Source organism: Papaver somniferum, chromosome 8, assembly GCF_003573695.1.
Source record: "Papaver somniferum cultivar HN1 chromosome 8, ASM357369v1, whole genome shotgun sequence".
In the NCBI taxonomy this organism is placed as follows: Eukaryota; Viridiplantae; Streptophyta; class Magnoliopsida; order Ranunculales; family Papaveraceae; genus Papaver; species Papaver somniferum.
The window spans coordinates 174,712,774-174,784,862 of NC_039365.1; the positions used below are offsets into that span (position 1 = coordinate 174,712,774).

General features: G+C 36.8%; 2 protein-coding genes and 1 pseudogene across 2 annotated transcripts; all 3 read left to right on the plus strand.

The window, feature by feature from the left end:
- The first annotated feature begins 26,711 nt into the window (after positions 1–26,711).
- Positions 26,712–27,568, plus strand: LOC113306493. The gene is made up of 2 exons (XM_026555422.1): positions 26,712–26,868; positions 27,012–27,568. Exons 1-2 carry the CDS (start codon positions 26,712–26,714, stop codon positions 27,566–27,568), a joined length of 714 nt encoding a protein of 237 aa, XP_026411207.1.
- A 9,619-nt stretch (positions 27,569–37,187) lies between these two features.
- LOC113304025 lies at positions 37,188–43,350 on the plus strand (annotated as a pseudogene).
- A 6,273-nt stretch (positions 43,351–49,623) lies between these two features.
- On the plus strand, positions 49,624–50,953 carry LOC113306494. Its single transcript, XM_026555423.1, has 2 exons — positions 49,624–49,923; positions 50,300–50,953. The coding sequence occupies exons 1-2, from the start codon at positions 49,624–49,626 to the stop codon at positions 50,951–50,953; spliced, it is 954 nt and encodes a 317-aa protein (XP_026411208.1).
- Positions 50,954–72,089: the final 21,136 nt, after the last annotated feature.

A 72,089-nucleotide genomic window follows, 5' to 3' on the forward strand; every position in this document is an offset into this window, starting at 1 on the left:
CTTCTTATGAGCTTTCTTCATCATCTTCCTTTAATCCTTCTTTTTCTCCCTTTGTACTTTCTTTTCTATGTTTAGGTTTTGACTTGACAATACTTGCTTTTATGAACGCAACAAGGGTATCTGCTATGTCTTGTACCTTATTTTCAAGTTTAGCATACTTGTCCTCATCTGTTAGTTTATGATTCTTATCATCTTCACTTGCCATCTTGGTTTTAGTACTTCCTCTAGGTTTTCTTGTGTCTGGTAGAACAACAGTTGCTTCCCCTGATCGCGTATATTGTTCAAGTGTTAAGACCATGCACCACAACTAACCCTAGAAGTCAGAACGTGGCTCTGATACCCCTTTATACGAAATCGATCAAGGGTACCTAGAGTCAGTACTGCTTTGTAGAAGTCATTAAGAGAACACAAAGAAAAGAATAATAACAGAAAGTAAATAACACGATTGTTGTTGCTAACTTCTTCTTCTTCTACTACTGCTTTGAAGAAAAATTCTATTACAAACCATAATAATGGCCGCACTCTCTCTCGTTTTTCTCTAACTCTTCTAGTCTACAAGTCTCCTTCTTTTATACGAGTGAAAACTTGTTGTAAAAGAAAATAAAGCTACGAGTTTTAGAACTCATCTAAACTAGGAATCCTATCTAAAGTAGGAAACCTCAAACTTCTAGGCTAAGTTAACAAACTTACACCTCTTTTAGTATCTTCTAGATACTCTCTAGCCGTAAAGCGGCTCAATTAAACCTAGGCTAATGATTAGCCTCATCTGGCAGCTTTAGCTGTCCCTCTGCTTCTGTTATTTGCTTATGTGAATATAATCTTCACACTACTTAAGTTTTGTGCATATAATCTGCACATCCAACTATCTAGCTGTTGTTACAGCTCCGTGAAGATAATCTTCACGTCACTCTTCTAGGCTTAATATGGCTCACCTTCTGCTACGATACTCCTGTATCACAGAGAGACTAGCCCGCTTGCCACTATGCCGATTCCTGCTCATGGTATGCTTTCCCTTGCTCAAATATTTCAGAGGACTATCAATTACAACGTTAATATCCCAAGGCCTAGTTGAGTTTTAAAAGATCTTTCAAAATGTCTCCGTCAAGGATATTTTTAGGAAGGATTTTTTAAGGGGTATTGCTCCCTCAACATTTCAAAGAACAACTGATAAGATCTATGTATATATCTCGGTACAGTGCGTTTGAATTTGGACTCGTTCATCAAAAATTCTTCGTCAACCTTTGAGTTCTAAAATTGCTGCTTATCATTTGCTCATGGGAATATATATGCATATACTCATCTTCCAACTGTTTTCAAACCATCCTCCACCCCTCCCATCCGGGGCTTATAAGGTTGTCCATTGTGCGGTAGTCTGAGATAACAATAAATCTTCCACCAATTTTCTAAAAAAAAAAAAAAAAGAAAAGAAAAAAAAAAGATGTTATCCTTGCAGTTGCTTCGTTTGTTATGCTTACTCCTCCTCTTGTCTCAAGTCTCTTGCGCAAGGTATGTAATGAGCTTTGAAGATATAATTTAGATGATAAGCTACAAATTCTGTAACACATATTTGGACGTTAAATAATTAATCATCTCAAATATTTCTTATCAAAATAACTTATCTATAGCATTTACACATTTTTCGATTTTTATTGCAGAATAGCAGGACGCGATGCCAATATGCCAAGGCCAGAAACACCACCTCTACGAAGGTCACAGCCGCGTCCGCGTCCATGATTAAGAACAAAAATCTTGACCGCAGAAAATGAATAAATAAATATATGATCTATATGTAAGATAGTACTCTTAAAAATTAGTATGTGTGTGTCATTGTTTATGTTATTATTTTCTTTTCAATCAATAAAAAACGAAAATATTGGATATTTTATTTCTAATTTTCGAGTAGATTTTTGAAGAGACCACGTAAAGATTTAATCTCAAGTAAGGGCCTCATCAAGCTTTTCGGTGAACTGGACAGTTATTTGCTACACTTAACCTTAAGCAGAATAATTGCAAACCTTAGAAGATCCCATGATTCCCATCCACCTAACCCCTGCATATCAAGATTGTTCTTTTGGAACATCTTATACAATGGAGTAGTGAGTTTGCAAAACAACTTCACAAATCGAGTAATTTTCTCGAAAAGTCCATAGTATCTCAACATGAGCTTTGACTCCGGCTCATCGTAGCTCCAGTTGCAGGATTTACTTACGTATTAGATTTCCTTCTTCTTTTTTTTGACAAAGAAAATGTTATCTTTTATTTTTCCTGAAAAAAAAAATGTTATATTAAGAAAAGAGAAACCAAACCAGATATAAATACATCCATCCAGACATCACAGACTAATTAAGTTACATATGAAGAACCAATTTCCAATTATTTAAGATTTAAAAACTGCCCATAAACTTAAAAGTGTCTGAGTGACAACTCAGAAGAACAAGAATTTGCTTGATAGGGATAATAATCGCATATCCTTCGGTGTACCTATCTATATCAAACTAGCATAAGTACATAAGTAGGAATGTCACTAAATCAATAAACTAAGCAATTCCAACCATTACACTCATAAAATGTTCACAAACTTGGTTAAAAAGACCAAAATCAACAATTCCTGGATAAAAAGGACATTTAGATTTTGATACCGTTTAAATGGACAAAAATGTAAAAATATCCAGGATGTAAACGGTTTCATCCTATCCATTTTCAAATATTTTTTCTTATTTTCAATTTACACCAGGATGCATCCAGTTTCATCCTTGCTATTTTATTTGTGTCCATTTCACCCATACTAATTTTTACACGTCCATTTCAACCATGTTTTAAAAATATTTGGACAAATGACCCATTTTTTTTTACTGTACGGTGCCTTTGAATTTGGACTCATTAATTAAAAATTCTTCGTCAGCCTTTGAGTTTCACTGTCTCATTGAATCAATCAAAGACGACTTAAGTCTCCTGCTTATCATTTGCATTTGAGTTTCACTACCATCTTCCAACTGCTTTAAGTCAAACCATCCTCTACCCCTCCCATTCGAGGCTTATAATTAAGGTTGTCAGCTGTGTGCGGCAGTCTGAGCTTACAATTAATCTTCCACGAATCTACAAGAAAATAAACAAGGATGTGTAGTTTTGGCAGTTGCTTCGTTTGTTATGCTTGAGCCTCTTCTCTCAACTCAAGTCTGCTGTGGCCCTAGGTATGTAACTAAACAAGCATAAGGATAGACCACCCAGAATCAGTTTTAGAACAACACTTTGATGCATTTTTATTCTTATTTACTTAACAGGTCGCTCTAAGGATAGACCAAGGCCAAGATCACGATCTGATCAAGGAAGCAGGTCACGGCAACGGGGTCAACGTCCATGATGAAATGCATGACGAACGACGAATCTGCAGGACCACAAAAGAACATAATGTTTCTCACATATAAGTATCGTATCGTTGAAGGACTACACCGGTATTAGTTACCGGAATCTAGTATATGTACTCTATTTTACTTTTGTTACGCGAGTGGAGTTTCAGAGAGGTCGCCAAACTGGAACGGGCACTCAGTTCATTAATCTCAAGTAAGGTTTAGGCTCTTGGTCAAACTGAGATAGCCTTGTATGATTATATGACACGTGTCACTTTTTCTTGTCAGCGTGTAACATCAATATCATAAGTAATTCCTAAATGTTTTTTGGTGGAGGAGGCTGATTGAAGTTGAAGGAAAAATCGATTCACTATGATATTATGTTTTTTAGTTTGTTGTTTATTTTGTGTTATTACGATTATCTAAAACCATCAATATCATAAGTAATTTAAAGTTTTCCTCGATTAAACATTGCACCATCAATCTCATAAATAAAAACATACTTAATTGAACAACTACATCATACATTAGAATAAAAGAAATACATTAAATTAAAACAACTACTACATAGGCGTCAATTATCGACGGGTGGTGAAATTTCTAGGGAGATGTAGGAATCGTATCTGTTGAGCACCCTAAGAATGTTGAAACAAATATGGAAGTCGAAAGGACGACCGCGCTGAGACGTTGTCGACATCGCTAGAGTTCTGGGCAACACTTCATGTTCGGCTTCACCGTTGAGCTTATTTTATGATTCTCCATTAGTTGAACGACGAACTCATATACATTCATACTAATTAAATTAAAACGAATATCATTACTCCGTAATTATTTGCACATAGTTTTTTCACTGCAATCACCCGCACACAGTTTTTCTCTATCTCTCACGTTATAGTAGTCGCTTTTTTTTGACATCTTTGCAAGTTGTAAATCAATTCTCATTTTACAATTAAATTTGTTGCGTACTGATCATTGATTGTACGTACCTAACCTAGTTTAGTAGTACCACCTAGCAACTGCCAACCATATTACACCTCTGTAACATTCAGAATCCCAAAAAAAAAAATCCAAATCCAGCCCGGTCCAAGGTAACACACAGTCCTACGTGTGTTAAAGCCACCGTTTATAAAAGGGTTCGCAGATTTTAAATGTGCTCATATCTAGACTAACCAAGTCAGTCTGGTCACCTCTGGTGGACCGCCTGTAGTAGCTTCCGGATTCAGTCTCTTTTCCGGTTGCCAATGTCATTAAACCTCAATATTCCATTAATGTTGTGGCATGTGTTTCCCTCTCCTAATTTTATAACCCAAAACAAAAAGAGAATATGCATGTGGCGATTGTACAAAAACGGAGTATAGGCATTATCAATACTAGGAATTATCAATATGTACTATTATAGTGATACTAGTTAGTGACAGGTCCACCCACTAAAACCCAGTAACTAGAGGTCCATAATAAAAAGAAAACATAAAAATGAACCCAATTTTTCAATCCCAGGTCCTGTACACGTGCGGGACAAATCATGTGAAATTTTCAAATATCTAAACTACCCTTCCAATCCTACATATATTTAAGCAGCCTATTTCAAAGTTTCTAAAAAGAAATATCAGCGAATTCAGAACAGGTTTCTGCTCTCTTTCTTCTTCTCGCTTTCGGACTAGGGTTTCTGAAGATTTCTTTAGTGATTTTAACAGGTATGTTGCTTAATATTTTCTATTTTCTTCTTTCTGCTACAATTTCATGGAGATCGATTGTGTTCTGTTTGTTTTTTATGAATCTTGTTCGTATTTATTCAGTTATTTGGTTAGATTGTCAAGTTTTTAGATTATTTTAGCTTTCGATTTGATTATCTTTCTGTTTTCTTTTCAAAATCAGGTTTGTTTTCACTTTCAGATCGTATTATCCAGCAGTACATATATGACATACTCATTGTTTCTGCTCTTAGATTCTTTTTCTTGCATAGATCTCTCACTTTTTTTAGTTTGACCCATCAGTACGTATGTGGAATACCGTATTACGTGCTTCGATTCTGTTGTTTCTCCTAGATTCTTAATTATTCTTTGTCATGCAGTTGATTTTGTAGTTCATGAATCTGCAGTACATATATGGCATACTCATAGAAACTGCTCTTAGAATCTGTTTCTTGCATAGATCTCTCGCTTTTTTTAGTTTGACCCATCAGTACGTATGTGAAATACTGTATTTTAATACTGTTATCTTTGTCACATTTGCAAGTTCAAAACATGTCTGATGCAGAGTGTTCCAATCCAAATACCTACTGCTATGCATACATTTATTATAAGCATCATCATTTTGCTCAGCTGGTTACTTTTAAGTCTAGTATTGATGACCTGAAATTTCTTATTTGTGAAAACTGGAGAACCTTGAACCCTTCTGAGATTATCATCACTTATGTTGAGAATGGTGTCAAAGTTCCTGTGATTGCTGACTTTCAACTTCATGGTCTCGCTGCCTTGCATTTTTCAAAGAAATCGGCGTTCTTTAAGCTGCATGTGGATTTTCTTTCTGCTGGTGGATGTAGTTCCTCTACATTCAGCGACGTCGACAACAATTCAGAACTGATTAGGGCAGATAGAGATAGTTATGAAACTGATGGAAAAGAAATTGTTAAACCTCTTCTGTCCGATGGGTGGGAGAATGTTTTTGATGATCGAACAAGCTTTTTCGTGGTGGTGTTGATGTTGTTCGGTTGGCCTGTCAAAAGTATTGTTTGAAGACTGGGTATCGCGTAACAAAGGTGAAGAATGATTGTGAAAGGTTCACAATGAAATGCAGTAAAGTCCCATGCACATGGATGATCCATGCAGTTGCTATTAATTCTACTTGCGATGTTTTTAGGATAAAAAAGTATGTTGGGAGGCACACTTGTGGAGCTGGTGTGAAGTTGAGAAGTCCTAAAGTATCGAAGAAGCTGGTACACAACCTTATTCATGATCGTGTGATGCACAACCCACTTATCAAGCCTCGCGAAATTGAAGATTATATAAAAGTTGGTGCTGTTGTTAATATCAAATATCACCATGCATATCATGGTTTGGAACGGTCAAACCATGAAATTTTTGGGAATGATGTAAAGTCTTAGTCTGATCTGGTTTGGTGGGTGAATTCATTGAAAGAAACAAATCCTGGCTCTTATGTGGATTTTCAGTTTAACGATGCAACTCAGACATTTGAAAGGTTATTCATTGCAATAGGCCTTGTATTGAAGGTTATAGACTTTGTCGACCAATGATTTTTGTTGATGCAACTTTTCTGACCGGGAGATTTAGAGGTACTCTTATGGCTGCTACTTGTCTGAATGGGAATCAAGGAAAGTGCTCTTTGTTACGTTTTAATTGTTATTGTTTACAAGTTATTCACTTCTTTTAATCGTTGGAACTTTTTGAGTATACCATTTATGTACTGAAAAGTTATTGTGTCTAACATACACTAATTCATATATGTAAGCATAAGACCTTTTTTTGAGTACAATATGTCTATTATGTACTGGAAATTCTTAGTCTATTTTCCAGTACATAATATATGTTAGGTCTATTAATATAGCAACATATTTAGTGACAGTATATAATATATGTACTGTTTGTTTTTTGCAGGTTTTTATCCGCTAGCCTTTGCATTGGTCCCAGGAGAGGATGTTGACAATTGGGATTGGTTTATGTGCAATCTTAGCAACATTGTTGATGACCGTCCTATCACCTTTATGTCTGATCGTCATGAAGGATTGTTGAGGGCTATTCCTAAACACTTTCCTACTTCCGATCATGGCTATTGTTACTACCACTTGCAAGGAAACTTACCAATCAGGAAATCGGACGAGAAGTACAAAGAAGTTATGGCTTGTTTCAAAAAAGCAACTTATGCTCTCACACCAGCAAGATATGAAGAAGCACTAATGGAAATGGAGTTAACGGGAAGGACTGGGGTTGCTGAGTATTGCCGCAATATGCCTAGGGAACATTGGTCCAGCGCGTTCTTCACTGGCTGTAGATTTGGTCAGACTACATCAAGCGTTGCTGAGTCCTTCAATAATTGGATTCGGAAAGACAAGAGGTTTCCTGCATGCGCCCTCATTGACATGATCAGGTTTGTGTGTTTTTTTTTGTTAGTGTTTTCTTTTTTTTGGTTCATTTTTTTTTTGTTCAAAATTTATTACAGGTGTTCTTTTTGTTCCATTCATAGGTTACGCGTTATGGAGTTGATGAATGAACGTCGCGAAATGAGTCTTTTGATGGACCCAGAGAATCTCACTCCTACCTACGAGGCGTTACTTAAAGAACATATTCAAATTGGTCGAGTTTGGAATGTTACTCAGTCATCTGCGTATGAGTATGAGATTCATTCGCCTAGGTTAGCTTTATCCCATAAAACAACTTTTACTGTACTATAGCATACATGTAGGAGTGAATCATATGTTTTGTTTTTTTGTATTTGTTTGGAGTGCTGCATATATGTACTGCTTTTAAGTTATTTGTGCTGAAAAGCTTTTTACGCATCTGCAGGTCTCACACTGTTGATCTGCTGAACAAGACTTGCACCTGCCAAAGATGGCGTGTTTATGGTTTTCCATGCTCTCATGCTACAGCAACTATTTCTGCCAAGGGTGATCGATACGTATATTATATCGAAGACTACTTCAAAGTTACAAACTTTCAGCAGCTGTATTCAATTGCTATTAGACCAATCCCCAACTACAACAGGCCAGAGCAGTATCTGCCAGAGGATACTATTTTACACCCCATCCACGAGTTCCACCAGGTAGGCCAAAGGGAAATCGTATCAAGAATGCATGGGAGAAAGCTAGGAAGTCCGTCCGTTGTTCCAACTGCAAGAATAAAACTCACCACAACAAGGCAACGTGCATTGTCATTCCTTCATACCCATGAATTTTAGATTTTCAGTTCTCCCTTATTAGTTCTATTGGTCACAATGCAGATTCTGTTTTGCGCATCATTTTAAACACTTTTGTTCGCTTTTTTTAGAGTGATGAAATTATGTAATGTTTGATATCTTTCTGGGACAAGGTATTTTGTGCTCATTTAAGACTCTTTTAATGGTACTTTGTACTGCATTATCCACTTTCAATATTATTGGTTTTTCAGGTTGATTTCCAAGTTTGTTCAAGACTTTCTGAGCACAACTATTATGTAATATGTGTTCAATTAAGACACACCAAACAAAGAGACCAGCTCTGAGATTCATGTTCTCTCCCATCATGATTAACATATTTAGAGAGTCATATTCTTCAATTGAATCTAATAGCTGGTCTATGTTACATAAGACACACCAAAACACTTCATACTATGGACTTTTACCATCCAACATGTCAACATTTTTATAAAGCCAAACAACTGTACATAGATTAAACACAAACACCATAGTTTCGAGAACAATTGTTATCAAAATAAATAAGAATAATTACTAAACTTTGATATTGTCTAAAACAAACTAGAAAACTCTGAATATGTTCTCTATGATAACTTCTACTATGCAGTCCTAATTCATATAAGCACTATCTTAAAAACCTTTTGGAGCATGAATATTCCATCTCTCCTCAGGAGGAGATGTTGCTGAGAGTATGTCGCATGCTAAAGAGATCCTCTTCTTATGCATTTTGTCCTTTAGTTCTTCTGGGTCTCCCAATCTCATTCGCACTCCATCAATTACTTCCTCCTTTGCAACTTTCTTCATGATGTGCATGATATATATTGCACAATCTGGATAGTCTCCCTGTTGAGGTGTTGGGTAACTAATCATCTTTACTCTGTGTACAAGTGGAATGCGCAGGCTCGACAAGCGTTCATTAATTGCTAACAAGCAGTATTCTGCCATAAGATTAGCATTATCGAGACACTCGTTTTTGGATACAGCTTCCCAAGTGTTGTAGTGGAAGAATTCGCCTTTCTCGCATTCATACACAAGAAGCGTCCAATGCACGTTTTGGTGTGACATTGGAATAATAATCTTCCTGGTTCCTTCCTCCATATTCATGATGGGTAAGAAGACAGCAGTGTTTGCTGCTACTTGATGTACTGGGTCACTTAAATAAAACTGAAAAGGTAGAAAAAAAAGAATTAAATTTATTAGTGTAGTAAATATGTACTGAAAATTATAGTGTAAAACACATATATGAAAGCATAATATTTGCTACAACATTAAAAAAAAATTGTTTCGTTTTAGTTTCGCAAATATGCTTTTCAAATTCTCAATATATAAAACAAATAAGCATGAATTCGGATTCAATGTAGAACAGTATCAGAGATATGCATTGCACTTTACAAAGACATGATGCATGTTGTTTATCGAGATAAAGTGGAAAACATACCCAACCTGTTGGATCAATGTGGAGTACTGGAATGTACTTTCTCTGTCCATTCACCGGTTGCTCATTATGATATGTTTTTTTCAGTTGGTATTGCCAGTAATTTATAAGATCTCCCTCTAAAGCCCTGTTATGTAGCATATCTTCAAATGTCTCTGCAGATAATATGTGATGACCAATCACAGCAGGAGCTTTCCAAGCACTGTTGCTGCAAATTCAAATAATCCAAATCAATTATAAGTTTGATTCTAAACGAAGTACATAAAGTTTTGTTAAAATGAAAGGGACCTATCCAAAAGAGACTCACATTGAGGTAGCTTTGTCAAAAAAAAGGAGAGAGAAGCGCTCTTTGTTGTGAACTCAAATCCTTATAGAACGGAGATTTCCTTAGGCTCAACAACTTGCGTGCATTCTTCACTTTTTTAGTAAGTTCTTGCAGATTCGGATCACCTTTAGCTTTTCTCTTTCTTCTCGTCATCCTTTTTCTGAACTTTCTCTGTTGGGCAATCTTTTTCAACTGGGTTTTCAGTTCTGGACTTTGTTTTTCGCCTTTTAGGTCCCGACAGTCCTTTGCCACTAGCAAACTCTGGATCAACTCTTTTCTGCGGGTGGCTCCGAGTTACTGGCTTCTGAGGGGTGTATGTGATTTTTGGATTAAGTTTCTTCTCCTTGGCTGAGATAGTCGGATTTTTCTTCTCCTTGTCCATGACTGACGTAGTCGACTTCGCTATTGGTTTGACTTCATTACTCTTTGTAGCCAGCCTATCTTCGAGTCTCTTGGCAAGTGTTACGTCATCTTCCTCTGATGTTTGACTAACTCCAGGTTCGTTATCCTTCAATATACCATAAACGTAAAAGAAAACAAATGAGAGACTAAAAAAGGAAAAAAAATGAACAGAATAGAACATATGTATTGTCGGATTCTTTTCAGTACAAAAGTTATGTACTTTTAGTTTCACTGAGTACATAACATATGTACTGTTGGGTTTTCCATGTTACTGAACATATGTAACATAAGTGGTCCATTAAGTATTGATAACGTTGTTACTTTTCACTTTTTCGGTAATTATAATTACCTTCTGTAGCTCAGAAAGAAGTTGGAGAGTCTCAGCATATGCATTAGATTTTTCGGCGCTCATATTCTTCTTCAGTCGAGCTTCCTCTGCCTTTTCAGCATCTAAAACTGGATACTTTTGTTTAGAATTGGCAGCATTAGTACATATACTAAAAGCATCATTAAAAACAAAACATAAATTCATTAAACAGAAGTAGATTTAGGTACTTACAAGACTCTCTAATTGTTTAGTAGGTTGTTGCTTTCAGTCATTCTTCATTTTCTTCTTCCTTTCTACTTCATTGAATGGAATGGGATCCCAAGGTTTCCTTGTTCCCTGCATTTGAAACAAATCATACTACGAACTATTTGACCAAAAATTGATATACGTACTGCTGGTTATATGTATCAGAAGGATATATGTACTAGGTTTATAACATGTTCATACTTCTTGTTCAGGTTGCTTAAGATCAGCTTTCAAACGAGCTTGTTCAGCTGCAGCTGAAACAATTGCAGAGGCTTCATTAAGTGTAGGTGCAGTATCGATTTGAGCTTGCTCATCCGAGGGATCCGTTTGAGATTGATCTGATGCTCCTCTAGCAACTGGAGCTTCATTATGCGCAGGCGCAGCTGCAAGATAGATTTGAGGTGGATCAGGTGCACCTAGATCAATTGCAGGCTGCTGCACCTCTTCTCCATTTTGATCACTTGGTCCTAAACCCAAGTCAAAAGTTGGTCTTGAAACTTGTGATGGAGGATCCATATCTTTAGCATAAAATTTGCCGAAGATTTGAGAAGATTGCATTTTTTCCAAGCTTGGTAAACTACCAGTCGACGGGTACTCCAGACTAAGAATTCCTAAGGATGGATAAGGATCTCCCATAATTTCAGCTTGTAGATATTTTGAGTACTCATCGGTATAAATACCCTTCCCATGGATGGCCAGGTCAATCAGTTTCTCGTTCTTTGAGACTCGGCAGCTCACAAACCAAAGGCATAAACTGCATATTCGGCAACATTTCTTCAAGCGATGCACCCTACATAAATGCAATGCCAAACCGTATTATTTTATAGGATGATAAATATAAAATTGAACTAACTAGTGTAACGTTCAATTCGCTCACCTGTCTATCTCTAAGAGAACCAATTTCCACTTCAATATTACCCAGAACTTGTGTCGCTGCTGTTTGTTGGAGTTCAGCCTTTTCAGTCTGTTATTCAACATAAGGTGATATGTTTTTAATCAGTATTGCATATATGTACTTGTATGTTTTTTCAGTATAGTAGATATGTACCGACAAGTTTTAGTTTTTTACAAACTAAACTAATACTAAAAAGAATATAACTTACCTGTGATGGTTCTGGCATGTTCTTTTCCTCTTGCAGCTCTTTCACCTTTCGCTCCAAATCAGATCTAGCCCAAATTTTAAACTGTTAAACTTCAATATCGAATTGTGTGGGATTTTCTTCAGAGCCCCCCATAACAGGCATTGCTGGAGTAGTTGCTGATGGAACGGTGTCATCCAAATCATCATACCCTTCTTAAGAGCTACTGCTAGATTCTTCTTCTACCGAGTTTGGTTGTGGAGGTGGGTAAGCTCTGTGATATATATCATTCAAAAGCTCTTCTAGGATACTCACATCAATGGGGAGGCCGTCCTCTTTCCTGCTCTGTAACTCACCCCATTTTTCTGCAATTGTGAGCCTCAAATTTTCATTCTTTACTTCCAAATCCTCGAACTTTTCTTGCCAATCTACTGTCAATGGCACCTCTTCAACTGGAAGCCTTTGAGCAATTTCATTCAACATTTCTTTTTCATACATAGTATATTCATCCTTAAATTCTTTAGAGAACTGGAAAAGTACATATAACACAGACATATAACCAGTTTTTGTATCAGTATAACATATATGTACTCAAATAAATAGTGCATATGACACACACACAATCATTTTGGTCAATCAGAAAACTGCTTTTCTGATAGTGTCCTATCTAAAACAAATCATTTAATATGTATGAAAACATAAATAATTATACTTAAATTCATCAACTTTAATCAGTTTTTTAGATATGTACTGGTGCATCATTGTTTCCTAAACCAAAACTACAAGAAGCATAATGAAATAAAACTTATCCTAGTAATATGTATTGTTTTTCTTAGGGACTTACTGTGTATTGGGAAGCCTCTATATCCTTTAGAAACTCAATAGATATTTCTTTGATGTTCCACCTTGCCGCTCTTGGAAGGTATCGATCATCTGGTAACGTCACTGGTTTCACCAAGTGAGTATGCGCATACAACAACTATGACAAAATAACATCAATAGAATCAAATACAGAAACTTAAATGACAGTAGAGTAAATATGTACTTGGAAAAAAAAGAAGCTTGTACTAGATGATCGATACCAACAAATAGACGACACAACCAGTGATGTCCTCGGGAGTGTTGTAGTTCTGATTGATTTTCTTCTCTAAGAAACTATGTATCAGGTCAGGCCAAGATACATTCTTTGACTTCTCGAGATCATCAACTAAACCAAAGTACTTTTCTTTGAGTTTATGAGCATCTTTTGTTGTAAAAAACAAAGTAATACACATAAACAAGCATAATAGCTTAACCATATCTTCAATTGTTTGTTCAGTTTCTACTCTTGGTATCCTGTACTCCATATCTTCATCATCTTCACTATCGGGTACTTGTTCATCACTGTCTTCGCCACCTTCAGATTCAGAATTCTTGATTCCAGTACGCTTGAGCAGTTTCAAGATGGCATCTTGTAGCATTGGTCTTGTAACCGTGTTGCTATCACCAAAGTGTCTAATGTAGAATGGTTTCTGCCTCCATCCACCACCTCCCATCAAAAAGGTGTCATCAGTTCTTCTTCCTGCCATTCTTGGCATTCCAAACATTACACCCATTTTTTCTGGTGTCGACGTGATAATGTGTGTTTCACCTCTTCTAACAAACTCAAATGCGAGCTCATTCTTGACTCGACCCCTTTTGTAACACTTCAAGTACTTTTTCACTGCACCTTCCAACTTTTCCCAATGACTTTCTGAGTACTTAGTGTGCCATAACATCAAAAACATCTGTCCATAAGAAGATTCGGCTATCTTTTCCAATGTGGCTTCACTCAAAGTATATTTACTCGCCTTCATTCTGGCAACCAGGCTATGTAATGTTGTGAAACCAAACCTATACAACTTCCTAACAGATTTTGGCACAACCTTACCTGCAAAATTTAATTGGTTTTATTTCAGTATAACATTTATGGACTACACATGCATCATCTCAGAAACACAATCAATCACTATTGGCTTTATGTACTTCATATCCAAAGACCATTATCACATAAACAAAGAAACTGATGAATTTAGAGTACATAAACACTACAATGTCTCAGTTTTTTAGTTATGTACTGCCAATTATGTGCCAGAAACACAAACAGTGGTAAATAGACACATAAACAATGTTACCCATTCACTATTGGACTTATGTACTGCCAAAAAACAACCTAATTAAGAAAAAACCTCAGTATTTGATATATGTACTGGTGGCTCTATGTATCAGAAATAAAATGAAACACATTGCATATCACTTTTGATTCTTATTCTACAATTTTATAGTTATGTACTGCCAATTCTAAGTGCTAGAAACACAAAGTAGAAGTTGCATGTAAACTCTGATGGGTTTTCATAAATTTTTAATCAGTACTTCAAATATGTACTGGTGGATCTATGTCCCAGAAACACAAAAAACATACTGAAAGTGTTAGAAATAGTACCTTTTTTCTGGTGGATCTTTTTCCTCTTTGATTTTCGTCTTGAAATTCTTGAATCGTCTTCTGATGTTCTAGGAGCAGTGCTATCATCCATTATTGTTTCTTCTTCTTGGATTGTTCTTGTGATTTTTCTTGTTTTAACCATTATCGGAAGAGAATATAGGTTTTAGGGTTTTTTTCTCTATTCTTGTGAATCAGAATCGTTGTTTGCAAACTATTCTCTGAATGATTTTTGAGATCTGTTCTCAAAAATCTCTAAATGAATTTGGGTTTCTATTCTCTCTGTGAAGAGAAATTTTTTTCTCTTTGAAAATCTCTATAATAGTACGGGAAAGAGAAACCGCAAGAAGGTGGTTGATTTCACACGTGAATAGTGCTGGGGTAAACTGGTCATTTTACTAGTTTCAAATAATTATGAACCTAATAATAATTCCAAAAACCGGTTGGACCCTACTATAACTAACTTAATGGGCTTAGGACCAACTAGCAAATTTTCCTTATCAATAAAAGCCGTCCCACTTAAATCCTCTTTAAGTCCTAACACATCGCTAATCTTGCTTAATTCCCATTCTTACCCTCACCATTACAAGAAACAGATCACAAAATTATCAAGACCATGTAGGGACATCCTAGTCATTTAAATACCCGCCAAAAAGAAACTTGACCGATTTTATTTTTTAGCGTTCGGCGAACCAACCCCTGACAAAAACACCCTTCTTGTTCCAAATTTGATCTCCTCTAATTTCTTAGCAATCATGAAGGTTGAAGCCCTGAGTGTTGTTGTCTCCAACGTTCAGCAATATGCTAGCCATCTTCAGGTTTATTATGCGACAAAAAAGTTTTGCATCAACTTGATTACGCAAAAAGATTGTTGCATCAAATTTGAGTCATTTGAAAGTTTCAAATGACAGCTCAAAAAAATACGGAAAATGGATCATTTGTCCAAATATTTTTAAAACATGGATCAAATGGACGAGTAAAATTATTATGGGTGAAATAAACACCAAAAAAATAGCAAGGATGAAACTGGATTCATCCTGACTTAAACTTAAAAAATAGCAAGGATGAAACTGGATGCATCCTGATTTAAATTAAAAATAAGATTTTTTTTTTGAAAATGGGTAGGATGAAACTGTTTACATCTTATCCATTTTTGTCCATTTAAACAATATCAAAATCTAAATGTCCTTTTCACCCAGAAATTGTTGATTTCGGTCTTTTTAACCAATTTTGTGTAAAAAAATATGTATATGTTTATGTTCACTGACTTTGAATTTTTGGACTCGCCAATTAAAAATTCTTCTTTTTCTGATTTTCACGATCTCATTGAATCAATCAACGACGACTAAACTTCCTGCTTATCATTTGCTCATGAACACAGATCGCTCATCTTCTAACATCTTTCAAACCATCCTCTAGAGTCTTTCTTCCCTCTCCCATTCAGAGTTCATAACGTTGTCAACTCAACTGTGTCCGGCAGTCTGAGATTATAATAAATCTTCCACCAATCCAGAAGAAAAGAAATAAAGATGTCTTTCTTGCAGTTGCTTTGTTTGTTATGCTTGATCCTCCTCTTATCTCAAGTCTCTCACGCAAGGTATGTGATAAATTTTGAAGATTTAATTAATTTTAGAACGGTGATAATAAGATAAACCGTAAAAATTAATTTTAGAACAACGGTGAATACCGAACGACATGTAATTGTAACAAATATGAGACTCTAAATCATCTTAAATTCTCGATACAAATAACTTATTTGTAACAAGGTACTAGTATTTAATTTTCATTTGCAGACCGATTGTCGAACAAGGACTAGGTCGCGATGAGGATAAACCGAGGCCGATACCACTATTTACCCGAAGACCACAGAAGATTACTCCACGCCCATGATGAACAACAAAGAATCTGAATCACCGAAACAAAAAACATATTATCTATGTATACTTGTCATATCGGCAAAGGACTACACCAGGCAGCTAGATTAGTGTTACTACTAGAATTTAGTATGGTACGTATGCCATTTTATTTTTGTTGTATGATGTTTTTGCTGTATGAGTGGAGTTTTCAAGAGATCGCTGATATGTCGAGCGGAGATCCAAATTTTTGATCTCAAGTAGGTATGATCTCCGAGTCTCCATCATATATTGTGTCACTTTTATCTTGTCAGCATGTAAAATGATTTTTGCGCAAAACTGACTTCTGGTTTAGGGCCTATAGGAATCTAAAAGAGTCGGTTAATCTAAAACAGTCGATTATAGTCTTACAGAGCAAATCTATACATGAACCATCATTTAGGGCATATTGAATAAGACAAAAACAGGGTTGGAAATAGTGTTTTTAGGATATCCCTTATCCAACCTATTTTCATAAATTCCAAAATATCCCTGAATGATTAGTGTTTAATTAGTGTTAATTTAATTGATTAGTTGTTAATGATTGTAGTTAGGATTAGAGTATAATTTAGGATAATAATTTTTTTTTAAATAGATTGAGTGAGTAGAAAAAAGAAGAAGAAGAGGAGGAGGAAGTAGAAAAAAAATCTTTTTTTTCTCTGAAATTTTTGTGATTGTTGATAGATGTGTGATCCAAATTCGAGTGAGGAAGGTGAATCTTCATCACGTAAACCTAAGAAAGTACATATCAATTACGATGGAGATCCGGAGATAGCTTATTTGTTGGATTATGAAAACGATTTTACCCAAACTCAATCTCAAACTCAACTTTTTTCCCAAGCTCAAGATGATGACTTTTTTGAGCCAAATCCCGAAGATGAGTACATGGATGAAGAACCCAATGCTAATAAAACACATATATGGTTGTAGACGTTGTTTAATGTCCGTTTTGTAGCTTGGATTCACCAAAAATTTTGATTTTTGTATGTAGTTCGACGCAAAAGAGTTAGGTTGGGCAGATAGGTTGTATGCCGAACCTTGATAACTAAGAAAAGTTTGGTTTGTGCGATTGAAATATTTATAAGCCGAACTGTCATTAAATTATTTTTGTGCCAAATAATTTCCGTGGTTCGGCTTGAATAGGATGTGCTAATATAAGCCGAACCATGTACAAAAACATTTATGAGTTATAGTGTAATGTTCGGCTCACACGTCATACAGCCGAACATATTATTATTGTTTTGATAAAACACAAGTCTAATGGTTCGGTTTATAATATTAGTCCCCAATAAGCAGAACGCATATATGACAAGTAGTTCGGCTTTTCAAGTCAAACACGAATGAGCCGAACTTCAAAGATCGGCTTTCAAAGAGTATTGAGAATAAGCTGAACCTAACCCCAAACGAAAGTGAAGTCTACTAATGGAGAATGTCAAGGTCCAAATTAAACCCATTCAAATCAATGATATGATATCGTTATCTTCAAGACAATGAAAAGAAGAAAATAACGCAAAAATGACGAGGCCATTCCGACATTGGACGAAGAAGTTATGGCCAAAATAAAATCTAAAAACTTGAGTGTACAGAGATAAGTTCGGCTGATAAATCATCATCACGAGTTAGCCGAACCTGGAGCCTAAAAATCAAGATTTTTGAAGCGCTTACAGAGATAAGTTCGGCTTAAAAATAGTCTAATCGAGTCAGCCGAACCTGACAACCACCTAGGGTAAATTTCACTTGTCAGGTTCGGCCGGAAAAGGTTAGAAAGGTATTAGCCGAACCTAACACTTTCTGGGACATGTTTGGACGCAAAATTGATTTTTATCTCAAGGAGAAACGGTTTCGGAAGGATTTTAAAGCCTAACTTTGAGAGCTCTATATAAGAAAATCCTTAAGAAGAAATCTTTCAATCTTTATCATCTCTTTACACCACATTTGATCACTCATATTATCTTCCACATCATAAAAAATACATCCAAAGCTCTAAAACGATATGCATCAATTTTGAGAAGAAAAATCAAGTTAGAGGTTCGCGATCACCACCATATTCATCATCCCCTCCTCCCCCTCGACCACTATCTTCATCATCACCTCATACTACACCCTTTTCTTCATCATTATCATCCTCTTGTTCTACAGGAAAACATCCACCCGTGTCATTTCCCCTTTTCGCTGATGCAAGTTTTTGGTGCCACCACCTCGAGGTTTTGGAGTTTTTGAATTACAAGGAGTCACTTCCATTGTTCTGCTTTTAAGCTTCTCTTTGAATTTTTCCGGATGGGTGCTAAAACAAATGATACACCTTAATTAATTTTCCAAAATCAATAAATATGGCTCTACTAAACAATATGATAAGTCAACTATAAATGGACAAGTTTATAGGAAGCTATTAGCCATACACAGAGTCAAGTTCGGCACATTCGATATTTATCAAAATGAGCCGAACAAGTTAAGTAATCGTGTCCAAGTTCGGTTGATTAGCATAAAAAATATTATAAGCCGAACTTATGGGTTCGACTCATTCGATATTCAAAACATAACAAGTTTTCAGCCGAACTGTTCTTCGTCTGTAGAAAAAAAATTAAGTTCGACTACTAAATTTCAGCCGAACACTACTCCGGAACTACCAAAACCAAGAGGAATCATCGATTGCATGTCATGAAATCAAGTTCAATACGAAAAACCAAGCAATGGGTTTGGGGGAAATACCTTTTTATGTGCAATTGTATGGAATCAGGGTCTATTTCTCACTCTCCAACACTAATCAATCCACTATCCTCTTCATCTCCATCTTTTCCAAAAACTCTAGATTGAGATGCTACAGAAGCAACACCAAGATTCGGCTCCGTATTTCTTGGGCATCGCTTAACACGAGGTGCCATGTATGTTTTTAATCGAGAACTTAATCGAACAAAGAAATTTTCAGAATTTTCAGAAATTTTGGAGAAGAAGATGAGAAGAAGAGGGAGAGAGAAGGGTTTTTGGTTTTTAAAACTCAAAAACAAAAATAAATTCTTAAGTAACGATTATAGGATTAATCAGTAGGTAACAATTAATTAGTGGGAGGGTAGTTAATTAGGGGATGGGTTAATTAGTGGGAGAGTTTTAGGATTAGAATTTAATTAAGTGGAAGGGTAGCAATGTAATTTAAACTATGTAAGGGTATTACAATAACTTAAGCATCACTAGGACACCCCTTAGCATCTTGCATTGGATGGCATAATAAGTTTGTATTGCCCCAAATTTTCATGTATGCCCCAAATGAGGGTTCCTATACATAGAACAGTCCTGACTCCCAACAAATGATACCTAAACGGCGGAACCAAACAATTCAAACAATTTAACTAAACTAGGACATAACATAAAATGCCCAACTCAAAATCCAGATGAAGCCCATACATCTTTAATGTCTCATAATTCTGCGGCATTGTTGTTCATGAAAATATGTTTGCTATTTTCCGTAACAAGCAACAAAATCCGCTCTTTCATCCCTGATAGTATCTCCAATACCTGTAAAGCCATTACCATCCGCATACTTTGATTATGGTTTTTGATAGTCGTTGTTGTAAATAGGATTCGAACTCTAAGACTTGTGAAGATTAAATTTAAAGGTTTAACGAAAATAATAAAAGGGAGAGTTACTGGGTCTAGGATTCCAGCAAATTCATATCATAAGACTCAATTATTTATTCTCAACAATTATCACTCAACAAATAAAACAACATCGACTTTTATTCTTGCCAAGGTAGATTCTCAAAACATTAGTTATAAATCTTAAGCATGGGACATCAAACATCTAAGCAAGCATGACCCATCTAATAAAATAATAACTAACTAATTCAAATCATAATTATATTTTAATTAGTGCAAAAGTCATATAGAAAATAAAACAAATTCACCCATGTATGAAGTTCGGCTTCCTCCGTCGACCCAGTGTTGGGGTTTAGCTTCTCATGATGAAAACACACTCAAAAATATAATTCATAGCTCAAATGGTGTTTTTATTGAAGAAAACTAATAATACAATGAATCTGCGACGCTGTACTGGCGTTACAGAAGTCACCGTTACAATATATGTTGTAAATTCAAATTAAGCGTGCCAAATTGACTGTTACGAGTATTGTCAATAAACGGCAGTTCTCTGCGACAGTCCGTATGCGTCAAACACTCTTCTTCTTCTTCTTCTCTCTGCAGCAGGAGAGAAGTTGCTCTGCAACTCTCTATTCTTCTCCCCAACTCTCGATATCCTTCTCTGAACCATCAGCATCCTTTATATACTCTTCAGAATCGAAAATACTCGACAATTACTCCATATAATCTTCATTAATTCCTTTTATTATGTACTTCCAGCCACGGGAATAATTTCCTTTCTAAGCTCCTTCACGCGTCTGCATGCATTCTACATAATCTAAACAGCTTCTTATACACTCACCAACATGTTGAAACAAGTTTCACCAGCAACCAAACTCTCCAAAAATAGCCACAAAATCTCAGATAATATCCTCGAAATATTTTTGCCATGTTTTTCATTAAACCGATGATCTAGTCCGTGTTTGACGAATTAAAACATGTTTCCACTCCTAGTTAGGTGTAGTAGTGTGATAACAATCCAATCCAGCGATCAAATCTCACATAATCTTTTCTCAAAATAACAACCAAAATCCCGTGAATACCTCCTCCTCTTTCTATTTCCAACTTGACACGAAATCTTCCCCTTTATCTCGAAAATACTTGACTTACCAATCCTGTCTTGAAGTAACAGGATTTTATACATTCAAATCCCCGAAGAAATCTCAACAGAACTTGACCAAATCAGGCTCAGGAAAATACGCAGGTGGAGTTAGTTTTTCCCCGCCAAAACCAGACTCTTAAACCGTGAAGAAGAGTTGCCCCTTAACCACTGATGGGGTGTGGTTAGTAGCTGGCGCCCTGGGGTGCAAATAGTAAAGAAGGCGCCCCTTATAAATTGAGGTTTCCCTTAGTGATTGAGTGCCCCGTATCCAAAACTGAGAGTCTGAATAACCAGTGTCCTCTGGGGGTGCTTTTATCAACTTTTCGAGCCAATCTTTCTAAAAAAATTTATTGCCCAAAAACACCTACAAATAAGTTTATTAGTGATAAAATAAGTCTCAGCTAATGTATTTATGGGTGAAAATGCGTAGCACTTTCGTGCTTATCAAATTCCCCCACACTTACATTTTGCTAGTCCTCGAGCAAAACAGAAAATTGACCTGTTACACAGCTGGTCATATAATAAGATAGAGAGATAGAGACCCGCTACACAGCTGGTCATACTATTTTATTTTTAACTTTTTTTTTTTAATTTTTTATATATTCTTTTATACCCACTAAACAGCTGGTCATATAATGCAAGAAAAAAAAAAGACCCGCTTCACAGCTGGTCATAACCCTAACAATCAAAAATAAAAATAAAAAATATATTTTCATTTTTTTTTTAATTCTTAATTTTTTTTAGACCCGCTACACAGCTGGTTATAACATGCAAGAAAAAGGAACAGACCCGCTACAGAGCTGGTCATGATTTGCAAGGAATTTCCTGAAAAAATAAAGTAAAAAGTTAACCTCTCCCCCACACTTAAACATTATATTGTCGTTAATGTAATTAAGTCATCCAAGGAAAATTTTAAGATGGGAAATGCAAAAAGTAAAGCAAAATAAAAATAAAAATAAATAAATATACCTACTGGAATGTACAGAAATGGATCTCCAAAAATTAACAGCCTGAAAATTTGGGGATCAACCCAGAATACGGTATTTACAAACGACAGCTTCACAATTATGCTATGAAAATATGGTGACATTGAAACTATCTGAAATAGAGGATTACCCCCAAACCTAGTTTTTACTACACAAGGAAGTGTGTAAAGAACATAATATGGAGATACTATTGGGACATGGAAATTTTCAATTGGCTCATGCACGGTATCACAAATAGGCAAGTCCTCTGGGTACTTAGATCCAAAGTAATCCAACAACACTTTAGAAGCATGCAATTCTAACCCTAAATTAGGCAACTTTTGGAAGTTTAGGGGTCTAGAAACAACCTCTAAGTTGGGTTAATTATCTTGTGGGATGGATTCATCTATGGAATTGGGCAAATCATCCACACAATCATCCACAGGGTCATCTATATGTTCTGTCTGGAACGGAGAGTCACTACAAGACTGATCATCATCATCATTAAATAATTTTTGGCATTCCAGAATTCTCAGTCTTTGTTCCAAACTAGGTTGTGTGTAATTGTAATACTTCTCATATATCATTAGCGGGGATTCTTAACTTACCTCATGTGGAACAGAAACTCCATACCGTTGCCTACGCTTATATTCACCAAGCGTCATCTCAGATGGGGTTTCCTGCTGATTTGAATTTCTACGCTTATATTCAGCCAACGTCATCTTAGGTGACGTCTCCTCGGAAGAAGTCATCATCCTCAAAAAGTCCCTGGAAAGAAATACAAAAAGAAACGCATAAAAAGGAAAAAAGAAAATCTAAAATGAAATGAAAATACTGTACAAAAAATAAAAATAAACCTAAAAATTATTCTAAAAACAAGTCCGCGTTAGCGGCGCCAAAAATGATTATGGTTTTTGATAGTCGTTATTGTAAATTGGATTCGAACTCTAAGACTTGTGAAGATTAAATTTAAAGGTTTGACGAAAATAATAAAAGGGAGAGTTACTGGGTCTAGGATTACACCAAATTCATATCATAAGACTCAATTATTTATTCTCAACAATTATCGCTCAACAAATAAAACAACATCGACTCTTATTCTTGCCAAGGTAGATCCTCAAAACATTAGTTATAAATCGTAAGCATGGGACATCAAAGATCTAAGCAAGCATGACTCATCTAATAAAATAATAACTAATTAATTCAAATCATAATTATATTTTAATTAGTGCAAAAGTCATATAGAAAATAAAACAAATTCACCCATGTATGAAGTTCGGCTTCCTTCGTCGACCCAGTGTTGGGGTTTAGCTTATCATGATGAAAACAAACTAAAAAACACAATTCATAGCTCAAATGGTGTTTTTATTGAAGAAAACTAATAATACAATGAATCTGCAACGATGTACTGGCATTACAGAAGTCACCGTTACAATATAAGTTGCAAATTCAAATTAAGCGTGCCAAACTGACTGTTACGAGTACTGTCAATAAATGACAGTTCTCTGCGACGGTCCGTAGGCGTCAAACGCTCTTCTTCTTCTTCTCTCTGCAACAGCAGAGAAGTTGCTCTGCAACTCTCTATTCTTCTCCCCAACTCTCGATATCCTTCTCTGAACCATCAGCATCCTTTATATACTCTTCAGAATCGAAAATACTCGACAATTACTCCATATAATCTTCATTAATTCCTTTTATTATGTACTTCCAGCCACGGGAATAATTTCCTTTCGAAGCTCCTTCACGCGTCTGCATGCATTCTACATAATCTCAACAGCTTCTTATACACTCACCAACATGTTGAAACAAGTTTCACCAGCAACCAAACTCTCCAAAAATAGCCACAAAATCTCAGATAATATCCTCGAAATATTTTTGCCCTGTTTTTCATTAAACCGATGATCTAGTCCGTGTTTGACGAATTAAAACACGTTTCCACTCCTGGTTAGGTGTAGCAGTGTGATAACAATCCAATCCAGCGATCAAATCTCACAGAATCTTTTCCCAAAATAACAACCAAAATCCCGTGAATACCTCCTCCTCTTTCTATTTCCAACTTGACACGAAATCTTCCCCTTTATCTCGAAAATACTTGACTTACCAATCCTGTCTTGAAGTAACAGGCTTGTATACATTCAAATCCCCGAAGAAATATCAACAGAACTTGACCAAATCAGGCTCAGGAAAATACGCAGGTGGAGTTAGTTTTTCCCCGCCAAAACCAGACTCTTAAACCGTGAAGAAGAGTTGCCCCTTAACCACTGAAGGGGTGCGGTTAGTAGCTGGCCCTGGGGTGCAAATAGTAAAGAAGGCGCCCCTTATAAATTGAGGTTTCCCTTAGTAATTGAGGTGCCCCGTATCCAAAACTGAGAATCTGAATAACATGTGTCCTCTGGGGTGCTTTTATCAACTTTTCGAGCCAATCTTTCCAAAAATATTTATTGCCCAAAAACACCTATAAACAAGTTTATTAGTGATAAAATAAGTCCCAGCTAATGTATTTATGGGTGAAAATGCGTCGCACTTTCGTGCTTATCAGACTTCTTCTATTTTTGAGAAGAAAAGGGTATATATTGCAAAAAAAAAAAAAATATTTACAAGAGTTCAAGATAAACTCAAACCCGAGAGAGAAAGAATTTTTTTTACAAAACAATTACCTCTTCCAAGTTACGCAAGATTTGATCGATGGAGTATACTTTGAAAATTTCTATATCCGAACTCCATAAGAAAATATCCAATTGGACAGCGTAAATCACTTCATCTTTTGATCTTGCTCTATTCCCCTGGACCCTTCTATTACGCTCCAACCATAGCTCCCAACATATAGCAAATGGGACAATCTGCCACAAAATTCCAGTGTGTCCAAAATTTTGTTCAACATGTAAAATAGTTGGGAATTTCATCACAGAATGCAGAGTTGAGAAGAAAAAAATTCAAACAACAAGTCAAGTTCAGCCTAACAATACAAATAAAGCTACATCAACTCCTATTCAACAACAAACTCCCAGAACTGGTAATTTTCAGGTTCCTTTTGATATATGTGACAGGTCTGAGGTTGAAATGGAACAAGGTAGTACTTCTAATATTACTGGTCTTCAATTCTCTGGAGAATATTCAATAATATCCAATATGGTTACACCTAATAATTTTCAATTTACTAGCAATTCAGTTTCAGTAAACATGAATGGTGGAAGATTTAATGTTCTTAAGAACAAAAAGAAGATGATAATATAAGTGTTGATGATGAAATATTGGCAGAAATAGTACCTCAGAAACAATTTGATGATGTCAATGAGGTAGAAAAGAGTGTAGTCAATTTTGTGGATGCAGGAGCTAGCAAAACATCTAAAATAGACAACAATCAACTTCAGAATATGGAAGCTGAAAATGAAGTTCAGTTAGTTACAATAGAAGCAGCAAAGTTACTCAAGATAGCTGAAGATAATAATGTGAATGATAGTACTGTCAAATTTGTGAATAGTTCTAATGGCAAAGTCACAAATGAAGAGGTACAAGTTACGTCTTGGGAAAAGGTGGTTGAAAAAGAAATGGTTCAAGTTTCAACTTCTTCCTCAACCAGTCCAATTGATAAAACAAGAGAAGTAAAACAAGTAACAGTCAACAATAAGTATAACTTCAGAAAGAATCAGGGAAAAGGGGGTACCATAAACCCCTCTGCTAAATAATGAAGATCTTATATTGAAATCTCAGAGGCCTTAAAATAAAAAGGTCTCAAGACAAATTACGGTCTTTGGTAAATCAGTTTAGTCCTTCTTTAGTATGGATAGTTGAACCAAAAGTCTTTTGTAGTACTTCATTTTGCAGTAAGTTAAATCTCGCTGGGATGCAGAGCATGGTTATTCATAACTCTACTTCAAACAATAAAGGTAATATCTGTTGTTGTTTTTTTTGGATAAGAACATATCTCAACCTACAGTGATCTCAATGTCAAATGGTTAGAGTTAGTGTAGGAGATGTACTTGTTTCTGGAGTCCATGCAAATGTGAAAATAATTCAAAGAAGATTTCTTTGGTCAGAGATGGAAATGATTCATGTCCTCAATAAGCCTTGGATAATTTTAGGTGATTTTAATGCTATATTAAGTCCAGATGAAAAAGTTGGTGGAAGACCTCCTAATAGAACTTCAATGTTGGAATTCGGTGAATGCATAAATAAATGTGAACTACTTCAAGCTCCAAAAACAGGTGTGCAGTACTCTTGGTTTAATTTCCAATATGGGAAGAAAAGAATATTATGTAACTTAGACAGAGTGGTATTTAATCAAAAATGGTTGCAAAGGTATGAAGATTGGGGGTATAAAGTAGGGCTGAGAATTGTTTTAGATCATTCTCCATTGCTGGGTGGTTGCGCAAACATTCCAAAGCCTAAAAATGTACCTAGAAAATTTCAGAAGATGTGGATTAGTCATCCAGAATTCTTGTATGTTGTTAAAGCAAGTTGGTCTAATGAAATTATTGGTGATCCTGCCTTCACATTCATGCAGAAATTGAAGGAGTTGAAAAGAGTTCTAAATGAATGAAACTGGAAAGTCTTTGGAAATGTACAAGTTAAACTAAAATAAACTGAAGTAAAAGTAATGGAAGTTATGAAACTATCTGATAATGATCCATTTGACTCTGCTGCATTGGATAATTTGATTCAAGCACAGAATGAGCATGCTAGTAGAGAAGTGAATTTTAATACACTAATGAGACAGAAGTCAAGAGCTAAGTGGGTAAAAGATGGAGCATCAAGTACAAGCTTTTTTCATACTAATTTAAAAATAAGAACCTCCAGGAATTTAATTAGTGAATTGGAAGATAATAAAGAAAATGTCATATCAGATCAATCACAAACTGCAGATGCACTGGTTAGTCACTTTAAAAAAAAATTGAAGAACAGAGTGTCAATATTAAAGAAGAATTACTAGAAGTGGTTCCTCAAATGATTAATGAAGAAGATCAAAGAAGATTGGATGCCATTCCTAGTGCAGAAGAAATTAAAAAAACAGTATTTGACATGGATCCTGAAAGTTCTCCAGGGCCAAATGGATTCTCTGGAATTTTTTACAGAAGTTGCTGGGAGATAATACAAGATGACTTGATAGCTGCAATCCAATTTTGTTGGAGGAGGAGATTCATTCCTAAAGATATGAATTCTAGTTTCTTAGTACTGTTACCAAAAACACAAGGAGCAAGAACTGCAAACCAATTTAGGCCTATAGGATTGATTAATATAGTATTTAAAATGTTTACTAAGATTATTACTACAAGAATGAGTATCCTTATGATGAAGTTAATATCTCCACAAGAATCAACCTATATTAAAGGAAGAAGCATACAAGAACAAGCACTTCTTGCATCTGAATTGGTGCGTGAAATAAAGGTAAAGAGAATAGGAGGAAATGTAGGTCTCAAATTGGATATCTCTCAAGCCTATGACTCTGTCAGTTAGGAATTTCTTATGAAAGTTTCGAAGAAATATGGCTTTTCTTCCTCTTGGTGTGATTGGTTAATGGTTTTATTTCAATCAGCAAGAATATCAGTTATGGTGAATGGAGGACCATGTGGATTTTTTTTTAGTTGGAAGGGGATTAAGGCAGGGATATCCTTTATCTCCAATTTTGTTTGTCTTGAGAAGGAATATATCTCATCTAGTAGCAAAAGGAAAAATCCTTCCTATGGAGATCACAAATGGGATACACCTACTCATCTATTTTTTGCTGATGATGTTTTTATATTTGTAATGGATCCAAAAACAGCTTGCATAATTTATTATCTCTCTTGGATGAGTATCAAATCAGTTCAGGTCAAGTCATAAATAAAACCAAAAGTAAGTGCTTTGTGGATGGGATCACAGCTATAAGGAAACATCAAATAAGTGAGCTAGTAAATATGGAATTACCACACTTTCCAGACAAATACTTGGGTGCCATTCTAGCTCCCGGAAGAGTTACTGCAGCAATGGTGTGGCCTATGGTAGAACAACTTCAAAGTAAATTAGCTGCCTGGAAAGGTAAACTAGTATCATTCCAAGACAGAGTGATTCTTGTTAAGTCAGTTTTGTGCAGCATTCCAATATATACAATGGATGTCTACAAATGGCCATCTTCTGTTATCAAAACTTGTGAAAAGATCATTAGAAATTTTCTACGGTCTGGTTATAGTGAGAAAAGAAAATTTCAAATAATTTCATGGAAGAGAGTGTGCACTCCATACAAGGAAGGTGGTCTTGGTATTAAAATACTTGAAGTGATAAACAAAGTACTACTCATGAAGATGTTGTGGAAATTGATAAATTCAAAGGAAGAATGAGCTCTTTTCTTATCTGCGAAATTTAAAAATAAACAAGGCCAGTGGATCACTACCTGGAAACATTTATCTATATGGAAGGGTTTGAAATGGGCTTGGAATTATCTAAAAAAAGATATAAGGTGAATTATAGGATATGAAACCAGAATATCAGTTTGGTTTGACACTTGGCTTGGAGAATCACCATTAATAGAACAAATTGGTTTCACTTATTTTGTTCAAAATAATATTGGTATGAAAGTTGTAAGCTTGTTGAATGGTAATACCTAGTGCATACCAACTGAACTACAACCATTTATAGCTACACACTTACCTGACATAAGTGGTGGTGAAGATAGGTTTATATGGATTGGACAGAAAAGTGGAGAATTTGTAATTGCTGCTGCAGTTGAAAGGGTAAGGGAAAAAGAGCCAAATCATGCATGGCCAAATTACATCTGGAAATCTTTTATGCATCAAGCATTGCTAGAAACATTTAGAAGCTGTAGCAGGGAGTGTATATGGATGATTAAGAAATGATAAAGATAGGCTATGAGATGGTCTCTAGATGTTGCATCTGTCAAGAAAAACAAGATAGTATGCATCACACATTATGTAAAAATCCTGAATCTTTTGAAGACATTTGTGTAGTTGCTAAAAACAAAAGTCCCATTATAAAACAATTATGGATGACAACTGCTTGTGCAACTACGAGAGAATTGTGGTTTTAAAGAAATAAACAGTTATTTGAGGAAGTGAAGCCTCACAACAACAGTTTTAAAAGCAGAATATATAAAATTGTGTAGGAAGGAAGCCACGGGATGAAAGGAAATAAATAGAGTCAAGACTATGATTATCAGGTGATATCATTCTTCAAAATTGGTGACAGGAACATAAAATTCCAATGTCTTAAAGAGTCTTTCTGGACTGCTCCTGCAGAAGGTTTTACTTTACTTTGTTGTGCTGGAACATCTTTTGGAGATCCAGGGTATGCAAGTATTGGTGTTATTACTAGAAGATGCAATAATCAAGTTGTTGGCACTTTCACATGAGGAATTGGTGTTGCTAAAACTTCCATTGCAGGTGAATATTATGTCATTTGTGCACTTGAATGGGCCAGTTATCTAGAACGCACTAAGGTAATCATTCAGTCAGACTCATTTCCTTCTATTGAATGTTTTAAAAAATAAGAAATACCTTGGTACATTAGAGCAAGATGGCTGAAAGTAAGTAAAAAGTTTGATGTAGTTCAATTTGTTCACTGCTTAAAAGAGAAAAATTTCACAGCACATACATTGGCAACAAGAGGAGTAAATTTGAAAGCAGGGGAGAAGATCATACATTTGGGAAGACCTTCTTTTCTGAAGCGCATTGAATTGCTAGGAGTAGCTTATTCTAGTCTCTACTAAGCCATTAATGCAGTCCTTCTTATGTCTCTTATTCTAGATTTGTCTAGGTCAATGTATTTAGTCTTGTAATAAGGTTGTTTAATATTTAATCCTTTAAAAATTGTGGTTCTATTTTTCCTTTCAATTAATAAAAAATGTGATTCAGCAAAAAAAAAATCTGCCACACAATCCTTCTTTTTTCTGTCGTTCTATGAATTCCCCAGCTCAAGGATATAGAGTGAAAAGTTCTCGGAATTACCCACATGACCCACATAGACCATATGAAGTAATTCCATATATGTTGAATCCAGCTACAATCCACGAAAAGATGTTCCAAAGTCTCAACTGCATTGCAAAATAAACACTACACTGGAGTAATAACCATTCCCCTACGCTGCAACATGTTTCTAGTAGGAATCGAAGCATGCACTTCCTCCCACAAAATGGAACATACCTTCGGTGGAAAGAACTTATTTTCCAATACACTGTAACCCTCCCAATCATCACCAACCATAGCTAGTTTTCTGTAAATCACTTTTGTTGTTGCTTCACCTTGAATTTCGTCATATCTCTCATGTGATAAAACTGTATTCCTTACCTTAAACTTAAGTTCCAAGAGATTAATTCTCTCTGCCGGGTCTAACTCTCTTGTAAAAAACAGATTCCAGTTAACTTCAATAACATTTGCTATAGATGCCTTCTTGCCTACCAATCATATATAATCTAGGATACTTTTTCTTTTAATGCATAATTTATTTTCCACTGGTCAAGCCAGAACATTATGATTTTCTCATTATTTACATACCTTCACAGTAGTCGTATCATTGGAATCATTTTGTGCCTTTAATATTTCATACCACATTCTCCTGCCCACTTATTCATTAACCTGTAAGGGTAGTAAAAACTCTACGTCCGCTTTTGTTTTTTCACAAACAATTTTTCTCCATAAAGCTATACTTTTCTTGCAATACCTATTATGCCATTTAGCTAGCAGGGATCTGTTTACCAACATGATATTCCGTATTGCCAACCCACCTTTGCACCTTGGTGTACAAACCTTCTTCCATGAAACTCAACTCATTTTCTTATTATTTTCATCTTCTCCCTACAAAATTTTTCTCATTATTGTATTGAGATTCTTTTCAACCGAAACATTCATGTATTAAAGAGATAAGAAGTAAACTGCGACACTCTCCAACGAGCTTTTTATCAACGCTGTCATACCTTCCTTATTCAGGAACTTATTCTTCTAGGGATCTAGTTTCTTCTACATCCTTTGAACAACCACCTCCCAAATAGCCACACTTTGCTTAGAAGCACCAATTGGCATTCTTAAATACGTGATAAGAAGAACATCCGCAGACTTATAAGTAATCATTTCATGAAAACTAGAACTAGGGACCTTCCAAGCAACGTGTATTTCCGTCTCATTCCTTTTATGTTCCATTCGTGCATTAGCATAATGATAATTTCTAGCATTTTGGAGATATTTTTAGTCTCTTTGACCAGGTTGTGCACTTGAGTAAATAATGCATATGCTGATATAAAATAGGTTTTAACCAGGTTGCACTGAAGTGCATAATACATTTTTTATTTATAGGAAACACATTTTGGCCAGATTGCATTTGGGTGCGTAGCATATCCTCAGTATTGTTTTAAGTAATATTTTTTTCTTTCGAATTTAATATTAATAATGGATCTTTTTTTGTAGATGATTTCATTCACATTCTAAAAATATAAATTTCATTAAAAAGTGATTTATATTTTGGAAGTTATAATTTTTCTGGCGGTGGATTTACAATTAGAGAGAAATAAAATAAACGTGAAAGAGAAATAAAGTAGTTAAAAATGAATGGCACTATTGTATAATAATTTTAGTGTCTATTTTACTTAACCCAATATTTTATTGGCCCTCTACGACCTTACTTTAAGGATTTCTGTGAATGTAGCTCATTTTTTATAGTAAATATACCATTAATACAAAGAATACCCGTCATTAATCTCAAATACTTCATTCGTCCACGTTATATAGGTGGAGATGAGTTTTTCTCACATTTTAAGAAAACACACGATTGATTATGGTAACAACATTTTGACGCAAACTTCTCCCAATTGGGACATGTAAATTTTATTGAAGAAGAAGAAGACAATTCAAAATAGCATATTAGTAAATCACAAGCCATTCCTCCGACATAATCATATTTATCTTTGAAATCCATGTATTTGATACTTAATCTTTCTAATTTTTCATGTTTCTTATGGTTGATGTATTTGAAGATGACGTATGAATTCTTATTATTTTAATGAATTCAAGAAGTAATCTTGTTCCTTCAAAAAGAAAACGCACGACTTCTGTTTCTTTATTTTTCCTAGTTTATCCTTTGGCAAAAAGGTTACTAGTTTATAATTGTTAATACCATTAGAACTTCCTCGTGCCCTCTGTGCCTGTCAATTAGAGAGCGATACATATTCTTGACAGTTGGATAAATTAACATGATATGTATTATGGTGTTAACGATGTTTCCCAATTGAATTCTCTGATCCATTCATGTTAATTTCTCTGTAAATCCTCGTAAAATTGTCGAAGCCATAAAATTAAAGGATTTTGTAAGAAAAAATGGATTGAATCAAACCCAAAAAACCGTTGTGAATTTTATCGAAAAAGAAGAAAGAAAGATTGCGATTAAGAGGAAGAAGAGAAACAAATAATGGGGAAGGACTATGAAAGATTAATCCAACAAAAGGGCTTTATCCCATCCAATCCATCAGCTTAATATTATTTTCAAGTTTAGAAGATTTTTGTTTGCACTTTCTTCCTATTCAAAGAATTGAATTGAAGCATAATGGTTCTTCCATATGATTAGGGTTTTGGGGAGTTTTTACTCTAAATTCTAAACTTAAATAAGATTTTGATTGGAGCTTTTTATTATTAGGTTTTAGTCGATAAATGATAAATTGTTTAAGGAGAAAGCCTGTTTAGTTTCGTTTCTTTTAGAATATAATATCCTTTTCTTTTTGTCACGTAACAACGTTAAGTTGCTTCCCTCAAAATAAGACGCATCGAAATTTTCTATTGGTGGCACATAAGGCACATGGGAATCCGGGTACATAGGATCCCGACCTTTTTTTTTTTGAAATTTAGAAGGTTATACTAAGAAGAAAATGAAAGTAAGCAATACAAATCCTGTAAACTGCTTAACACTACATTATAAGTGCAACACAGTTTCCCAAATGAATAAAATTTGACTTACAAAATACTCTCTAAACACATCTTTCTCAAAGCACCAAAGAATAATGGATTGCTTGATAGTTAAACAGACTTCTTCAAAAAGCTTTTTCCTTCCACCAAAAGTCCTACAATTCCTAGTCTTCCATAAATGCCATAAGATTGCATAAATGAGCTTCTCCCAAACTTCCTTCCTTCTACCATTTAGAACAACTCATTTCCGATACTGAAATAGATCAAGAACTGTTGCAGGTAGACTCTAGTTCACATGACATGCCTTAACAAAGTAATCTCAAACCTGTTTTGCAAGATCACAATGCAGAAAAATATGCTTTGATGTCTCCTCTTCTCTATTGCACATACTACATATAGTATTTTGTATATTAACCCCTCTATGTTCCATCATACACAAAGTAGGTAAAGAGTCATGGAAGTTTGCCCAAAGCATAAAGCTTACCTTGTATGGAATATCTGATTTCTATAAGAACTTATCAAAGTTACAAGGTGTATCTTCTGGAATTTGTAGCTCATAACCTTTCTTCACTGTGTACTCCTCTTCCAACCAAGATACCATATTCTCATCATCCACCAACACATGTACAGGACCCAGCTCATTACACAATAAATTTCATTCTAATTATTCTTGAGCAGATAAATTTCCTCTTGACTGCATATGTAACACTCCCTCATGAATCATTTCTGCAATAGAACCAGCTTTGTTACTGCATGCCCTATAAGCAACAGGATACCTATTCTTCAATGGAACATTAGTTGTCCACTTATCCAACCAAATCTTATTCCCCTTCCATTCTTCATCTGAAAAATAAAATGCTGTTGTAGAAACACAGTTGGCTTCAATATAGTCTTCCACATTCCACTTCCAGAAAGTTCACCATCATCTACTGAAACCAAAGCTTCCTCTTGATTTTTAGATTTTTGTTGAACCACTTTTCTCCAAAGCATCTTCTTTCTTTGGTGTACCTCCAGATCCACTTCCCCTTCAAAGCCCTGCTTGTGTATCTTAGATTTTTCACTCCTAAACCGCCCATTCTTTTTGGTATACACAATTTAAGCCATGACACCCAACACATCTTCATGTTTGACACATCAGACACCCACAAGAAATTCCTTATTAGCCTTGTCAGTTTTAGCTCAACACTAGCAGGCATATGAATTAGTGACAAAAAGTATAATGGCAAATTAGCCAAACAACTCTTAATCAGCACCAGCCTTCCTGCCTTATTCAAAAATCTCCTTTTCCACTTTGCTAGTCTCATTTCAATTCTTTGAATAACTTCATCCCACACATTTGTGTTTCTAGGAGTAGCACCCAATAGAATTCCTAAATATTTGATTGGAAATTGCTCTGTCCTACATCCCAGCTCCATTTCCAAGTCTTTAATAACATTGTCTGCTCCAACACACACCATTGAACTCTTTTCCAGATTAAGCTTTAAACCTGTAATCATTTCAAAAGTAGTTAGAATAACAAAAAGTCTTCTAACATCCTCCACATCTGCATTGATGAAAATCAATGTGTCATCTGCAAATTGCAGATGAGAAACCATTAATCCATCTTCCTCCACTTTAAAGCCATGAATTTGTCCTCTCATCTCAACATCCTTCATCAGTTTAGAAAGAATCTCTACCACCAACAAAAACAAGAATGGAGACAAAGAATCTTCTTGTCTCAATCCCTTAGAAGGCTTAAACTTCTCTGTAGAACTTCCATTAACTAGCACATAAATGTGAGAAGCAGAAATACACCATTTGATCCAAGAAAGCCATTTTGCACCAAAACCATGCTGCTCCAAGATACAAAACAAAGTCTTCCATTTCACAATTATCAAATGCCTTCTCCATATCAATCTTACACACCAAACCTGGAACCTTCATCTTCAGCCTTTTATCAATACATTCACTTGCAATTAAAACTCCATCCAAAATCTGTTTATTTTTGGTAAAAGCTCCTTGGAAATCAGACACAAGCTTATTCATCACCCTCTTCAGTCTATTAGCAAGAACTTTAGATAAGATCTTATATGCACTACCTAATAAACTTAATGGTCTAAAATCCTTAGGTAAACAAGAATCAGTCTTCTTAGGAATCAAAGTCAAAAAGGAGCAGTTAAGCCTCCAATCCCAGCCTCCATAAGTAAAAAACTCCTTCATTATTTCCATAAAATCCTTCTTCAAGATATTCCAACAGATTTTATAAAATTCCATGGAAAATCCATCAGGTACTGAAGACTTATTGTTTCCAAATGCTTAATTACATCAAACACCTCCTCTTCAGAAAATACCCTCTCCATCCAAGTACATTCTTCACCTGTTAACTTAGGAAAATTCCCGGACCTCTTAACTAAGGGTAAAGTAAAAGGAGAATTCATCGCTTTCAAATTATACTAATTTATATGCCGATCTTGATGGACAATAAAAATCCAAACTCCGCTTATATGAAGTGAACGGCGAGGGCAATAGGTTGGCCACTAAAAATATCAATCGGATAGATTCATTTTGCGCCGAATAATTTCCCGCAAAAACAACTTGATTCAACGAAGAAAAAGACAAGATTTTAATGTCTATAGGTTTTAAGCGTTAGGGAGTGTACCGGTCTATGAATTAGAAATGTTTTGTCTTATATGAATTTGAGTACTTACTAAAAAGAATTGAGCAATGATATCCCGCTCAAGCGGCTCCTTTACCGTTAGATCACGCTAAAACCAGACCTAACAGCCTTGAACCTTTTAGGAAAAATGGTGGATCCTTTCCTAAATTCGAATCTAATCGTTGATATGGTCATCTAACGGTAACGAAGCCCGCTTGAACGGGATAGCTACCCGCAAAACGGTGCAGGATAGCATTTGTCAAAAAGATTAACACCCCGTGTTGGCAATGTTGAACTTAGGCGTCAAAACTCTTTATTCATCCCTTTTGCTTCACCAAATGTCTTGCCAATAACGGTAAAAGAACCTACACGTAGAAATAATCAATAGTTTTCCATCCTGGTGTTTTGTCACATCAACCCATATGGCTTCGGCCTTGCCCCATAGACGTGTCATTTCTCGCACTCTTTGTACACAATCTAAAGACAAACAGTTAGCTTCATTCATTGCTAAATAATGTGGACGCGTCTCATCAAATTGGATACCCCTTGCGAATATCATACTCGATAACTATTCCCACAGTTTTTTCACTGTCTGTCACGTTATCAAAATCGTTTCTTTTTTTTTTGACATCCTTGCAAGTTGCAAAATTTGCAGTTAAATCTGTTTTTGTACTGATTACCTTGCAGCTGCCAACCATATTACACTACGACACTCAAGACTCCCCAGATGCAAGAATCCAAAACCAAAATGCGAGTAAAAATCCAGACCAATCCGAGTGATGCTATGTTGACCGGGGCTGTATTCTGAAAAAAAATCCTGTGAAAGACAACCCCGTGAGCCTCACTGGAGAACTGTAGGGGTGGACATTACTTACTATGGGTCCCACTCTTACAAACTTAAATTTGGTTCATCACTTTCGGATCTGCCAGGAGATTTGATTGTGTTTCTATTCAACAATGCTACGTTCACCGGGATCAAATCTTGAGAATGTCACAGAACTTCACCAAAAAATGGGGGAGTCACAGTGGGACCCATAACCCACCCCTACAAGCTTCAACAGGTTCCAGAGGCTGTGAAACGCCGTGATTTTCATGATTCCCGGCCCCGGTAGCTGTAGTATCACTCGTTTCTATTTACTAACCAAATTGGTGTGTCAGACTGCCTCTAATAGCAGCTTACGGATCATTAGACTTAATATCCCATTAATTTTGTGGCATGTGTTTCACTTTCCCTAACTTTATATACCCCAAAACAAAATGAATGTGCATGTGCCAATTGTACAAAAATGGCGTACGCATTATTAAGTCAATCAAAGCCGTCTTGGATGGCACCAGTGACTCTGTGACTGGTCCTATTCCCACTTAAATCCTCCTAAAACATCACTAATCCTTCTTAATTCCCATTCTTAACCTCACCATTACAAGAAACAGATCCCAAATTAGCAAGACCATGCAGGGGTATTCTAGTCATTTAAGTACCCGCCAAAAAGAAACTTGCCGGATTTATTTTTTAATGCCTGCCAACCAACCCCTCCAAAACCCCAAACAAAAACACCCTTCCTTTAACGAACTTCCAAAATTCTGACCACCGCCACCACAACCATGTCCACCACCACTCCCACAACCACAACCTCATCGCAAATTCTTCAACAAACGAGAACATTCATAACAGAAATCCTCTCAGAACCAGCAGTCCGTCAAGAAATTATATCAAACATCCGCAGAAAAATCAATAAAAAATCTACACTGAATTCACTAAACAACGCAGCTGATGCACTCGAAAACGCAAATCTCTTCGACCAACTCTACAACTACACGATACTCGTACCTCCGGTTATCCGATAAAATCATCCAATCCTTCCGCGAGAACAATCACAACTGTTTCTCTCTTTTTCTACAATCATTAATTTACAGTCTCCGGCATCAACATCTTGATGCAGCAATTTCAATTCTTGATGTTTTTTACATTGATCCGTTATTAGCTAGAACAGAGATTTCCCCGTCCATTTTCGAAAATCTTTTTTTATTTTATTTGATTCCGGTCATTCATTTTCTTAATGAACAAAAATCAAGAATTTTAGCATCCCAAGAGTTTCAGCTTAGTGGTAGTACTAGAAATATTCAACGGTTGAGATCGATTTCTACTTCGGTATCTGGAACGAGGACTTTATCTAGAATGAGTGAAGAACAAAGACTGAAACTAAAGAGAGTAGAGAAAGAATATGAACAGGTTCTCAATGAAAATTGCAAAAATCTTGTTTTGTATTTCAAACAAATACTTAAAAACAGAGATCATGGAAATGCTGAGCTGGGTTCTAATCCTCCTCCTCCTCCTCCGGTAATAGTTCTTATAAACAAGAAAATTGAAGATGCTGATGCTGATAGTGAAGATGGAGATCCAAAGGGGAAAGTTACAATGGATCAGGAAATTGGATCCGGATACGGACGGTATAATGTAACTCCCGTTTTCTCTTCATTTTTTGATTTTTGATTCAATGTCTGTTGATTTGGTTTTGTTAGGGGAAAAAAATGAAGAGGGGCACTTGCCCCTTTGTTTGGATTTGTCAATTGAGCTTTTCATACATTAGTAGTGTAAGAAAAATCCCAACTTGAGAACAGATTGTTTTGTTAGGGGAAAGTGAGGAGGGGCCCTTGCCCCTTTTGTTTGGATTTTCATACTGACATTTTCAACATTTGGGTATTAGATTCTCTTGTTCAAATTATTAGATGAGTGCAACTTGGAGCTACCCCCATTATGGCTTTGTCAATGTTGGTTTACAGAGTGAAAACAAAAAGTATATCTTTTGAAAGCATAGAAATTTGAACCATTCAATTGCTCAGAAAAGGGTGTAATCTAAGGGTTCATATATAAGCATATTCAGATGTTATCTGAAATGATGATCTTTTTATTAGTGTTCAACTGTATGTTGAGATTCTTGACTTCAAGGTCAACCCCATGATTTTTTTTTGGTGTGTGTGATTTTGAGCTAATTGTTATGTTCATATAACTTGATGATACCTTGGTTTGTTGTCAACAATGGCAGCCAATATGGGCAGAAAGAGGAGATGAGAGATCACTGGAATTCTATAGCAGAAGTAATAATGCTACTACTAGTACCAGTACTTCTCGGATTATTTACCCACAAAGAGTTTCTGCACAGTTCTTCACTAACCAGATTACTACTTCGAGATTAAATTCATTCAACAAAGGTGATTTGGAGTCGAACCCGTCTTCGGATTATGATTCTTCTTCGTCTTCTTCGGAATCTGAGCAAGAATTAGAGGTATTTATATAATTTTAAGTAGTGAATTGTGATTTATTTTTTTATGTTTTCAAATGGACTGATAAACCTATGCAAGTACATATTTTGAGGTCCAGTCATTTGTTGTGTAGGAAAGCAACAGAAAACAAACATTGTTTGAAGAAATTAAGATTGAATTACAAAAACAGAAGCAACCTATGGTTGACACATCCAGCTGGTAATGAACTAAGAAATTAAGCACCACCATTTCATTGTTTATCTTTTTCCTTCCCATATCGGATTTGTTGCTGTTTTTTGTACTAGTTTCTTATATTTGATTATATTATCTATTTTCAGTTCTAGTAGTCCAGTAATGGAAGGAGATTCTTCTCCTGGTAGTGGAGAAAAACATACTCCTCCCAAAGATTTTGTTTGTCCCATAACTAGTAACGTATTTGTTGATCCTGTAACACTTGAAACGGGTCAGACTTACGAGCGAAAAGCGATTCAAGAGTGGGTAGAGAGGGGTAATTCTACATGTCCCATTACGCGTCAGAAGTTGCAGAGCACACAGTTGCCGAAAACTAACTACGTCTTGAAAAGGCTAATTGCTAGTTGGCAAGAAAAGAATCCTAGGGCTATCCATATCCAACCTAGTAATTCAATTTCAAAACCTGATCAAATTGTGTTGGATGCCATGAAATCTTTGCTGTCTCCGACAAGTGTAATCAGCCAGGCTAACATTGATGGTACAATTAGTGAGCTACCTCTTGCTATTGACCATCTTTGTATGTCAGAAATTCTGAGTGAATCTGAAGCAGCTGTTTTACAAATTGAACGGTTTTGGTGTGGAGCTGAAAAGGATTTTGATATTCAAAATATGTTATCAAAACCTGCCGTCATTAATGGGTTTGTGGAGATTCTTTTCAATTCTGTTGATCCTAAGGTATTGAGGACTACTGTGTTTCTCCTTACTGAACTGGGATCACGGGACAAAAACGTCATTCAGACGCTTACTAGAGTTGACTCAGATGTGGATTGTATTGTTGCTCTTTTCAAGAAAGGTCTAATTGAAGCTGTTGTGTTGATTTATATGCTGAGGCCTTCTACGGCGAGCCTATTTGAGATGGGTGTGGTTGAATCCTTAGTTACTGTCGTGCAGCAGAAAGAAGAAGATACGTTTGAGTTGTATTTGAAACCGAAAACTGCTTCTGTGCTTCTTTTGGGTCAAATTCTTTGTAAAGGTGAGGAATCTAATGAATCATCAGCAGTTGTTCAGAGCATCATTTCTTCAAATGTGGTTGGAAGTGTGGTCGAGAGGTTGCAGGCTGCACAGGCAGAAGAAAGGATTTCAGCAGTTAGAATTTTGCTTAGATGCATGCTGGAAGATGGGAAATGTAGAAACGTAATTGCTGATAATGCTGAATTGGCTCCTATCTTGGAGAGTTTCATTCGAGCAAATGATGGTGAAAAATTCGAGATAATTCATTTTCTTAGCGAGTTGGTAAAACTAAACAGGTATACTACTTGGTAATAATCAGTTTATTATATTGCATTATGGAACATGAATTAAAATTATTGTTGTGACTTGAGACAATGTCTTTAATCATCAGGAGGACATTCAATGAGCAGCTTCTCCACATCATAAAAGATGAAGGTGCTTTCAGTACGATGCATACTCTCCTTATTTATCTGCAGAGTGCAAATCAGAATCAATCCCCCATTGTTGCCGGTCTCCTTCTTCAACTTGATATTCTGGTAGGAATACAACCTTCGTATATAATCCAAATTTTGAAGGGGATGATATTCTGCCCTCTTTTGTTGCCAAATATAAGTAATTTGGGTTTCTGCATGCAGGTGGAGCCAAGAAAAATGAGTATGTACCGTGAGGAGGCTATAGATGTTCTGATTTCTTGCCTCAAAAATGTCGAATTTCCTCGCTCTCAAATAGCAGCTGCTAGTACAATTGTTTCTCTGCAAGGGAGATTCTCTTACTCTGGGAAGCCACTTGCTCGAACTGTTCTTCTCAAACATGCAGGAGTCGACAAGAAACGCACAAACTTTAGGCGAACTGAACAGTATAGCCAAACTTTGAGCGCATCTGAAGATAACTTGGTTGGTTTCTTGAGATATTTCCCCTACACCTTATATTTACTCCCTAGTTTTCTTAGTTGTGATTTGTAATTGATCACAGGAAGATGAAAATGCTGCAGATGAATGGGAAAGAAAAATGGCTTTTGTTTTAGTCAGCCATGAATTTGGTCTTTTGTTTGAAGCATTAGCAGAAGGTCTAGAGAGCAAATATGCAGAAGTAGCGTCTGCGTGTTTTGTGTCGGCCACATGGTTGACATATATGCTAGCAATACTACCAAACACGGGAATACGAGGAGCTGCTCGATCTTGCTTGTTAAAGCACTTTGTCTCCATATTCAAATCAACCAAAGATACTGAAGATAAAGCTCTTGCACTGCTTTCTCTTAGGAGCTTTAGCCATGACCCTGGTAGCTAGGCCTCTATTTAACATGTCTTTTTCCGTGTTTAGTTACAAAATCACGGTGATTAATGCTTTCACTGTGTGATTATTTCAGAGGGACTAGAGGAATTAACTCTCCACATGAAGGATATATTTAAGGGTATAAGAGAACTCAAGAAAACTTCAACCATAGCAGCGGAGATGCTAAAGGTTTTTGCAAAAGGGCAAGACTCTAGAACTGTAAGTAAAACCAAATCGAGCAAATTTTGTGTACTAATTTCTTGAAGATGATGTAATCTGATATCTGTTCTCACGCATATTTTTCCAGCAAGATCTTTGGACGCATAAAGAGTTGATACAAGTAGATTGCAGTAGCAACGGTGAAGTTTCTTCAATAGTTTGTTTCAACGACAAAATTTTCTCAGGGCATTATGATGGGACACTAAAGGTGGATAAAAGCTTGTTAGCTATAAGAACGTCGTTGGAAACTTGTTTGATCTAGTAAGTGTTTGAATCTGACTCTGACATTACATTTAACACAATTTTGTAGGTATGGAGTGGTAAAGGTAAACATCTTCGTCTCAGTCAAGAAAGTCGAGAACATTCAAAAGCAATTACTAGCATGACAGTTTTATCATCTGGGGAGAGACTATACACTGGCTCACTCGACAAAACCATAAGGGTATACTCATGCTAACAACTGTTGTTTCAGAACCATATCAGTATATTTTTAAGACCGAATTTCACCTAAATCTATGACGTTTAAACAGGTGTGGTCCATTGGGAATGATGCAATCCATTGCATACAAGTTCATGATGTAAAAGAACAGGTTAACAGTATATGTGTTGCCAATACCATTTCGTGCTTCATTCCAAATGGAGCTGGTGTAAAGGTATCCATACATTCTTATTGTAATCAAGATTCAGATGTTGCTTAAAGATATTGAGGCTTTAAAGTAGGGACTCTAATAATCTTTCCACCAGGTTCACTCATGGAATGGAGAAACCAAGTTGCTCAACCCCAACAAATATGTTAAGTGCTTGAAACTTGTACATGGGAAACTCTATTGTGGATGTAGTGATGGTTGCATTCAGGTACCTGATTATTTTCCAGTTATATTTTTTTTTTACATGGTTGCATAAGTGCTTGAAACTTGTACATGGTAATATTTTTTTACACTATTACTGACAGAACTATGTTAATTAGGAAATTGATCTTGCCACCGGAACAATAAGTACAATTCAAACTGGTAGTAGGAAGTTACTAGCTAAGTCAACACCGATCTATGCCTTACAAGTTCGGGATGGAGCGATATATTCTGCCAGTAGTCCTTTAGACGGAGCAGCTGTGAAGGTAACCACCACATGAAATTCAGTTACCATTTTCACCTTCTACAAACTACAATGGATGTTACCACTCAGCGTTTTCTTCGACTATACCTACATCAATTTTAATTCAATTTGGTCACCATCTTTTTTCTCTTGCAAAGATTTGGAGCACGTCGAATTTCAGTGTGGTAGGATCACTTCCATCTAACATGGATATACGATCCATGGCTATAAGCTCGGAACTAATTTATTTAGGCTGCAAAACTGGAACTGTAGAAATATGGTGTAAAGAGAAACACATCAGAGTAGAATCATTACAAACCGGGACTAATACGAAAATTATTTCGATGGCTATTGACAATGACGAAGAACTACTTGTTTTAGGAACTTCAGATGGCAAAATTCAGGTAACTCCAGTCCCATACCAAACTCAAAATTATACCTTTATTATTTCTTAGTTTCGGAATCACCAACTTGCAATGTGTGTTTTGTGTGTTTGCAGGTATGGGGAATGACCTGAACTGAAAAGCAACAGAATCATGTCAAAGCCCTCAACAATTCCATTTCCATTTTCATTCAATTCTTTAGGTATTTCTAAATCATTCTTATTGTCTGTAAACTAATAAATGTACAGTTAAATTGATTCTTAAGAAATGACATTTCCTGAAGGAGATTTCCAGTCTTTGCCTTAGACATTATGTTTACAAGCAGAAATGTTGCACAAATTAGGGTTTTAGCAGAAACCATTACCAAAACCTGTATTCTAAGTTGCAAGATTAGGGCTTTAGTAAACCCCAGTTTCAGTATTACCCAAACAAGCATTTTTAAGTTGCAGAAAATTAGGGTTTTAGCCAAACCCCCAATATACTACTAGAACCAACAATTTTGAGTTGCAGAAATTGAATTGAAGATCAAATAGACAAACCCAGTAAATATATTGCAATAAAAAACCACTAGAAATTACCAATTGCAATAAAAAACCCCTAGACATTAAACTGAAATTAGAACTGCCCCAGATTAAACTTTGTTCATATGAACACAAAATTAGTAAACTAGCCTAATGAAATCAAAGTACTAAATATATACCAAAAGCCCTAATCTTTACCCCTTTTCTTCATCCTATTTCCTCTGTTCTTCAACCTTTTCCTCCTCTGTTTCAGCGCCCCCAAAATCTGTTCTTTAAATTCTCAAGACAGCAAAACAAATATTCCCGGACACAGCATGCCGAAAAACACATATTTCAACCTTCATCTCCTTTTCCAAACCATTTTCATGATAAAACTTATTCCAATCACTACGAAGAATATAAACTTTACTGCCGACCCAACTCCTAAACACCATATCAAATTTCTGCAATTGATTGTTATATACTTTGACATCAATTCCATCTTCAAGACTCTCATCCTCATTCAGTAATGGCTTCACTTCATCTTTAATAAATGATCTTGGTAACATTAATCTTCCTTGATAATCAACACAATCACTTCTTGTTAACTCTTTTTTTCTTGAAACTACAATTTTGTTCTCTGCTTTATTCATGATTTCTCTCTTCAATTGTTCATATTTCACACCACCGCCATGAGATGGATTCATGATTTCTCTCTGGAATTGCTCATGTTTAACACCACCACCGCCATGAAATGGAAGAACATCAGGTCGTTCTTGTAATGCAATTCTTGGGGGTGAAAAAACATATTTTTTTTGTTCATAAACCTGTGGATTTGTGAAGCTGTACAGAATGGTGGCTGCTGTTATTACTTCTAGAGTCGGTGGTTGAGGTTTCCCCACAAAATTGTGTGGAAATCTTGGCATGGTGTTCAGAAATCCCTCTGTTTCAATGGGTGTTTGTGATTTTCTCTTCATTTTCTTTTAGGAAAAAAAAAGTTGTAACTTTTGAAGGAGGTTGTAAAAAATAACAGAATGTATAAACCTTTGTAGAAGATGAAGAAGAAATGAAACCCTAGACTTTTAATTGTGAGAAAGAATATATAATTTTCATTTCCTTTATATTTTCCACGTTATTTAAGGAAATAAAATCGAGTTTTAATATTTCCCGTTTTCCATTTTTTTTTAATTCTCCCGTTTTTATTTTTTCTTGGTAACCAAGTTTTCTTTTTACTGGAAAAGGGAAAGAAAATCTCGTTAAATTACTAGGGTGCTTTTTTTTTATTAATATTAATTACCTGAAAATATAGACCGTTGATTAAAGTGAAGTTGTGTTTGTTTATTTAGTTGAAATCCATCGGTACCGTTGATAGATAGATCATACAGATTGTGCGAACAAAAACAAGTACTTCTGGTTCATGACAGCTCACTGTTGTTTAGAACATGACGTGTGATTTGGGATATGTATTACTCCCCCAAATGGATCCACTTCCGTTTGATTGCAAGATAAGGGCGTGAGCCAACTACTCAGCCAGGGCAGCTTTGTGGAGGACGCGATAAAAAGTACTGTATTTGGGTCATACCTTTATCAGCTAGAGATAGAATTTCGGCACAGGAGAGCTATGTAGCCTGACGCGCATAAAAGTGCATGTGTTTAAATCCGGGTCGAAATAAGATGTCATACTCGCTACAATTTCAAAAATCGACATGTCCAAAATCTGGCCGTGAATAGAATGGTTGGACTGCCAAATGGGTCGCGCATAAGAAAACTGGAGATGTCCAACCCGTTATCATCATTATTTGCCCGCCAGTTTTGAGAAACTGACAAGCATAATCTTCAGGTGACTTGTTCAACTGGCAGCTCCACGAAACAGTGCATTCTTAATTTCTGTCAGTCTCATGGTGGTGAAAATTATTTATTTCTTAGTTTGGTTCCCTCGGCCATATAATTCTCGGATATACAATGGTGATGGAGAAAGTTAAATTCTTCTGGTGTTCTAAAACTCGGTCACATATCAGTCTTTCTCATTCTCAACTTTCTTCAAATCACTGAAAAAAACCAAGCTCTACACTAATCTCCACAAAGTCGTTGCAACTCAATTTCATCATCATCTCAGTATTTTGCTCATAACTTTTTCATACGACCTCGGAATGGTTTCATAACTTTTTAGTTATACTTTAATGAAAATACCCATTATTTCCTTGTCTTGAACTTCTTTTTTTGAATTGGCAAATTAACTTGGAAAGGGTGGTGGAGTAGTAAAAGTAGGCACCGTGTCCTCGGGTTGGACAGTTGAGGTTGGTTTCCTTACTTACACTTTTCACCTTTACTTTCTTTTAAGTCATCACTAACCTTTTCTTGCTTAATTGGATCATCTACATGCCTTCAACTTCTCAAAGTCAATGCGTTAACATTCTCTCTGAGATTGATAAAAGGTTGTGATGACAAATTTGTCGATGCTTGTGCATTTCAGTAGATGTATCTTAGTTTCTATTTGCCCCTTTTGAGTCTGCATATCTTTCTTGCACTGTACAAAATCAGGGAATTTGTAACGCCCGATTCTGTAACGGTTCTTTTTTTTTTAAGTAACACCGTATCGACGTTGGTAACTTTGTAACGTTGAATAAATCGTTGCAATAATTGGTATCCGTTACAGAGTTTCAGGAGGGTTGTGGGTAATTACCTTCTTATCCTAAACTTAAATTGCCAAGTTACATTGTTACCCTCCATTACTACTATTAGCGCCTCTATTACTACTATTAGCTCCCAATTTCATCTCACACTCAACGGCTACCCGGCCTCCCAACGATTCTGACTTTTTTCTCCAACATTTTTTTCCATTATAACTCTTCGTTTTAATTACCGAAAATCAGAAAACAAAATTAAAATCCGAAAACAAAATTAAAATCATCTGAAATTAGTTTTTCATTTAATGTGTCTGAAAGTTGGGAGGTAGATAAACAACTTAATGTTTTGATTGAAAAACGGTTGAGACATTACTACATCATATTTTTCACCTCCATTTATTTCACATCTCACCGACTTCTTGGTATATCCCTGCAACCTCCATCGATTTCACCAGAAAATTCATCAGATTCAATTTGAGATTCAGTTGCAGGAAGCTTCATCAACAAAATTGATTCAACCGATTCTTCCGTGACTCGTCGATTTCATTAAAGATTTAAGATTAATCGAGTTATCACAGAAGGATTGAGTTTGATTAAGATTTCTGAATCTATCGATTCTCCTGGGTTATCTTCAGCTAATTATTAAGGTATTTCTTTTACTGTTTTCTTAATCCACAGTTTTCCAACATCTGGTGTTTATTAATTTTAGAAATTGATGTTGTTGTGAATTTTATTATATTGTGGTGTATTGATAAATCTTTGACATTTTTAGGTTTAGTTGATAAACTTAGGTTCCTAAGACATAGTACTTTACTTGTTTGTAGGATGTCAAATTTTGTGGATAAATCTTGGATGCGTATAACAGACATTTATAGCCCAAAATACAGAGAATGGGTTAGAAAATTCATTGATTTTTCAATGGCAAATGGTACTTGTGCAAAAACATGTGTTTTCCCTTGTAGGAAGTGTGAAAATAGACATCGACTTGGATTCTCGATTGTTAGGACCCATCTGTATGAGCATGGTGTAGACAAAGACTGATAGACACATTTATGTGTCTAATATATCTCATTTGTATATATTATTAGTGCTCGATTTTGTACTTATTGTGGTCTTTTATGCTTTTTTAGGTGATTTTGCATAAATAAGGCTTTGCGGCAAAATTGGCTAAAAATGTGGCCCTTGGATTGCCGTTGATAGTGTACCGGAAATACCCCGGAAGAACCCTGAAAAAGTGCAGAAAACATCCCAGAAGAATTGCTAAAGGCACCCCTATTGGATAAGGGGCACCCCATTTCAGGGCATGTACTAAAGGGACACCAGAACTGGATAGGGGGAGGTCATCTTCAAAATTCAAAACAGAAATTGGCAGGAAGAATTGGCTGCAGCGACAACAGTTTTGGAGTTGAATTCTTAGCGAGTTCTGAGGAGATTAAACGGGTGTATTTGGTACCTACGGACTCTAGAAGACATAACAGGCCTAATGCAATCGTCTAGACCCATCCAATTGGGCTGGATAAGTCGGAATAATTGATCAAAGTCCCAACAGGATACGACTTTGTTAGGACCCATCTGTAGGAAGTGTGAAAATAGACATCGACTTGGATTCTCGATTGTTAGGACCCATCTGTATGAGCATGGTGTAGACAAAGACTGATAGACACATTTATGTGTCTAATATATCTCATTTGTATATATTATTAGTGCTCGATTTTGTACTTATTGTGGTCTTTTATGCTTTTTTAGGTGATTTTGCATAAATAAGGCTTTGCGGCAAAATTGGCTAAAAATGTGGCCCTTGGATTGCCGTTGATAGTGTACCGGAAATACCCCGGAAGAACCCTGAAAAAGTGCAGAAAACATCCCAGAAGAATTGCTAAAGGCACCCCTATTGGATAAGGGGCACCCCATTTCAGAGCATGTACTAAAGGGACACCAGAACTGGATAGGGGGAGGTCATCTTCAAAATTCAAAACAGAAATTGGCAGGAAGAATTGGCTGCAGCGACAACAGTTTTGGAGTTGAATTCTTAGCGAGTTCTGAGGAGATTAAACGGGTGTATTTGGTACCTACGGACTCTAGAAGACATAACAGGCCTAATGCAATCGTCTAGACCCATCCAATTGGGCTGGATAAGTCGGAATAATTGATCAAAGTCCCAACAGGATACGACTTCTCTGTTTAGGGTTTGGGATTGGTCAGAGAGATTTATGGGATATTCTTGCGTGGATATATACCAATTCAGTTCATTCCAAGTCAGAGAATAGTTTGGATACGAGAGAATAGCCAACAGAACCACGTGAATCAACAGGAAAGTGATTTTTCTCCAAACTGCCCGAGAAGAATAATGAGATTATTATCGGATTTGATCGAGTTTCTAGGGAGTTGGATAGCTATAAATAGCTGTGTTTTCATCATAGAAGGGTTAGAAAAGTTTTGGAGAGAGTTTAAAGGTCAGGAGAGACGAGAGAATCGAGTTACAGAGAGATATTTTTGTTGCTGCTGCCGCCATTGAAGACCTTCAAGAACACGAAGAACAGACAAGCTAAGGCAGTCGTTTTTCAACAGTCTTAAAAGAGAAACAGAGTGTCGTTGTTTTACAGCAACAAAAATATATCGTTTACAGCTACACTTATCTTTGTAACAGTGACGCTGTAACACCATTACAGCGTTGCAAACTTCTTTTTACACTATTTCATCAATAAAAACACCTATTAAGTCATGAACACATCTTTTGATTATGTTTTTGGGATGAGGAGCTAAACCTATTAGCCGAGGCAACGGAGGAAGCCATTGTCCCGGATTAATTGGTATAATTCTATTTTTATTATTTATTTGCAATATTTTTATATGATTATTTGCATGAAATTGAAATAGATAAATTGATTTTTATTGAGTAGTTGTGAATTATTTTGATGAAGCATGCTGGGTTTTTTAAAACTTTTGATGTTTCATACTCTGTGATTACAATTATTACTTCAAAAATTTATTATAAGCAAATATTAGAATCACTTGAAAAGGAAAAAATTGCATGAATATTGAATAAAATTTATCAATTAATGGGACAATGGTGGAATCCAGAGTCTTGGTGTTTTTCTCTATAACTTTGAACAACTTTATTTAATTGTCTAGTTTAATTTAAATCTAAAACTTGTTTTCTTCACAAGTCTGAAAAGAACCTTTTTACCACTACTACAACAACTTTTGGAAAAACATCAAAGACATACACCACCTGGAGCTTACATGGTGAGAGAAAGGATGGTGCTTCAACAATTCGTTCTAAGGGGAAGGCCGTAGACGAAGAAACGTCTGCTAAGCAATTAGATTTTTTGAATTTGAATGATTTTATTGACTCTTCCTTTAGTATTCATCATGACCATGATGAAACACAAACTGGAGAATCACCCTTAGAAGATTCAGATGTTGAGAAGCGTTATAATATGTACAAATCGTTAGCGGCAGAGAAGTTATACCCTTCATGTGAAGACAATCTCATAATATTATCTGCTATTGTAGAACTGCACAATGTGAAGAAAACTTATAAAATTTCGGGTAACCGTGTCAACAATTTGTTGGATTTGTTAAGAGAGTGGCTTTCAAAACCTAACAAGTTTCCCAAAAACTATGATGTTATGAGGTCAATGCTTAAGGATCTGGGGATGAAAGCGAAGGCTATTCATGCTTGTGAGAATCATTGTATTCTGTATTACGAGGAGAATGAGGATTTAATAGAGTGTCTGGTATGCAAAACTCCAAGGCTTAAGTTGAAAGCTACCAAAGATGGTCTTCTGATGACAAATGAACCTTGCAAAGTGTTGAGATACTTTCTTATAGACGAAAAAGTAAAGAAAATATATTCTCTATCTTGGATATCAGACGCAACGTTGTGGCACGATCGAGCGCAAGTTTCATCTGAATATACGCGTCATCCAACCGATTCATCTCAGTGGGTACAAATGAAAATGAAGTTTTCGTTGTTTTCCGCGGAAGGAAGAAATGTTTGGCTTGGGATATCAACAGATGGGTTTAATCCTCATGGTGTATAGACTTTGAGTTAGAGTTGTTGGCCTGTGATCCTTGTGGTTTATAATCTTTCGCCCTACTATGTGTATGAAGTTTGAATTCCAAATGATGACTCTGTTGATACATGGGCGTAAGTCACCGGGTCAAGACATTGATGTTTTTTTGTGGCCGCTGGTCAACACGCTAAAAAAACTTTGGAATCAAGGTGTACAAGCTTTTGATTCTTTGAAAAGGGAGTATTTTACTCTGAAAGCAACTCTGATGTTTGGCATTCATGACTTGCCTGCTCAAGGTGTTTTAAGTGGATGTACCACTCATGGATATTGTGCGCGTATTTGTTGCGCAGACGAAACTCGAAGTACTCATCTAGGTTACGACAACAAGATTGTGTACACTAACTATCGTATATTCCTTAAGAAAAGTCACCCATTTAGGGATGGGACTCTTTTAGGATTAGAGACACAGGAGCATAAAAGTGCACCGCTAAGACTAACAGGAGCGCAGTCGCTTGAGAAGTTGGCCGATGTTCGTTACGAACCTGGTAAGTTAGTGGTCCGCAAGATAGGTAAACGAAAGAGATATCAGTTTGATGAAGAGGAAGGTGATTCTGAGCTTGTCACAGGTGCTTTCTTCAAGAAGTGTATTCTTTGGGAACTTCAGTCGTATTGTGCCTTGACTATACGGTATTGTGTCGACGTGATGCACACGGAAAAGAACGTCATGGAACACATTATCTACACTCTTTGATAAGGATAATAAGGCTATTGTTGTATGGAATAATCATGAAAAATTGAAGGAGAATAAACTACACTGTGGAGAGTGGAAAGAGAAGAAAACAAAGAAAGGAGTAGAGATGGTTCCGCTGTTTGTTTTGAGCAAAAAAGAGAAAACCGATTTTTGTCAGATTCTTAAAGATCTGAAAGTTCCCACAGGCTTTTCGTCGATAAGTAACAATGTAAATATGGAGCAATTAAACTTGAGCAGCTTGACGTCACGTGACTACCATGTGATTATGGGGTACTTATTACCTGTTCTGCTTCAACATGCCTTTCCAGGAGAGAAAGACTTGTGTACTGCGCTTCAACAAGTCAGTTTGTGTTTTATAATTTTGTGCTCAAAGGTGCTTAGCAGAGAGTATCTGAACCAGGCTAAGTGGATGATTGCAGAGTCCATGTGTGTGCTCGAAAAGTATTTTCCGGCTGGTTTTTTTTGATATAAGCGTGCACAACATGGTTCATTTGGCTGATGAGGCCTTAGTTTGTGGACATGTTATGTATCGATGGATGTACCCATTCGAAAGGTGAATTGCTATTTTACCATTTGTCCTTTATTTTTATTTATTTTTTTTGTTTTTATACTGAAATTTACACGTACATACTGAATCAGGGCAATGAAGGAGTGCAAAAATATCCCAAATAACAGCAGATACATTGAAGGGTCAATTACGAAGTCGACTGAAATGGATGACTGTGTTAGATTTTTCATGGAGTACATGAAAAATGCCGATCAAGGAGGTCACAAAGCAAATTTGGATCCCTTCTTAAAGGATGAACATGAATTCAGCGATGTGGGTTCTGTGCTTGATGAAAAGCCAGTTCCGGTGAGCCCTATTCAGTGGATGCAGATACGTCGGTGGGTAATTTTTTGGAATAATACAGAAGGTCTCGATGTTTATTACAGGTATTGGTTGGCCGTGTTTTTTTTGTATGTGGACAATGGGTTAATCTATTTAGATTTTAATACTATGTATGCTAAATGTAGGGATTATTGCGACTGTGAAGCTGATGGGGTTGCAATGGAGGAAGTCGAGATGCAAACCAAGTTCCTTAGTTGGCTGTATGAAAAGGTTTGTATTGGCGCTCCTGTTTTTTAGCGTAGTAATGATGCAATATGCTGATGTATTGATTTTCTTTTCGCTTTCATAGCTTAGATCAGAAGACAAAATGGATACAGATTTGTGGCGTTACGTTAGAGGTCCAGTGTCTCAGAAAGAGTACAAAAGATACCGTATGAATGGATTTAGTTTTTGTTCCCAAGCAAGCCAGCAAACGGCTAAGACCCAAGACAGTGGCGTCACCGTGATTGCATCGACCACTTTTAGGAGCTCGAAAAGCGACAAAATCCCTGTTACTAACCTAACCCAGTGGTATTGGGTGATCAGACAAATCCTAGAGTTGAACTACGGTACATTTAGAGAAACTGTCTTCTACTGTGATTGGGTGAAGGTAGAGAATGGAACAAAGATCTGTTTGAAAATCCATACCAATATTTCAGAAGATCCCATGATTCTCGCTGAAGAGGATGCCCAAGTTTTCTACTCCAGAGACGTGAAACATCCAGATTGGTGGGTTGTTATTCATACGCCAAGAGGAATGAATGCAGATGTGGAAAAAGCAGAGATACTTGGTCGCGACAGTTTTCAAGATATTTTAGAAGAGTAACCACATCTACGTAAATTGCTGGAGCAAAAGCGTCTACCTAAATCAAAGAAATGAAAAATCTCCAATATATGTGCGATCAGTAAGTTTCCTTTATAATGATGTTCTTGAATGTATGTAGATTCCAATTGCAAGATACTTTGCATTTGATCAGATTAATGCTGGTCTTGAATAACAATTGTTGTTTTTTTCACACACCCCCCCATTTTTATACATATTTGCTTACAGATCCCTGTGTAAGTTACTTTATTGTTTCCGCCCCACTTTTTAGCCGCCCTTAAGTTAGAAGATGTTGTTTCCACCCAACATCTCCTTTTATCACTACCAAACAAACACTCCCTTTCCCAACAAAATCATTTTCTTTGGGAAAGTAGTTTATGTTTTCTACTCAGAGACAAAAAGCCAGCAGTTATTAGTTGCTCTTCAATAGTTCATAAGCTCATCTAAGTGGGAAAACAACAGCAAAATCATCTTCAATTTTAGATGCTTCTGGATATTTGAATAAACCATACTCTTCAATCTTCATCTACACAAATATGGGTTTGTATTCTTTTAAGTGCTATTTTTCTTCACCTTCCTCTGCATGATTGCAAAAAATGGATTCTCTTTTTAATGATCCTTTCTTCTTTGTTGCAAAGAGAATGCAGAGAAGTGTAATAGCACTTAATGTATTTTTTTTTTTACTCTGTTTTGTGGTAGACTATCTAGTGGGAACCATTTGTTTGTGTTGGTGGTGTGTGATTGATTTAAGAATTAAGTGTAATCATGATATGGGTTTTGTTTGAATTACATTATTCTACTATGCAGATGTGTTTGATTTAAGTTTTGTGGTGGTTGTTAACTTTTTTCTCTAGGGTTTGATCTGTTTTTTGAGTAAAAATGCAGATTGTTTCTGTTGTTGTTTCTAGGATTTAATCTGTTTCTGAATGAAAATGCAAACTGTTGTCTCTCTTGTAATGTATTTGGTTATGTTTAACACCAAAGTAATTGTTTTGCAGTAATACTTTTTATACACTGCTGAATGGCATCAAGGAGGAGCCGCAGTCCTGATTCTTCACATGATAGGGAGAGAGACATGAAAAGAAAGAAACCTAAGGTATGTTGTTCGGATGATGAACCAGAGGCAGGAAGCTCCAAAGATCCTCTTGCTGAGTCTTATAAACTGATTGAGCTCATGACCCATGAACAGTTGAAATAACTCTAGAAGCGTGTGAACAACTTCGTCACATGTCATGAAATAGGGATCAAAGTTAAATAGGACGACGCGGCACGCCGGAGGAAGGATGCTGAAGAAGCTGTTATGCAAGAGAAGTATGACAAGTTCAGAGACGAACAGTTTCGTCGTGCACAGGCCTTACTTGCAACAAGTATGACGTGATATCCTCCACAAGTAGATTTGCTGGCATCTGATGATGAACCAGATTGGGAACCTATTCAGCATGTGCCTGATCCATACTCACCAGATGAGGAGGTAGAGAAGCTCGCATGCTGATTTGGAGGAAGAAATAGAAGCAGACAATTGGAATGACTTTCTCATGGGGCCTGTTGATCCAGAAGAGGAGGAATATACTCAAGCACTAGTGGATGATGAAGATAACGACGATGATGATGAAGACTATGAGGAAGATGAGACAAGTGAAGTCATCGATGAAGATGAAGATGAGGAAGAAGAGGATGAAGATGTGGAAGAAGATGATGATGAAGATGAAGAAGATGAATCTGAGGAATTTATTGGATATGACGAGTATGAGGAAGATTCTACAGATGATGATGAATGAGGATGATGGATTCTAACTGTTGATGGATGAACTAACTTTTTGCGGGTATGTTTTGGTATATATATACTTAGTGGTGATATCTAGGGGTATACTTTTTGGTTTACTTTTTGGTATATGGTTAACAAAACTGAACAATTGTTATGTGGATGATATGAGGATGGTATATTTTTTGTTCAGAGATCGCAATGTGGATGTGATCTTTGTTTTTCTGTTTTCCTGTTGCACACCCTTTGAAGACATTTTGTGTGTGCTGTGTAAAACAAATATGTATTATATACATGTATGTTTGTGATTGTTAAAAATGGAATGGACCTGTTTTGGCGAGGGTATTTTATGATTTTTTGAAATCAAGGAAAATTTTATGCTCCTGTTCCAGCAGGGGTATTTTCGTAATTTTTGAAGTCACCGAAAAATTTGATGCACCTGTTCTGTCAGGGGTATTTTCGTAAATTTAAAATCAAACAAAATTTTATGCTCCTGTTCCAGCAGGGGTATTTTCGTAATTTTTGAAGTCACCGAAAACTTTGATGCAACTGTTCTGTCAGGGGTATTTTCGTAAATTTAAAATCAACGAAAATTTGATGCTCCTGTTCCACCAGGAGTATTTTCGTAATTTTTAAGTCACCGAAAAATTTGATGCACCTGTTCCGTCGGGGGTATTTTCGTAAATTTAAAATCAAGGAAAATTCTATGCTCTTGTTCCACCAGGGGTATTTTCATAAATTTTTAAGTGATAATTGCAACTTGAGTTAAGTGATAGGTTGTAGTTTCATATAGGGCTGCACAAAACCGACTCAACCCACCAACCCAACCCACACCCGTCTGAAATTACCCGCACCCGATCCAATCCACCTGGGAGCGGGTCAACTATAGGTCATAGCATCAAAACCCATCGTACGGTGGGTCGACTGTGGGTGACAGCTTCCCTCGCCCGACCCACCCACCCGCCTAAATATTTCTAAGTTAATTCTAACCCTTAGATTACCTATCCTAGATGAACCATAGCCGTTAAAGTAATGATATATAATGCCCTAGCCCTAATCATCACTAACTTATCTTCTGTTCCCTTCAGCGTCAGCCTCTTCTCTCCCTCTTAGACTCAGTTTCTTTTTTTCACTTTCTCTTCGCTTTGTAAATCAAATCACAGCATCACTAGCAACAATCAATCAACATCGTCACCAGTACAATAGAAAACCAACAACCGAAGGTGAGACTAAGAATCATTGTAATTACTAATTAGGGTTTTGTTTCCTAAGATTGATTTTGGTTTGGCTTATTTCGATTGGGTTCTTAAATCTTATTTCAATTTTGTTTCTTCTTCGCAGCAACCTGCAATACTATATTTCCATCAACTGAAGCCGCAGTATTTGAAGTAGAAACTGCAAAGAGAATAAGTCTGTAACTGTAATGTAATGTTCATTGTATTTTATGGTGTAACCCACCACGCACCCGATCCAACCCACCGTAATGTAGGTCGGGTGAAAAATTGGTTGCATCTAATAGTGTATGTTACCTATCATCAGTGGGTTGGGTGGTGGATGAGGCCAAAACCGACCCAATTCAACCCATGTGCAGTCCTAGTTTCATCCAATATGATATATTTGAAACTTGAACCTGTCCTGGACGAGAACATCGGGTCTGTATATGATAATCTTGTAACCTGATTTAAGTGACAGGTTGCAGTTTCATCCAATATGATATATTTGATACCTCGAACCTGGCCTGGACGAGAACATAGGGTTTGTATATGGTAATCTTGCAACCTGAGTTAAGTGATAGGTTGCAGTTTCATCCAATCTGATATATTTGACACCTCGAACCTGGCCTGGACGAGAACATTAGGTATGTATCTGGTAATCTTGCAACCTGAGTTAAGTGATAGGTTGCAGTTTCATCCAATCTGATATATTTGACACCTCGAACCTAGCATGGACGAGAACATCGGGTCTGTATATGGTAATCTTGCAACCTGAGTTAAGTGAGAGGTTGCAGTTTCATCCAATCTGATATATTTGACACCTCGAACCTAGCATGGACGAGAACATCGGGTCTGTATATGGTAATATTGCAACCTGAGTTAAGTGATAGGTTGCAGTTTTATCCAATCTGATATATTTGACACCTTGAACTTGGCCTGGACGAGAACATCGGGTCTATATATGGTAATCTTGTAACCTGAGTTAAGTGATAGGTTGCAGTTTCATCCAATCTAATATATTTGACACCTCGAACCTGCCCCGGACTAGAACATCGGGTCTGTATATGAGAAACTTGCAACCTGAGTTAAGTGACAGGTTGTAGTTTCATCCAATCTGATATATTTGACACCTCGAACCTGACCTGGACGAGAACTTCGGGTCTGTATATGGAAATCTTTCAACCTCAGTTAAGTGATAGGTTGCAGTTTCATCCAATCTGATATATTTGACACCTCGAAGATGGCTTGGACGAGAACATCGGGTATGTATATGGTAATCTTGCAACCTGAGTTAAGTGATAGGTTGCAGTTTCATCCAATCTGATATATTTGACACCTCGTACCTGGCCTGGACGAGAACATCGGGTCCGTATATGGTAATCTTGCAACCTGAGTTAAGTGACAGGTTGCAGTTTCATCCAATCTGATACTCCCTCCGTTCCATTTTAATTGATGTTGTAGAGTTTTTCACGCAGATTAAGAAATAACATAGAGAGTAATGTTTTTCCAAATCTACCCATATTAATAGCTTCCTAAAAATTTAAAGCACCTAGTTTTTAGTTTCTGTATTTATTGTAAATTACGAATCCCGTTGTAATTTACTTGGGATACATTATATATATTCTCCACGGAGTGGATTTATAAATTAGATTAATTATCCATCTACTAATTTCAATGAAAATTAATGGTATGATATGATTCCAAAGCAAGTGGAAATTAGTGAGAATTTAGGAAAAAAACTTAAACACTCATCTATTTTGGAACATAAAAAAAAACCTAAAACATCAAGTAAAATGGAACGGAGGGAGTATATTTGACACCTCGAACCTGTCCGGGACGAGAACATCGGGTCTTGATATGATATGATTCCAAATCAAGGGCAAATTAGCGAGAATTTGGGAAAAAGCTTAAACACTCATCTATTTTGGAACATAAAAAAAACCTAAAACATCAAGTAAAATGGAACAGAGGGAGTATATTTGACACCTCGAACCTGGCCTGGACGAGAACATCGGGTATGTATATGGTAATCTTGCAACCTGAGTTAAGTGATAGGCTGCAGTTTCATCCAATATGATATATTTGACACCTCGAACCTGGCCTGGACGAGAACATCGGGTCCGTATATGGTAATATTGCAACCAGAGTTCAGTAATAGGTTGCAGTTTCATCCAATGTGATATATTTGACACCTCAAATTGCAACCTGAACGAGAACATCGGGTCCGTATATGGTAATCTTGCAAACTGTGATCAGTAACAGGTTGCAATTTCATCCAATATGATATATTTGACACCTCAAACCTCACCTAGACGAGAACATCGGGTATGTATATGGTAATCTTTCAACTTGAGTTCAGTAATAAGTTGCAGTTTCATCCAATCTGATATATTTGGCACCTCGAACCTGACCTGGACGTGAACATCGGGTCTGTATATGGTAATCTTGCAACCTGAGTTAAGTAATAGGTTGTAGTTTCATACAATCTGATATATTTTACACCTCGAACCTGGACTGAACGAGAACATCGGGTCCGTATATGATAATCTTGGAACCTGAGATCAGTAATAGGTTGCATTTTCATCCAATTTGATATATTTGACAGCTCAAACCTCCCCTGGACGAGAACATCGGGTTCGTATATGGTATTCTTGCAACCTGAGATCAGTAATAGGTTGCAGTTTCATCCAATTTGATATATTTGACACCTCAAACCTCACTTGGACGAGAACATCGTGTCTGTATATGGTAATCTTGCAAACTTAGTATGCCTTGTTTTGTTTCCAATTATGTGTTTGACCACAATTTTGACCAACTTTACCTTGATCTGAATGCCTTTGATTTAGATATTTTGAGAGAAAAAGAAATCTCTCCTCTATTATTGTACTCTTCTCTCTTGTCCGAAAAAGTAAGGTTTCAATTTTGGGTCTCAAATTTCGTTCCCTCTCAAACCCCCACTCTGATACATCTTTTAGATTTCAATTCCCTCTCAAATTTGAGAAACCTTTTCTAATTCCCTCTCAAATTTGAGAAACATGTTCTTGTTCCCTCTCAAATTTCATTTCCCCCCTTCTCAAATTTTCAGAATGATTTCAAATCTAATCCTTCTATATAAACAGAAGGAGAGGAAGATCTTAATTTCTTTCCCTTCATTCTCACCATCCTCCTTTACGATTCTTTCATATACCCTTTTGTTCTTACGTACCTCTTACCTCGCATACATATCTGTACCTCGTTCATTTTCCAGAGGTAATCTATGTAGCTTTTACTTTTGAATATATATTTCAAATTAGGGTTTCTTTTTTGTTGGTTGGTATCTCCTTCATAGATTTACTTGTATGTTTTTATTTACTTCTTTGCAATTCTTGGTATTTGGTTGTTATCTCTTTCCATAGATTACAACGAAACTCAGGGTTTCTACATGGTTATGAAGTTTTTCTTCATACGTTGTTCTTATTACTTTAAAATTATACCTTTGTTGGTTGTAATCTCCTTCCATAGATTTCAACCAGAATTTGAGGTTTTGTATTTTCGTTCACTGTTAGGTTTGCTCTCATTTTAGTTCAAATGCCTAATATGTTGTTTGTTGTTTGGTTTGTTTGGTATGAAGATGTTGTCAAGTTAGGATTCTCACTCTTCTGATCATCTTGTGTCTACCAATGAAACTGGTTCTGCATCTAATATTCGTAGTACTCCATCTCATGGTGGTTATGAAAATGGTTCTCTATCTCATGAAACTTCTCTATCTCATGATGAAACTCAATCTGATTCTTGAAGGAGACAAAACTTCCACCCAGACTCTTGGTAGAAATAGATGAATGTGGAAGCCCATTTGGCGAATATGCATCAAAGTTTGTAACTCGTGCAGGGGAACTCATTCGAGTTCACTGTCCAATTGACTACAAATACTGGAGGCTCATTCCTGCAGCCTTCAAGGACCAAGTCTGGAACACGCTCATGGTAACTTATTATCTCCTATACATTTCATTATATGGTTTGCTCCACTTATACATATCAGTGTTTATAGACCAACTACCTAGTTATTGTTTATGGATGATAAAAATACTTCGTCGTTTCAGGGAAAATTTTGTTTCGCATATGATGAGTCTCTTGTCAGTCCATTCGTCCAAAAAATATTTCCCCAGAAGTTTCGTTCATTCAAATGGGAGTTACTCCTTAACATTCTGAAAAAGCTTGATACTCGGGAAGAGATGGATGCAGCATGCCCTTATGGTGTTAATGATGACATTTGGAAACGATTTGTGCATAATGAGTACCATCTTGGCATGCAGTAAAAGTATGCTAGATATGCTGAGAACCAACGAAAGAGAAGGATTCGACATTGTTTAGGTAGACTCTCTCATGCCAACAAATCATACAAAGTTCTAAGTACTTTCTAATATAGTGGTCTTAACATTAAATTCTCAAACTATTTTATTTGGAAAACCATTACTGACCATATTAATTGTAGAGGCCAAAAAAGAAGGTAGGGTTATCGAGTGTCATGGTGAGAGCTGGATGCTGGCTCATGTAGGGAAAAATGGAGTTGTACATCCAAGTGCAGTTGAAGCATATGTGAGTAATGGACCATCATATGTTATTCAGAGTTAAAATAAATTTAATTGTTTACAGTTTGGTTCTTTTGGATTTCAGGAAAAAATGAAGGTTGTCGTAGAAACGAGAAAGGCTGAATCCGAAGCTGGTTTTGAGACTGTTATAGATATTACAAATGATCCAGTTACTGAAGTTTTTTGTGATGAATCAAATCGAAGTTATTGCCGAGGCTTTTCATCGTATGTTACCAAGAAGCAAGCAATACAAGGAAAATTTGGTTCTTCAATAGCCGCGAGTGCAAAAGCCAATTCATTTACTCCAGCTGGTAATGAAGCAGGATGGACAGGATCCAAGAGGAGTTAATTGTTCTCTCAAAGGTGAGCTTCAATCTGTAAATCATTTACGTCCTTAATTTTTATAGTTAGAGATTATAATTTTTTTAATCAACTATTGAATTTAATGGGTTGGTTTTGGTTATAGGATATTTTGAGTTTCATGGCAAGCCAACAGAACAATGCCAATTTTCAAAGCAGAGAACAAGTCCCCGATATCCATTCTCCCATCGTTCAACCTGGCGCTGCTACTAATACTATACCTGCTGAAGGAGAGCCTCAAGTTCGTCTTGTTAACAGAAAAAGGGAGACAGTCGCAACAGGTTATGTGGTTACCGGCTTGCGTGGAGAAATATGTCACGGGGTGAGTGTTAATCATGACGAGAAGAAGGTATTATTGAGGTTGTTCTTGATGTGCACTATCCTGTACCCGATGCTCCTCAAGGCCCGGAAAAATGCTTCACATTGGCTGATTATGCTGTAGGTGGATTTTTAATCGGGCTTGCAAACCTGTTGGTCTTGCAACTAGTAGATTAAGCAGTTTGGAACTTATCTTTTGGTGCAGCTTTCCTTACTTTTTATACATATGTTTATGCTTATATTATGTTGTGTTCTTTTGATTTAGTCACTCTTTAGTTAGAATGTAACTCTGAAAGCTTCTTAGTCTTGCCTGCAAACTGGTTGGTCCTGCAAGATCTAGACTAAAAGTTTGAAACATAGTTTTTTGTGCAGCTTTCCTTATACTAATATATACATACTGCTGCTTATATTTTGTGGAGTCTTTTTTCACTCTCTAGCTAGAGTGTACCCCAGAAAAGTTCCTTTCAGTTTTCTGTCACTTTAAACGTTTCTTAAAAATACACTTGTTCGAGTGTATCGGGTTGTACTCCTTTGTGTGTATCTATATATGGATGTCTTTTATTTACTTGCTTTTATGTGTCCCCCCCCTCCCTCCCTCCATTTTTAACTCCGTCATTTTAATTGCCGGTCCCTAGCCCGAGTAAAGGAGGAGGGAAGAGGGGTTTCTTTTATGTATCCTCTTCCGATATTTCATATCGTTTTTTTGTCTGTTTTCAGGAACTTTGGTGTGGACAAGAATGTTGATACAAATTTTATCAGTTGTGTTTCTTTCATATATGCAAATCCCATGAGCATGGGATACCACGGGTCGCCTTTTTAATCTCAGGTTTGTTACCCATACCTATTATGATCTCTTAGAATATGTCATTTTCTTATTCAGCTCCGATGCATCTGACCGATAATTATTTGTGTTGCAAGGTTTCATGGATTCTAACATCCGAAGATGGAGATTACCTACTATGGAGAAAGTTGGCAAGTTATTTTGATATCAGGTTTGTTTCATTACCTATTATGATTTATTCAATCTACATTTATTCATTCTTTTCAAGTATGTGTGTTATATGATTTCTGCCAAAAAGTACAACTTACTACCATCGAGTTTTCGGAGTGGAGATGTTATGGTTGTTAGGTTTGCTGTAATTGAAGAAGATTAATGCATCTAACATGACGAGCAAAACATTCTCCTCTCTAATTTTACTGGTGACTGAACTATTATAATTATTAGTTTCCTTGTTATCATTCGCTACCTCCGGCTGATACAATGCTACAATTATCTTTTTTCTTTTGTGAGGTTTTACTGATGCTAACACCTGAAGATGGAGAATACCTACTGCAGAGAGTTTACAAGTCATTGTAATCTCAGTTTTGTTTGCTTTACCTATTATGATCCCTTTGAGTATGTGTTTCACATGATTCCTGCCAAAAAGGTACAACTTACCACCGTAATTGCAGTCGGTAGGTAAACTCTTGACACATTAGAGTTTCTTGCATTACTTACTGAAAATTTGGTTGACTGATGGTACCATTATCTTTGTTTTACGAGAATTCATTGATGCGAACTTAGCTACCACCGTAATTTATATACAAGCGAGACAGTGTTGGCCTTGCAAAGTTGTACCAAGTGAGGGAAAGAACTTGTACCAAGCGAGACATTCTTTTCTCCACTTCTATTAATTGGTGAGTAAAGACTTGCTATATCAGTGCATTGTTTGTTTTCATCTTAATTTAACATATGAAACCATGTATATAAATTCCCAGTGACAAGTTTGTCAAATATAAACTTTTAATGCTTAGGTTGCCATGTTCATATAAAAACAATGAGAATGTATGCATTAGAAACTTGCTTATATTAGGAACTGTTGAAACACACAACCTTGTCATTTTCTTATAACATAGGGAACCATGTATGTTTTTTTCCTCAAGCAGTTGTTTCAGTCACATATACTTAGGTATCTGAATGAATGATGAGACAAAGCTTGGTTCAATTGATTGGTCTATAATGAGAATGCGTGTATTGAAAAATGACAATGAACATGTAATAAGTGAATTTCCAAAATTACTGAATGAATCTTTCTCTCCTACGGGAGATGTTTCTAATTTGAGTTTCTGTTTCATTTTTGTTGTTTTGTCAGGATATTGTAGTCGATGGCAATAGATGATGCCATGAGCTGGTTAAGGCTACTCTGATATCAAAGGACGACTTCTTTTGGCTGATAAATTTTTTTTTCAGCCAAGGTATAATGGAGAACAACACTTTTATATTTAGAAACTGCTGAAAAACAAAACTCTGGTCATTTGATTATAACCATATAGGGAACCATGTTTTTTTTAGGCTTAAGCAGTTCTTTCAATATAAGTATGAAAATTGTATATACTCGCGTATGTGAATGAATTAGGAGACAAACCTTGGTTCAATTGGTTGTTGTATGGATTTGTGAATGAATAAATTCCTTATGCTGCTAGAATGATAATGTATGTACTGTGGAATGAGAAATGAATTATGGGTTTCAGATTCAGTATTGCAGGTTCATAAATGAATTGCACTGAAGATTTAGAAACTAATTGTATTGCAGCTTCAGAAATGGATTGCATTGCATTGCAGGTGTTTGAGGGTGAAAATGGTTTCTGCTGATTTCGGTAATTTCATGTATATGGGTGAGAAACGAGTTTAAACCCTAAACAATGTACTGCAAGGGAGTACTTTGATTCGAGAGATCAATCTTTACAAATCCGGCCTAAACCAAGAAATGGTCATTCCAGACTTGCTTCGGTCACAAAGTGAAGGAGAAGGGTTGGTCTTAGGGAGCGAAGCGAAGAGAGTGTTGAGACCAGAATAGTTGATTCTAGAAGGGTAGTTGTTTGACGACTTGTACCAGAAAGTGGAACGCTAGCAGATAGGGAAGCTAACGAGTGATTTCTGAGTGTTGTATTCTCCTGACCAAAACTTTTTCTTTGGTGGAAATAGGTGAGACCTATTTATACAAGTCGCAACGAAACGTACCCTGGTCTCGTAAGAATTAGATACGGTTGAGTAAATGAAAGGAAGCGGTAACGGGTAACGCATGGAATTGATGTTTCCATAATAAAGTAAATGTTTCACCATTAATCCTTGTATTTACTAGCCTCCTCACTCTTATAACACTTTCTTGTAACGGGCGTAGTATACACCGCACGCTGTAAACCGCCAGACCAATAGCCAAATGAGCATCCCCCAGTTTGTGACATGTTTTGATGTCTCGAGTGTTTTCGTGGAAAACGTGTAGCATGTTGCTACACGTGGCGTGGCAAGAGGATTTGGTGTTTGTAGCCTAGTTGGCGTCGTGACCAAAGAATAGGCATCATAGCCAGATTGGTGTCGTGACCAGAGAGTTAGCATTGAAGCCAAGTTGGTGCAGTGACCAAGAGTTAGCATCGCAGCCAATACATTGCCACGAGTAGTTTGGTGGAAGGTTTGTATGGATGAGATCTACATCTCAGGAGGAAGGATAGCCGTAGATTATTGCAACCCTTCGTTCAGCAACCAGCGGCATGGTTGCAGCGCTTGCATGCCCTTGGCACGGCAAAATTCGGGTTTTGGCGTCGTGGCGAAGAATTGGCACCGTGGCCAAGAGATTTCCACAAATCGTTTGGTGGAAAGTTTGTATAGCTGAGATTCGTATCTCAGGAAGAAGGGCAGTCATTGATTGTTGCAACCCTTCTTTTGGAATCCAGTGTCATGGTCGGCATGGCTTTGGCATAGTTTAGGCGCGGACAAGCTAGGATTTTGGCATAGTTCAGGCGCCGCTAAAAACTAGGGTTTTGGCATAGTTTAGGCGCGGCCAAAATTAGGGCTTGGCATTGGGCCAAAAGTTGCCATGCGTTAGGTGGAGAACTTGGAAGGCTGAGATCTGCATCTCAGTTGGAAGGGTAGCCGATGATTGTTGCAACCCTCCATTTGGCAGCCAGCGGCATGTGGTAGGGCCGGCATGGCTTTAGCATATTTTAGGCGCGACCAAAATTAGGGTTTTGGAAAAACCGTGATGTTTGGCCTTGAGCCGGAAGTTGCCATGCGTTAGTTGGCGAACTTGGACGGCTGAGATCTGCATCTCAGATGGAAGGGTAGCCGTTGATTGCTGCAACCCTTCGTTTGGAAGCCAACGGTATGTGGTGGGGCCGGCATGGCTTTGGATAATTTTGGGCACAACCAAAATTATGGTTTTGGAAAAACCGTGATGTTTGACCTTGGGCCGGAAGTTTCCATGCGTTAGGTGGCGAACTTGGACGGCTGAGATCTGCATCTCAGATGGAAGGGTAGTCGTTGATTGTTGCAACCCTTCGTTTGGAAGCCAGCGGCATGTGGTAGGGCCGACATGGATTTGACATATTTTAGGCGTGGCCAAAATTAGGGTTTTGGAAAAACCTTGATTTTTGGCCTTCGGCCGGAAGATGCCATGCGTTAGGTGGCGAACTTGGATGGTTGAGATCTGTATCTCAGATGCAAGGGTAGTCGTTGATTGTTGCAACCCTTCGTTTTGCAGCCAGCGGCATGTGGTAGGGCCGACATGGCTTTGGCGTATTTTAGGCGCGGAGACGTGGCTTGCATGGTATGTCATTGGCACGGTGGTGCGGCTGGCATGGTTGGCATGCCTTTGACGCGGAGGCGTGGCTGGCATGGTATGCCATTGGCACGGTGGTGCGGCTGGCATGGTTGGCATATCTTTGGCGCGGAGACGTGGCTGGCATGGTATGTCATTGGCACGGTTGGTGCGGCTGGCATGGTTGGCATGCCTTTGGTGCGGAGACGTGGCTGGCATGGTATGCCATTGGCACGGTTGGTGCGTCTGGCATGGTTGGCATGCCTTTGACGCGGAGGCGTGGCTGACATGGTATGTCATTGGAACGGTGGTGCGGCTGGCATGGTTGGCATGTCTTTGGCGCGGAGACGTGGATGGCATGGTATGTCATTGGCACGGTGGTGCGGCTAGCATGGTTGGCATGCCTTTGGCGCGGAGACGTGGATGGTATGGTATGCCATTGGCCCGGTGGTGCGGCTGGCATGGTTGGCATGCCTTTGGCGCGGAGACGTGGCTGGCATGGTATTCCATTGGCACGGTTGGTGGGGCTGGCATGGTTGGCATGCCTTTTGTGCGGAAACGTGGCTTACATGGTATGTCATTGGCACGGTTCGCTAGCACGCGCGGCTAGCACGTGCTGAGATAACGCCGGTCGATACTAGAGGGTTCTGTCATGGAACATAGCGTATGGATATATATAAAAAGAAAAGGTACCCCGGTAATTTTACGCAGTCATGTTGAATGGTTCAATAAATGTGCTAATGGCGACATTATTACTCAAGTGTGACGTCACTGTTCGACTAAGGGTTTACGACTTTAACCCTAAGCTAAAAACCACCATCAACATCAGGGTCCAATTGTGGGAGCTTATTTATAACAGTAAAAAACGTTTTTTTTTTTGAAAACTAATTTTTCTTATCAATGTCAAATCAACGTTATAATATCTGTTAGTAACTAGAACACCTGGAAAATTCATTACTGTTACAATGAATTGTCAACGTCTAAAGCGATTAGTCTATATGTTAGAAGTGATACACATGTGGCAGACCGCAAACATTACAGTGAGCTGTTACGAATCGAATTTTTACAGCAAGCTATTATATCCAAAATGTTACAATCAATCATCAACGTTTGAAGCCGTTACTTTAAACGTTAGAACAGATTGACACGTGTCGTCCGACAGCCGTTACACTGAGCTATCACGGTTGTGTATCGTTACAATAACTGTTAAAGCCAATCTGTTACAATCAACTAAACAACGATTAAAATCTTTGTTGTATCTGTTAGAAGGAAGGACAGGTGGCAATAAGTCAACCGTTATACAGAAAGTCGCCGTTACAGTATCTGTTATACTAAATTGTTACATACCAACCATTACGATATTCACAATGACGGTTATCCGTTACAACAAAATGACATCAGATAAATCTTGTGCTGACTAGATAACCGTTGGTGTATTTATTCCAAAGATTGAAAACGTTATTTAATAAAATTTTATTGTAACGAAATGAACCGTTGATCAAATATTCTGACACTAATAATAACGGCACATTTCCAACGTTTTTTTGACGTTACAATATATAGATACTAACGTTTTTTCAACGTTACAAATTCCCTGATTTCGTGTAGTGTTGGTGGAGTCATTCTTCTGTATGTATTTCTCAGTTTTCTAATGAAATTGATCGGATTTTAGCTGACCTTATTGGAACATGGAGATCAGAGTATGAACCTTAGAGTACTAATTCTGGGGTTGCGGATGCAGTTGTGGTTGGAACTGTATTTTTTCAAAACTGTTTTGTCTCTCATATGGTGGCACATGAGCTGCATCTTTCTTGTTTGCCTATATAACTAAAAATTTGGGTGATGTTTCCAATCTGGATTATAAGTATCAAAATAAGGGTCATACTTTGGCCTTTGATTAAGGAACCCGATATTTTCACTTGTTCGGCATCTTCTTCATAAGTAGGAATAATCACCGCAGACATTTGTTGAACTACATTCTTTATGTTGTTTAATCATTGTCCTGATTGTGAAGAATCTCCCATCTCACTAACTCGTCTAACATTTTAGTCGTTTTGGTATAAAATTGATGTGCATTTGAATCCATACTATCAATCAAACTAGTTTCTTGCGAGATCGTCTTTTCAGTAAGTGAACCACCTGCAATTGCATCAAATTCATTTGAAATTGAAGTAATTGTTTATAAAAGTAATGAATGATGAGTTTGCAACTTTCCAACAACGTACCTTTTGTATTTTTCCAAGTATTCATAAAGAGGTTTTCTAGTAATCTGCAGAATGCTACTAATCTTGTTTACGAAAAGATGTCGCCTTAGAAGCAGAATAGTACTTCTCTAAAAATAGCTTTCTCATCTCAGTCCATGTTGTAGCACTCGCCGAGTGAAGATAATACAATCATTTTTCTGCAAATTATGTCAATGAAAACGAAAAAGCTTGCAGCATAACCTTATCACTGTCTTCGTTTCCTTGCATAAGACTTGTCATGTTCAGGAGATATTGAATGTGTCTATTCGATCTTCACCTGCATGTCCCTCGAACTAAGGTATATGATAAAATAGAAAATTCAGATCCACTTGGTTGGTTATAGTGATGCACAGTGGTTGTGAATCGAACCATGGTTAGTCGACTCTCTTAATATAGTGGCATGTCTCGTTTTTGTTCACCATCTTTCTTGTAGACGGTTCTTGTAGAATTATTCCTTATAGACTTTGATTTCCATACATTAGGAAATCCCAACAGTTTTTTTGTCAAAGGTTAAGTCCTGAAACCAAAGATTTGGAAAATAAAATTATAAACTAAAAATAAAACCTATAACAAAAACTATGACAATCAGAAAATAAATAATAATATATATAAAATCCACTAGCTATAGATCGGTTGAATAACCCTTGTGTAGAATTAAAATTCAAATATCTATTAAGAAATAATTTGGATACATTAATCGGTCCTTGAGTTATAACCCCAAAGGTGTCACATCCATGCACAAAAACTCCACCAAAACAAAATGTTCACAAAAACCTCATTTAACATAAACTGTCTACATTACCTTCTATTATTTAAATCACCCCAACAAAAACAAAAATCAACCCAACCTTTAAATTTTATTATATTATCACCACGAACAACAACCCACCACCAGCAACACCACCACCGCTCGTCGTCGCCGCCGCCACCGACCACCTTCGCCGTTGCCGCCACCGACCACCACTGCGCCAGCACCAGAAAAATGATGAAACCAAAAATTGGTTTCACCAAAATACGACGAAACCAAATTTTGGTTTCATCATAAAAGAAAGGAGAAAGAAGAAGAAGAAAAAATGAAACACAATAAGATGAAACTTTCCACCACCGTCAACTGCACCGCCCCCATCGCCACCACAACCATAATCACCACAACCACCACTACCGTTACCTCCTTAACTAAGACTACTTTCAACAAAAAACAATCCACAATAAGATGAAACCTACCACCACCGTCAACTGCACCACCCCCATCGCTGTCATAACCACCAGCACCACAACCACCACTACCATTACCCCCTCAACTACAACCAGTTTCAACAAAAAATAATCCACCTGTATCCCACCATCAAAAATTGGCTTCACAGATATTAATATTCAACAAAATGAAAAAAATACGATGAAACCTAATTAGGTTTCATCAACTTCAGCCAATTCATTACACTTTTAACAATGCAAACATACACCTCTTTAATTGTAACCCATACCATTCATTTATGCAACACCTGAAGCTCAACTACAACTCTCATTGCATTAGCACCACCCTTACTCAGTTAATCCATTTTTTATCACTTCCATAACTTCAGTTAAGGCCACCACTACCAACAAAACTTCTTCATCAATACCTGGAGTACCAGTACCAGACCCTGCTATACACATTCTCCCAATTCATACACACATATAATCAAAACCACCATTGTACATACAATTGAAACCACATATTGTCATTTCACCAACATAACTTCAATGATGAAACCAAACATGCCATCTTCCAAGTCAAACCGAATAAACTAGACAAAAATCAGGTGAAACCAAAATTTGGTTTCATCATAAACTTAATTTTCATCATTAAAATCTTTGGTTTCATGACAGAAAATAAGCAAGTTTATGATGAAACCAAATTTGGTTTCATCATTAGTTTACTGTTTTCACCAACCAAAACTGTCAGAATTTGATGAAACCAATTTTGGTTTCATCATAAATCTGTCATTTCCCAATACAATATTGATTTCGACTGTGAAGATGTATCATCATTTGCAGGTGATGAAAACATCATAAGGTGGTGGTGGTGATTGTAGAGGATTGAACGAAGAGGCGGAGGTGATGTTGGGAGCGGATCTGCAGGTACTGGTGTTGATTGTAGATGAAGTGTTGTTGGTGGCCGATTTGAAGGTATTGGTGGTGGTTTTAGATGATAAAAGGAGGAGGTAGAAGTAGTGTTGGTGGCGGATCTGATGTACTGGTGGGAAAAACAAAAATAAGAGGAGGCGGTGTTGTTGATGGAAAATCTGTAGACGCAGAAGAAGAAGGTGATGATGGTGTTAATGGAGGAGAAGGAGGTGATGATGGTGTTAATGGAGGAGACAGAGGTTCTGTTGGTGGCGGATCTGGACACATCGGTTGGTTTGATGGTGGCGGAGCTACTGTTGGTGATAGATCTGAATAGAAATAGAAGAAAAAGAGACGAAAGTTTCGTGGAGGAGACGAAGGTATTGCTGCTGGTGGTGACGGAGGTGTTGGTGGTGGTGACGGAGGTGTTGCGATGGTGTTCATGGAGAGGTATTTGTTGCTGCTGATGTTAATGGTGGTGGGGAGATGAAGACCGCATAAATAGAAAAAAGAAAGGAGAGAAGAAGAAGAAGACAAGGTAAAAAAGGATATGTTTGGCTTTTTTAAAAGTAATAAAAACTAAATTTGTACATTATTATTTGACCTGGAGTTTTTGTGTCACTTTTTAATTAAATGGTTTTCATTTATTAAAAATAATATGGCTGGATTTTTTGTACCACATATTTGACCACCTTGATTTTATTTGACTAGTTTTGTAAATGAATAGTTCAATCAGGTAGATTTCTTAAAAGTCTTCGAGTATAAGATTACGCCAACTAGATATCATATGAACGTTCGGCAAAATTCAGAAGTTCTCGTAGTTACTTGTCCAAGCTTGACCGAATGAGTATGGCACTAGGATATTTAGCTACGTTGATATTCGTGGGCCTAAAGGTCTGCCAGTAATTGTAGACTGGTCTTATACCTTTAATTTTTGATTCGCACTTAATATTAAATTAAGAGGACAGATCCCTTGATAGCCTCAAACTTTACAAGATCAAATGGTATCATGTAACCGTATTTTTGTTCAAATTGATGGTCACATTTATATCAACATAATTACCGACGGAAGGGAGGCTTCTATATATGGTCATCCAAAGGGAGAATGTAAGTCGCGCTCCCTCCTTGCGACACGTGCCAATTTTTTTCCAATTATAATCAAATCGCTCAAATTGGATCCAAATTAATTGTTTTTTCCAAAATTCATTTCGAAGTCGAATATTAACAGCTCTTTTAAAGTTAAACCCTCTCAAATCAAATTTGATCAATTTATCTTTGGTCGGGCCCCACCGTGCAACCTATCATCTAGTTAAAAGTTCGGGTTAACCCACCATTGCAAGTCTATCGAGGTTGTTTTGATTATTCGGATGTTTAATCACCTTGATCTTAAACTTGTTCCTCAAACCCCTCAGTACACTCTTCTTCTAAGATTAATTTCCTGTGTGATTTCTTCATGGGTCCCTGTATCACCAATGACGATCTCAACACTGATCTGCCTACGTATCAATTCTTTTGGTTTTACAAAATTTCAAGAGATCCATAACTATTTTCCGGTAACTAGTTCCAACATCTCCGGCGACCTAGTTCACGGTCATATCTCTGGTGGGTCTTTTATGGTCAATAGAGGGTCGGGTCAGAGTCAAGTGTCGGATTCGGTTAACATAAGTTCAGATCAAAGTCAATTGATGGGTCAAGTCAACACTCGGACTGGTCAAATCAACGGGCTGGTTAATTAATAGCATGAGAGACTAATAGTGTCTTGTGCTCTTCAAAGAACTACAAATATCCTTCCTCTATCTCCTTCCGTAGAACGGGTATTCTTGTTCCAATGGATGTCATGGCGGTCTACTTCTTTGTAATCTTAGCCTAGTATCGTTGACTAATCTTTGACTGTAGGTATATTTTGCTTAAGATAATCCGAGCCTACTAATTTTAGTCGACCCTGCATTTTTGCATGTGCACAGAAAATGTCGAGCTGGTATTATAAATACCAATATAATGAATACCGACCTAAATTTCAAAATAGATGTTATCCGTATTATGATCATAATGTGGATAGTGATTGGGACGACTGCCAACTATTTGAAGGTTCTGGTTCATACCAATGTGATCCCAATTACTATTCGCACGTTCACCAGTCATACAAACGAGAAAATGAGAAATATTGTAATGATTATAACGTGAGTTCTCCGTATTTGGAGGATTTAGTTAAACAGTTGCAACCTAAATCTTCTTACAACAGAATTATTTCTCTCAAAGATTCACTCAAGCAGTTTACTGATCACATATGACACAAATAT

Coding starts and splice junctions, on each gene's coding strand:
- LOC113306493 (XM_026555422.1), top strand. CDS start 26,712: ATGGAAGTTATGAAACTATCTGATAATGATCCATTTGACTCTGCTGCA. Junction 26,869..27,011: donor GGTAAAAGATGGAGCATCAA/GTACAAGCTTTT, acceptor AAAAAATTGAAG/AACAGAGTGTCAATATTAAA.
- LOC113306494 (XM_026555423.1), top strand. CDS start 49,624: ATGTACAAATCGTTAGCGGCAGAGAAGTTATACCCTTCATGTGAAGAC. Junction 49,924..50,299: donor AGGATTTAATAGAGTGTCTG/GTATGCAAAACT, acceptor ATGTGTATGAAG/TTTGAATTCCAAATGATGAC.